Source organism: Octopus sinensis, linkage group LG10 (genome assembly GCF_006345805.1).
Source record: "Octopus sinensis linkage group LG10, ASM634580v1, whole genome shotgun sequence".
Taxonomy (NCBI): domain Eukaryota; kingdom Metazoa; phylum Mollusca; class Cephalopoda; order Octopoda; family Octopodidae; genus Octopus; species Octopus sinensis.
Genome location: NC_043006.1, coordinates 15,064,296 through 15,129,295, shown reverse-complemented (window position 1 = coordinate 15,129,295; position 65,000 = coordinate 15,064,296). Strand labels below are relative to the sequence as shown.

The 65,000-nt window shown below is 39.7% G+C and overlaps 1 protein-coding gene and 1 non-coding gene across 2 annotated transcripts; one reads left to right on the top strand and one right to left on the bottom strand.

Moving 5' to 3' along the window:
• Positions 1-14,799: 14,799 nt before the first annotated feature.
• Positions 14,800-59,813, top strand: LOC115216644. The gene is made up of 7 exons (XM_029786133.2): positions 14,800-15,014; positions 29,231-29,394; positions 35,119-35,237; positions 48,192-48,252; positions 50,947-51,077; positions 56,414-56,567; positions 59,583-59,813. The coding sequence occupies exons 1-7, from the start codon at positions 14,815-14,817 to the stop codon at positions 59,729-59,731; spliced, it is 978 nt and encodes a 325-aa protein (XP_029641993.2). The 5' UTR covers positions 14,800-14,814; the 3' UTR covers positions 59,732-59,813.
• Positions 37,275-37,377, bottom strand: LOC115216838. Its single transcript, XR_003882099.1, has one exon. It is a non-coding gene; the product is annotated as a U6 spliceosomal RNA (small nuclear RNA).
• Positions 59,814-65,000: the final 5,187 nt, after the last annotated feature.

Sequence of the window (65,000 nt, the reverse complement as noted above, 5' to 3'; positions counted from 1 at the left end):
TGCCCACAAGGGGCTAAACACAGAGAGGACAAACAAGGACACACAAACGGATTAAGTCAATTATATCAACCCCAGTGCGTAACTGGTATTTATTTAATCGACCTCGAAAGGATGAAAGGCAAAGTCGACCTCGGTGGAATTTGAACTCAGAACGCAGCGGCAGACGAAATACCTATTTCTTTACTACCCACAAGGGGCTAAACACAGAGAGGACAAATAAGGACAGACAAACGGATCAAGTCAATTATATCGACCCCAGTGCGTAACTGGTACTTATTTAATCGACCTCGAAATGATGAAAGGCAAAGTCGACCTCGGCGGAATTTGAACTCAGAACGTAACAGCAGACGAAATACGGCTACGCATTTCGCCCGGCGTGCTAACGGTTCTGCCAGCTCGGTGCCTTATATATGTGTAAAACCTTGGACAAGTGTCTTCTGCTATAGCCTCGGGCCGTCTAAAGCCTTGTGAGTGGATTTGGTAGACGGAAACTGAAAGAAGCCCGTCGATTATATATGTGTGTGTGTCTTTCTCATTGCGTTTATACCCACCACCGCTTGACAAACTGAGTTGGTTTGTTTACGCCTCTGTAGCTCCTATTCAGCAAAAGAAGCCCATAGAATAAGTACAGGGCTCAAATAATAAATACTAGAGGCGATTTGTTCCATTGAACCCTTCAAAGTAGTGCCCCAGCACGACCGCAGTTCAATGACTGAAACAAGCAAAATATAAAAGAGATAGATAGATACATACATACACACATACATACATACACACATACATACATACACACACACATACACACATACACACACACACATACATACATACACATACATACATACAAACGTACGTACATACATACACACATACACACACACATACATACATACATACTACATACATACATACATAACAATATATATACATAGACACATGCATGCATATATACATACATACATACATACATACATACATACATACATACATACACACACACATACATTCATACATACATACATACATACATACATACATACATACATACATACATACATACATATGTACATACATACATACATACATACATACATACATACATACATACATACATACATGCATACATACATACGTACATACATACACACATACATACATACATAAATACATACATACATACATACATACATTCATACATACATACATACATACATACATACATACATACATACATGCATACATACATACATACATACATACATTCATACATACATACATACATACATACATACATACATACATACATACATACATACATACATACATATAATACATACATACATACATACATAAATACATACATACATACATAAATACATACATACATACATACATACATACATACATACATACATACATACATACATACATACATACATACATACATACATACATACATAAATACATACATACATAAATACATACATACATACATACATACATACATACATACATACATACATACATACATAACAATATACATACATAGACACATGCATGCATACATACATACATACAACGATCTTTTCGGCAACCAATCAAATCTCTGTATACTGTTGACTCATCTCATTTTGATGTTTGCTAATACTTTTGCTTATGTTAACATTCTGCTTTCCTACTTCGATCGTTTTAATAATCGGTTGCCTAAAACTCCGAGTTACGTTTCAAAACGGTTCAACTTCTAATAAAATCATTGATAACTTTTTCTCCGCACAAAAATGCAAACTTCACCAATCTATAAACTGCTTCTTAATTTGTCGAGAATTGTCCACAAAGAAGGTTTGCAAATACTTTTCTACAAGGAATCTCTCGATGCCGTTCATAAATCGAGTACATTAAGTATCTTTCTGAAAAGACAGAAGATGTTCAAATGGGTAATATAGAAGGCTTATTTCTTCTGTAATGGAAATACGGATACCTCCCCGGATACCACCAAGGAACAGAAGTTCTGTTTCGACTGTTGTAAATAGTCCACCACACGGAATCCTTTTGGTCCACAAACCACTGGAATCCTTTTGGTCTGGCCTTCGCAGCATAGTGAAAATGAAAAGTTTTAAAGGATCAGTGAAGACATTACACGAAGAGTAAGCAAAATTTTTGGAAAAAAAATCGGAAAAGTGATTTCTCTCCAGGCAAAACTAAAAATATTATTTCAAGCTGTGAGCAGTCCGTACCACAGATCCTTTTCTAATATCGCCAAAACCTACAAAGAAACCAACTTTTTCTAAGTTATTTAAAGTACGAGTAAACGAAATAGTCAACAGCCTAAAAATCTATATATATAAAAACGACAAAATATCTGTCTGTGTGTGTGTGCGTGTCCTTTATACAAATCCACAATTTTTCAGTTAGAGGGCTCGCACTTTCTATAGTCATTCAAAACCGTCCAAGGGTGGTCCTGCACATCTTTACATTTCCCCAGTCACCCCGCAAAGCCATTAAAAAATCAATAGAAGTGACTTTTTTGTGAATTTTCTATCCAAAATCCAATCAAAATGCCCGAAACTTGATAGGCCAATTGAATGCCAGCTAGCTGTGGTTGGTCGGAGATTTGGACGTACGTAGCTGTATATGCATGCACTAGCACTATGACCCGTCGTTGCCGGGTCATAGTGCTAGTAGACGATAAAGAAGAAACTTCAGTGTCGTGTGCATTATAACTACCTTCGATGGTGATCATAAGGATAAGTTTCTTACTAACCCCGAATGTAGTTGCATTAATTTGGGGAAAGATCAAGGGAAAAGTGAAATAGATAAGCTTAATAAAAATATTATATTCCATCAAACTTCGGTTCAAACTGGTCCGTTGTTTCATCATAGATCAGCCAGGAAGCTCGAACATAAAATTTTAAAATTGCTAAAAGCTCTACAGAACATTTCTATAGTGTTTCTGCTGCCTTTCCGTGACTCTCATCACAAAATCAAACCCTTCATCCAGAAATGCAATTTTAGAAGTATATTAATGATGAAGGAATTCGACTTCCCTTATGTCGATTGGTCCACAAATAATTTGAAATCACATAATTTGAATCCCAAACCCATAAAAAATAACAATAAAGGCACTTTTTTGAATTTGTGGATGCTAATGTCCAGTGGATACCTCAAATCATGACAATAAATTGAAGGTCAGTATCAGAACGATAGAAGAGGAATCAACAAAACAGAAGCAACATTATTTTAATGCATTTATCTAGGATGTTTTCAACTTACGCGATCTCATATAACTGTTGGGTCACATTTTCTTAAGAATGGCTTAGCGTGACAGAAAACAATCAGAACTTCTATATCTGTGTGTGTGTGTGTGTGTGTGTGTGTGTGAGGGGAGGGAGAAAGAGAGAGAGAAAGAAAGAGAGAGAGGGAGAGGGAGGGAGAGAGAGAGATAGGGAGGGAGGGAGAGAGAGAAAGAAAGAAAGAGGGAGAGAGAGGGGGAGGGAGAGAGAGAGAGAGAAAGAAAGAGAGAGAGAGAGAGAGTATGCGTGTGCATGTCCGCCACCACTGCTTGACAACCGGTGTTGGTGTGTTTACGTCCGCGTAACTTAGCAGTTCAGCGAAACAAACCGATAGAATAAGTACCAAGCTTCAAATGAAAATAAGTACTGGGGTCGATAAGTTCGGCAAAAAATTCTTCAAGGCGGTGCCCCAGTATGGCCGCAGTCTAATGGCTGAATCAAGTAAAGGTAAAAAGGAAAAAAGAAAACAGATTATCGTGAAGGATATGAGGACTTAATGACCAGGTAAGAGGTTATTAGATTATGGTTAAAGCTGGTTATATTTACTTCCGCGATCTCCCGAGGTAATTCTGTTTATTTTATTTCATTATTTTTTCTCCTTAGCACAGGTCTTATTGGAGCTCCTGGAGTCTTGCATGCGTAGCGGGCTTGCTACCTGCAGCCTACGGTACCATGCTATCCATTCTTTTCAGCTATCTAATACTTTCCTGATTATTCTGGCCGTGGCAAAGAGGCGAACCTTTTGTAACAGTTCTACTGGGAACTCTATTCCAGTTTCCTTTATATTCCTCTTGATGCCTTCTGATACTGTTCTCAGGGACCCAACAATAATTGGCACTATCTTCATCTTCTTCATTTTCCATAGCCGCGCTATTTCGTACTTAAGAGGGTTGTATTTATCTATCTTTCCGCCTTCCTGTTTGACAATTTGTGGGCCAAATGGGTATGCAACATCAACTGTATATGTGGTACACCATGTCCACCAACCCTTAGTTCCGGTTTGTTATGCCCTAGCACCTGATCTGTTTGGATTGGGAAATCCCTGAGGGTTTTGCTAGTCTCCGACTCCGCCACTCTCTGCGGTTAATGCTCATACCATGTCTTGCCTCCCTCTAGCCCCCACTTTTCGCAGCCTCCAATGTAGCACCTCCGCTACTTCATCGTGTCACCACAACTTGCAATGGTTTTGTATAAGTTTAGGGCATTCGTTCGTGATACGGGCAATGGTTTCATCTACTCTTTTGCAGATGCGGCACAGCGGAAACACTTCCTCATTCCTCAAGTTGACCCTCCAATTTGTGGTCAAAGCTTGCTCTAGCGATGCCAGTACAATGCTCTCGGTCTCTTTTAAGGTTCCTTTCATCATCCAATCCCACCTATTTTTCCAGCACCTTCTGATGTGGCTACAATGGAATTGATTATGTAGTCCCTTCTTGCATAATTCTTCTTCATGTCCCTTTTGTACTTCTTTTGCTTTTCATTTTTTCTCTGCTTTCAATACTCCCTCGTTCCTAACTGTGACTAGCAAAATTTCCTTACTTTGGGCTTGGTATCTCATTAAACTCTCGAGTTCGATACGCACGCAGTCTTCCATACTTATCAGTCATCTGCCTCCATTTGCTCTCTTCATGTATAGGCAATCAGTGTCTGCACGTCGATGATGGGCTCCATGCATCGTTAGGAGCTTTCTTGACTTCCTGTCCATCTCCTTTAGCTCCTCCTCTGTCCATTTCAGGGTTCCAGCGCCATACCGAACTACTGCGACTGCGCGCGAGTTTATTGCCGAAATTATATTTCTAGCATTCAGCTTTGAAGCCAGTATTTTTTTTACTTACAACAGGTACTCCCTTTCTGTCTTTTTGTTCATGTCATTGTGTTTGACTCCATCTGCCTCAAGCATTCGCCGGTATTTATAGCTGGATTGAGGTTGAATTTCCTTCATCATCTCATCACTTGGCAATCATATGCCTTTTACCTTGACAAGCTTTCCTCGCCTCATCACCATCGTGGCACATTTTGAGAGCCCAAACTCCATCTTAATATCATTAGAGAAAATCCGCACCGACTCGACTAGGTTGTCCAGTTCTGTCTCAGTTTTTGTGAATAGCTTCAGGTCGTCTATGAACAGCAAATGGCTCAGTTTTCCCTTAACACTTCCCAGATCATACTCCAACGTTGTTTCCTGTATTATTATTATTGTTATTAGTGGAGGCGCAATGGTCCAGTGGTTAGGGCAGCGGACTCACGGTCATAGGATCGCGGTTTCGATTCCCAGACCGGGCGTTGTGAGTGTTTATTGAGCGAAAACACCTAAAAGCTCCACGAGGCTCCGACAGGGGATGGTGGTGATCCCTGTTGTACTCTTTCACCACAACTTTCTCTCACTCTTACTTCCTGTTTCTGTTGTACCTGTATTTCAAGGGACCGGCCTTGTCACTCTCTGTGTTACGCTGAATATCCCCGAGAACTACGTTAAGGGTACACGTGTACGTGTCTGTGGAGTGCTCAGCCACTTACGCGTTAATTTCACGAGCAGGCTGTTCCGTTGATTCGGATCAACCGGAACCCTCGTCGTCGTAACTGACGGAGTGCTTCCATCCATTATTGTTATTATTATTATTATTATTATAGGTCGAGCAAATTATAGGTCGAGACATGGCGAACAACAGTTAAGTCAAATAAGCAAATACAATCATTCATCAACAGATGCTTGTGTAGTATACTTAAAATTAGATGACCCGAACACACAAGCAATATGGAGCTATGGCAAAGAACAAATGAAGTCTCGATTAGGGAGCAAATATTTAAGAAAAAGTGGAAGTGGATTGGTAGCACAATTAGAAAAGAAACACCAAATGTAGCTAAAAATGCTTTACAGTGGAATCCGGATGGATATAGAAAGAGAGGTAGGCTTAAGAATTCGTGGCGTAGATCAACACAAAATGAACTAGAGAAAGGAGGACATTCATGGCAGAGTATAAGTACAGAAGCGAAAAATTATGCGACATGGAATTCAATTATAAGTGGCCTATACTCTGCGTTGGAGGGTTAAAGGCAGGAAAGAAAGAAAAAAAATGTCGAACAAAGATGGCTAACGCATACATCACGTCTGTCATTTTCTACTGCTTGACCGTATTACGTTGGAGCTGTAGTGATGCTACTGTGTAGGGTTCGGCGCGCATGCGCAGAATGGGACTACTTCCGGGTGGCCACCGGAAGTCTTCCCCATGCGCATGTGCGGGAAAACATCTCTCGAGCCCGCGAACCTCAAATCTCTCTTCGGCTCAAGACAGCACTGCGATCGGTCACGGTTTTCCTGGCTCTGACAGCCACACACCAACTTCAACCAACTTCAACCAACCTCAACGACCAACACCAGCAGTATATCAGAGGCTGTCTATTCCCCCATCAGACAACGTACAACCATGAATCAATAAACCAAGTTGTCTGTTCACCTTTAACCTGAGTTTCGTCTGTTTGTTTTCTACAAGAATTTTTGTATGTGACTAGAAAGGATCTCGACACCCTGCCAGTGCTTCGATGATAGATCCTTTCACGTTACAATTGGTGACCCCTAGTTGAGAAAAAGAACAGGATAGAAAAAGACACAGCGAACAGGTTTTTTTTTGGGGCCGAAGAGCGCGGAAATTCACATTTATTTTCCTATTTTCTCCTTTTCAGCACGGCGAGGTGGGTCAAATAGCCTTATTCATCGCACACAGTACAAAAAAAAAAAAAACAAAGAAAAAAGAAAACACACACACATTCATTTTTTTTCCTTTTCTGTATTTTGTTTTCCTTGTACACACCTATTCCTTTTTTTGCTACCCACGAGGTGCACACACAAACACAATTTTGAATTGCCTTCTCGGTTCCACGTGTTCTCTCTCCACTTCTAGACCATACCTTCTGCCCCCTTCTCACAGATTCCTTCCGACAAAGGCATGGCTTCAGGTTTGCCTTCATTTACGGGGGATATGGGCCTGTGGTTTGCCCAAGTGGAGTGGTATTTTGATGCACATGCCATTTCTCCACAGCAGCAGTTGCACCTGCTATATTCCGGCTTACATCCCCGACTCGCCGCATCGATCAGGGATCTAATAATAAGTCCCCACCCGGATGCCACATACGCGTCTGTGAAAGCAGAAATCCTCCGCCGCAACACACGTTCGGGGGAGAGCAATATTCAGATTGCCACGATGGCCGATGGAATACTGGAATTTCCGAATCCATCTCCATCGCGAGGCCTCTGTGCATGTATAGGGGGCCCTGCGAAAATTTCACTAGCCGAGCGGATTGATGCGCTCACGCGGCGAATCGACGATCTATCCCGTGCGATCGAGCGCCGACAACGCAGTCGTAGTCGCTCTACCAAAAGGGCAGATCGGTGTACCCAGCCGTGCACTTTCAAGCCCTCGGAAAACTAAATCCGGAGGAGGTGAGCACGTCACCTTCTTCCATCTCGTTTCCCAAACATCGTGCATTCTATGTAAAAGATCTGGTGTCGAAGACATTCTTCATGGTAGACACCGGCTCCTGTTGCAGCATCTGGCCCCTTCGTCTGGCTGCAGACAAGCCGAAGCGCTCTTCGATTGTCTTGCATGCTATTGACTCGTCTCCCATAACCACTTACGGTCAGATTTCGCTGCGCCTCAACCTCAACCTTCGTCGAGACTTTCGATGGGTTTTCGTCATCGCTGACATCCCACATCCTATTCTCGGCGCTGATTTCCTGGATAGGTTTAACCTATTGGTGGATGTCAGGCGTCGGAGGCTTCTTGATAGCACGACGTCGCTCTCTACACCGACTGGGAGTTCCACCACTGCGGTCCTTAGCCCGACATTCTTTGTTGCCACCTCTGGAGACCCTTTTCACTCTCTTTTGTTTCATTTCCGGAGCTAGTGGACATTGCCTTTAAACCGGAAAATCCTACCCACTCGACCCTCCATTTCATCACCACCAATGGGCCACCTGTATTCTCACGCCCCCGGCGCCTAGCGCCAGACCGACTTAAAACGGCCAGAGCCGAGTTTGAGCACATGCTTCAACTTGGCCTTATACGCCCCTCCACCAGCCCATGGGCATCTCCCCTTCATTTGGCGCGAAAGGGCGAGTCTGATTTTCGCCCGGTTGGAGACTATCGACGCCTCAATGCCGTCACAATAGCCGATCGCTATCCGATTAGAAATCTCCGGGACTTTACAGCAAATCTCCATGGTTGTACCATTTTTTCGAAGGTCGATCTGATACGCGCTTACCACCAAATACCGGTCAACCCAGCCGACGTTCCAAAAACTGCAATCACTACCCCGTTTGGGTGTTTTGAGTTTTTGTACATGAGTTTCGGTTTGCGGAATGCTACTAGCACCTTCCAGCGTTTCATTGATGAGGTTGTCCGCGGTCTTGATTTTGTGTTTGCCTATGTCGATGACATACTCATTGCGAGCGACACACGAGAAAATCATCTCCGGCACCTTTCTCAACTCTTCCAGCGTCTTCGCGCGTATAGCATACGCATAAACCCCGACAAGTGTGTTTTCGGACGCTCTTCCCTAGATTTTCTAGGGCATCATATTGATTCGACTGGAATCAGCCCCCTCTCGTCAAAAGTCGATGCCATTCAACGCATCGCACCCCCCACTTCCTTGCGCCAGCTCAGGCATTATCTAGGGATGGTCAATTTCTACCGACGCTTCATTCCCGGTTGTGCAGATAAGCTGCTACCTCTCACCAGGCTGTTAAAGGACTCTCCTAGAAAGGACAGTCAAGTCACCCTCTCTGTTGAGGCAGTGACAGCCTTTGAGTCCATTAAGAAGGAGCTGGCTTCTGTTTCTTTGCTTGCACATCCAGTTCCTGGTGCTTCTCTCTCTTTGACTGTGGACGCATCGGACACTGCGATTGGCGCTGTGTTACAACACACAGTGGATGACCATGTTCGACCTCTAGCCTTCTTTTCCCGTCAACTGCAACCAGCTGAACGACGATACAGCACCTTTGATCGTGAGCTCCTAGCGATCTATCTATCGGTTCGTCATTTCCAGCATCAACTTGAAGGGCGAGATTTTGTGATCTATACGGATCACAAGCCCCTTACGTTTGCCCTGTTTTCAAAAACGGACAAACTCTCACCCCGTGCTTTTCGGCACCTGGATTTTATCTCTCAATTTACTAGCAACATTCGACACATACCTGGAAAAGAGAACGTTCCTGCTGACGCTCTCTCTCGCCTTCCAGTTTGCGCCCTTTCGTCTCCTGCTGCTATCGACTTAGCTGCCATATCGCAGGAGCAGCCACCTTTGGCGTCGTTAGATTTAACTTCTCCCAAGTTCTCCTGTTGCCAGTTTTCCTACCTTCCGCTTCCGTCAGCCGAAGGCACCATTCTTTGTGACACTTCAACTGGATCTCCCAGGCCACTGGTGCCTGAGACCCATCAACGCTCAGTGTTTGAAGCACTGCACTCCTTATCACATCCTGGCATCGCTGCCACCCTCAAACTAATCACTGCTCGGTTTTTCTGGCCGAATATGCGTCGCACAATTACTTGTTGGACACGCACCTGCTCCAAGTGTCAACGATCCAAGATTCAACGGCACGTTCGTGCCCCGCTTGGACAATTTCCCCCCACGGAGGCCCGTTTTCGCCATGTCCACATCGATCTGGTTGGACCATGGCCTGTGAGTCGCGGGTTCTCTTATCTATTAACTTGTGTCGATCGTTTCTCCCGCTGGCCAGAAGCCATTCCGATAGCAGACATTTCTGCTGAGACTGTTGCGCGAGCTTTCGTTTCAAACTGGATTTCTCGCTTCGGAGTCCCGTCCCGATTGACAACTGATCGTGGACGACAGTTTGAGGCCTCGCTATTTCGCGAATTGTCGCGAATTTTGGGTATGCACCATATCCACACCACAAGCTACCATCCAGCGTCTAATGGATTGGTTGAGCGGTTCCATAGACAGCTCAAGGCCGCTCTTCGTGCCTCTTCGGACCCACAGTCCTGGATCGAATTTCTGCCCATTGTGCTTCTCGGCTGTCGGACTGCTGTCAAGGCAGACCTGGGGTTTTCTGCTGCAGAGCTGCTGTATGGTACCACACTGGCATTGCCCGGTACGATGTTGGTGCCAGACACTTCCCCGCCCCATGATCCGGCGACCTATGTCACCAGACTGCGGGAATATTTTTCAAACCTTCCGCCCATGCTTCCCAGAAAGCAATCTCCACCGTCCCATCTTCCACCGGATATGAACACCTGGTCGCATGTTTTTGTTCGGGACGATTCTGTGAAGGGCCCACTTGTTTCTCCCTATAAAGGACCTTTTCGTGTGCTTTCTCGCACACCAAAGGTTTTCACGATTGAGATAAATGGTCGTTCGGAGACCGTTTCCGTGGACCGTTTAAAAAAGGCACATTTTGAGACGTCTTCATCTTTTGATGACAACCTTGACACACCCACCTATGCACCTTTAACAACACTTTCACCTGCACAAACGCCTTCACCTGCACAAGCGCCTTCACCTGCACAAACGCCTTCACCTGCACAAACACCTTCACCGGCTCCTACAACACCACCCTCGCCGTCAACGGGTGCCCCGAGCACACCGTATGTTACAAAATCGGGCAGAACAGTGCATTGGCCCAAGAAACTTTCAAAAACAATTTACATTTAACTTTCTTTAAAATGTTTCTTATTGTATAATAGTATGTACCAAGTCTTCTGGGGGATCGGCAAGCCTTCTGTTTTCTGCAGCACCACCACAAATTCTGGTTGCCGTACTTCGCACTCGGAGGGGAGCCCTGTAGTGATGCTACTGTGTAGGGTTCGGCGCGCATGCGCAGAATGGGACTACTTCGGGTGGCCACCGGAAGTCTTCCCCATGCGCATGTGCGGGAAAACATCTCTCGAGCCCGCGAACCTCAAATCTCTCTTCGGCTCAAGACAGCACTGCGATCGGTCACGGTTTTCCTGGCTCTGACAGCCACACACCAACTTCAACCAACTTCAACCAACCTCAACGACCAACACCAGCAGTATATCAGAGGCTGTCTATTCCCCCATCAGACAACGTACAACCATGAATCAATAAACCAAGTTGTCTGTTCACCTTTAACCTGAGTTTCGTCTGTTTGTTTTCTACAAGAATTTTTGTATGTGACTAGAAAGGATCTCGACACCCTGCCAGTGCTTCGATGATAGATCCTTTCACGTTACAGAGCGTATACTCTTCTGCTTCTTATTGAAGGGACGCGTCCCGACGGTCAGACGGTCTGTCTGCTGTCAACACCCACTGCGTGGTGACCTGGACATGCCGTGGCTGATGATTCACATACATGCACTGAGACTACATCTCCAGTGTCTCCTTGACGGTGAACAGGTGTTGTTCGCCAGACACGTATTTTCACAGCTCTTTAACAGAGCTGCAGTCCTGGGTGAAACAGAGACCGCGAGAGGGCTTTCAGAAAGTGGAATGCCTTCAAGGGCTCAGAGCCCACAGCCAATCGGACACTGTGATAGGTCGAACGTCCACTTTAGCTTTTTATAGAGGATTAGTGGAGGGCAAATGCAATGACGTTCTTGGGGAGACCTTGGGTGTCGAAGATCAGCTAACCGCTCTTTTCGGAGAACTTTCGGTCCGGGACTGATGAATAATTTCCAAAATTTCTGGCCTGGCAGTGCTACCGGGGAGCTTTGCCTGTTCAAGATAAACTTTACAGGTACGGGAGTCCCATCAGCCGAGCATATCCGAGATGCGCGCAGGACGACGAGACGGTCCTGTGTGCACTCGTCCAGTGCCCGAGCATTGCTGACCTGTGGGTTCATGTCGAACACCTGCAGTCGCATGTAGGACGGACCCGGTTGTCAACTGAGTCCATCGTGAAGATTGCCCCACCGCCCTCCATTAACCGCGAAGGCAAGGCTGTGTTTATATGCCCAGTGGCCATGGCGAAAGAGGTTGTATAGTGGACAAGATTGAAGAGGCTGAAGACAAACATTTTTCTCTTTGGCCAATCCCTGATCTACTTCTTCAAGTTTCACTTGAAAAGGAAAATAGGGATAGAGAGAGAAGTGTTGCCTTCTAGCCAGTTTGCTGAAAGTGGCGAGAATGGTGCAAGTGAACGGGCCTGCCCTGAGGATACGCCTGCAGCTGAAAAAGAAACAGGAAGGAAAAAAGGCACCGTCCCCAAAAATCAGGGTACACATGGTTTTTATGGGGGATTTTCCATGAGCAGCCCTCGAAACGGCTCCTCCCCATTGAGGATCACATATTGCTAATTTTTTTAAATTTTGTTAGTCTTGTTTACACGCAAAACCCCCACACACTCACACATTCTTTATTTTGTCCTGTACTGCCCATAATGTTTTTCTTGGTGTAAACTCTTTGTGGTTAGTAAAGAAATTATTATTATTATTATTATTATTTTATTATTATTATTATTATTATTATTATTATTATTATTATTATTTAAATATGTAATGTAATTTAAACAAATTGGGAATTAATAGTAAACTGATTTAAATATGTAATTATTATTATTATTATTATTATTATTATTATTATTACTGTTATTGTTGTTGTTGTCATGATTATTATTATTATTGTTGTTGTTATTATTATTATTAAAGTACATGTTTCTATATCCTTGTATAATTACGGTTTCCTTCTTTGTTGTTTTCGTGACCTGCAAAACTTTAAAACATTTGCAACTGGTCCCCCTCCCAAAAAGTTTGTCCGTTGCTGATCTACATCTTCGAAAGACTCTTCCGCAAAATGTTATTTAAAAACAAAATACCTTCAGAAATCTAGGAGGTAATAATATCGTTTAGTGGGGCACATCGAAATAGTTGGCTAAAATATTTCGATGGCGTCACTGAAAAAAAATTTTTTTGATCTTTTCGGTTTGAACAGCAGTTTTTAACATAATTTCTAGGTAACTAAACACTTTTAAACTTCGTATACTGGTAGAATTTGTTTTTAAAACATCTTTTTCTCTTGGCTTTATTGAGAAAATTCTATAGTTTGTAAGATATTTGTGGTTGTTTTTTTCTTCAATTTCTACAATTTCAACCAATCACTGACGTCTATTAAGGTAAAAAAACATTCTGTGTCGTATGAATATGTTCCTCGTTTAAGAAACAGATTGGGGTTTATTTACATTTGTGAAGAAAAAAAAGCTACCCTTTCCCCCACTCCTAACCCTAACCCTAAAACAGATTGAAATGCAATAGATCGATACTAGGGTCATAATTATGGGTCACAATTTCATATGACACCGCTAGAAAAAACTGCCGTTCAAACCGAAAAGATCCAAAATATTTTTTTAAACATTGGGAAACGAACTGTATTCTCCGCCATCATCAGCGAACAAGTGAGCCCCCTACGGTTGACCATTTAGAAATAGCAGTCTTTCGATGTTTATGCCATAATTAATGTTAGTTTCTTTTTTTGTAAATAACTTTTACAGCATTTTTAGTTGCTTTGACCTCTTTATTGTTTGTTTCCTTCCAATTAGCAGCAATTGCAGGTAGACGTAAGGCGAAGGTATTAAAGGTGAAAGTGGAACAAAAAAGTAAAATTGTTGGATAAAAAGCAAAACTTGAATAGCGTCACGTAGCATTGAATAACGTAGTTCTTGACAAACCTAAAAAGGAAAAAAAAACAAGATTATCACGGCGAGACGAGCATTTTCTGTACTGGGTGTCCACAAAGTCTGGGTACATGAGGACTAACACATACTTTAAGAAATTATTGTTTCTTATATTTAATTCATTATGTTATGATTTTATTTACTCCATGTACCCACATGGGAATTAACACATACGGATCTTTTCGGTTTGAACGGCAGTTTTTTCTAGCGATGTTATATGAAATTGTCACCCATAATTATGACCCTAGAATCGATCTATTGCATTTCAATTTGTTTTAGGGTTAGGGTTGGTTAGGGGTGGGGGAGGGTATCTTTTTTTATTCACAAATGTAAATAAACCCAATCTGTTTCTTAAACGAGAGACATATTCATACGACACAGAATGTTTTTTTACCTCAATAGACGTCATTGATTGGTTGAAATTGCCGAATTGAAGAAAAAAAAACAATAAATATCTTACAAACTGTAGAATTTCCTCAATAAAGCCAAGAGATAAAGATGTTTTATAAACACATTCTACCAGTATACGAAGTTTAAAAGTGTTTAGTTATAATAATAATAATAATAATAATAATAATAATAATAATAAACATTGTGTACAGTGCTCAGATGCACTACAACTCATCGAAAGTGTATATATAATCAGGTGTAGTTTCGACGGATTTCGGAAAGCATGAGGGCCTTAAAGGATGCAGTGTCATGTGGAAATTATGTGGAAATTATATTAAAAAACTGCCGTTCAAACCGAAAAGATCCCATGGGAATTAACACATACTTTAAATAATTATTATTTCTTATATTTAATTGTTTATGTTATGATTTTTATTTACTCCATGTACCCAGACTTCGTGGACACCCCGCACAATTCATTTAACACGACGTATGTCGGGTTTTTCCCTGGTGAAGGGGCGTAACTCCAATTGTCTTACCAGAACACTTCCAGATGGCGGCAGCTGCTGCTTCGATACGTTTCTGTTAAGATTTGAGGAACGAAAAGAAAAAATATTCTGGAAATTAAAACCTCAAGAAGGGAAAAAGATGTTCCGCTTTTTCTTCGATTCGTTTTTCGGTGACGAGAATCGGTAAAAATAACAATTTTAAACCTTTAAAAAAAAAAAAAACTAACACCAACTTTTTTTTATTTGTATCACAAACGTGTTTTTATGCTGTTTGTATTTTTGCATTCTTGCTGTTTAACCCTAGGTCAGATTGTCCGGTCACAGGCGTTTCGGAAGAAAACAATTAAGTCTTCTTCTTACCTTTCCGTCGTGTATTTGAGATATTATCTCGACTTCCTTGTCTGTACTATTTGTTATGTAACTTAAGGGACATTCGCTGCTATTTTTGACGGGTCCAGCGAGTACAAAGGCCCTCGTGTTGTTATTTAGCCTTGGGTCACACCTAATGGTGGGGGGGAGCTTATGATCAATGAGGTTCCGGTCGTGACCATCACGTCTGTATAGTCATGACGGTTAAGTCTTATTTTAACTTCATTTTAAGTTGTTGTTTTTTTTATTTTTGTTTGTTCTCGTTTCACTTTAACTCAAAATTATTTAACGGTTGAATGTACCATGTCCCCATGCAGGGATCGAACTCGGCCGCTTAGTCTAGCAGGTCGAGCAACCATCTAGAGTTTCCCTTCTTAACTAGTTTACAATTAGTGTTGCTGTTGAGACCCAGTTGTTGCCCTGGTCACCTAAATCTACGATCAAAGTCATTCCAAACATGACCGTCCCATTTTGCTTTCAGTAGTAGTGTAACTCGGATTTCATAACAAATCCATTGGATCCTCTTTCAAGACACTCTGTTACGGTTTTAGGGGAAATATTAGCTGCTATATCTAACGCTTCGATTTCTTTTTGTAGTTCTTGAAGATAGCGTAGAGGCGAAATGTGTATTTACAGCTGACGTAATAACTTTCAAAGTTAATATCATTCTGTTTGTAGTGATGGTGCGAAATATTTATTTACTGTTGTGTAACGCTTCTAGTCGGATCGATGTGTAATAATTTACAGATGTGTGGTCCCCAAATATGTTTGTTGGTTCCTTTAATCCATCTCTTGTTCATATACGCTAAACTATCAAAACTAGACGTTCTTTGCGGGTTACCTCTTTGGTATGTATTTAAAATCCAAATATAACTTTGGGCCGACCAATACCCATTTCTTTTACTGCCCACAAGGGGCTAAACACAGAGAGGACAGACAAACGGATTAAGTCGATTATATCGACCCCAGTGCTAAACTGGTACTTATTTAATCGACCCCGAAAGGATGAAAGGCAAAGTCGACCTCGGCGGGATTTGAACTGACCAATACCTTGTGAGTGTTGTGAATGAATTTGATAGACGAAAACTGTACGAAAGCCTGTCGTGTGTGTGTGTGTGTGTGTTTGTGTGTGTTAATCTCTCGCCGTTTGACAACCGATGTTGATGTGTTTACATCCTTGTAAACTAAATGTTCAGCAAAAAAGAGACCGAGGAAGTAAGTGCCAAACTTAAAATTAGTACCGGGGCTGCTTCGTTGGACTAAACCCCTCAAGTTAGTACCCCATCATTTTCGCAGTCCAGTGACAGAGTTACAAACAAACAAACAAAATAACAGGAAAAGGTAGGGGTAGAATGTATTACATCGATTCTCGAAATATGACGGTCATTTGATAATATCAAGAAACTTCTAGTTTTTTCTTCTCTTTTCTTTTTTCTTTTCCTCACCGCAAATTTACCCTCCCCAACGTGATCTGAAATTCTTCAGACAATATTTAGTTCTTCTCTCACCAAATAATCACATTCACACACTCTGAAGTTGTGCGAAATCACCATCTTAACTAATTTTAATTAGTAGTATGTCACCATATCTCCGTTTACCTGTCAACACCATTGCCGTAACCATACCTGATATTCTACTTTTACTATAAGTAAAATTTCGTATAAGTCGTTAACAAGGTCGCTCAGTTAGCCGAACGATGACACTTTCACTATCTCTGTTTTTCTTTGAAACACAGTTCGTGTAAAGGCGGCGAGCTGGCAGAAACGTTAGCACGCCGGGCGAAATGCGTAGCCGTATTTCGTCAGCCGTTACGTTCTGAGTTCAAATTCCACCGAGGTCGACTTTGCCTTTCATCCTTTCGGGGTCGATAAATTAAGTACCAGTTACGCACTGGGGTCGATATAATCGACTTAATCCATTTGTTTGTCCTTATTTGTCCTCTCTGTGTTTAGCCCCTTATGGGTAGTAAAGAAATAAGTATTTTGTCTGCCGTTACGTTCCGAGTTCAAATTCCGCCGAGGTCGATTTTGCCTTTCATCCTTTCGAGGTCGATTAAATAAGTACCAGTTACGCACTGGGGTCGATATAATCGACTTTATCCGTTTGTCTGTCCTTGTTTGTCCCCTCTATATTTAGCCCCTTTGTGGGTAATAAAGAAATAAGCAACGTTAGCACGCAGGGTGAAATGCTTAGCAGCATGTTGTCTGTCTTTACGTTCTGAGTTCAAATTCCGCCGTGGTTGACTTTGCCTTTCGGGGTCGATAAATTAAGTACCAGTTGCGTACTGGGTCAACCTAATCGATTGCCCCTCCCCACAAAAAATTTCAGGCCTTGTGCCTAGACTAAAAATGATTTATAGTTCGTATCGTTAAGAAGATCTTAACCATTTATCCTCCAGATTACTGTCAAATATAATCCTTATTTATTCACATTGTTTTGATTTAATCCTGCATTTTCTCGTAGCTTCGAAATTTCAATGAAGTTATTTGTTATTTTTTTAGAGTGACATTGTAGGGTGGGTGTGAGAGGCTGGATCTGACTAGTTTGGTCGAAGAACAGGTAGGATATTTAGTTCGGATATGGCCGATCTAAATGTTAAAGGATTAAACTGACATCAGTGTGTCCTCCTCCAATTTCGCCTTCCTTATTTAATGAAAGGACTAAATTCGGATCTTTTCGGTTTGAACGACAGTTTTTTTCTAGCGGTGTCATATGAAATTGTCACCCATAATTATGACCCTAGTATCGATCTATTGCATTTCAATCTATTTTAAGGTTAGGGTTAGGAGTGGGGGAAGGGTACCTTTTTTTTTTCTTCACAAATGTAAATAAACCCAATCTGTTTCTTAAACGAGGGACATATTCATACGGCAGAGAATGTTGTTTACCTCAATAGACGTTATTGATTGATTGAAATTGCAGAAATTGAAGAAAAAAACAAACTACAAATATCTTACAAACTATAGAATTTTCTCAATAAAGCCAAGAAAAAAAGATGTTTTATAAATACATTCTACCAGTATACGAAGTTTAAAATTTTTTAGTTACCTTAGAAATCATGTTAAAAACTGCCGTTCAAACCGAAAAGATCCCTAAATTCAATTCTCTCCCCCACCCCCACCCCACCCCACCATTCTCTCACACACTAAAATAACAATATGTGATTTAAGGGAGGGTTGGCTGCTATTTCTAGCAGGTAAAGTCTAGGTCTTAGCTTGCTATTGTTTATGCTCTTACGTTGCCCTCCTTCCCCCCTCTCTCTCTCTCTCTATGAGATAAGCTTAAAACCGTCTTTATTTTACTAATATTTTTTTATTCAAAATATGAACAGGAATTTACTTTACAAAACAAACAAACAAAATACAAGAAAAAAAAACAAAAAGAGAGAAAGAAAAAAAAACACCAGTGCAGTTCCAAGTGTTTCAGTTGGTTACACGCCAAGTGTGTGAGTTCGAATCCCGGACCGGGCTGCGTGCTTGTGTTCTTGAGCAAGACACTTTATTTCATGTTACTCCAGTTCACTCAGCTGTAGAAATGAGTTGCGACGTCACAGCTGTATCTGCTGTTGCCTTTCCCTTGGATAACACTGGTGGCGTGGAGAGGGGACGCTTGTATGCATGGGCGACTCTGCTGGTCTTCCATAAACAACCTTGCCCAGACTTGTGCCTGGGAGGGTAACTTTCTAGGTGCAATCCCACGGTCAGTCATGACAGAAGATCTCAATATATATCTTATATAAAATACGTTCTGTCTGTCTGTCTGTGTGTGTGTGGCTTCTAGGATCTCGGGCATCCTCCATCCGATCGCGCTCAAATTTGATATGTAGATACCGACGGTATCAGGGCGTGTATAAGTCTTGAAAAAATTACAAAAGTCAATTCCAGGTGAGAATGCAATTGATAAAGCCGTGGAATAGAAAAAAAGTCTATGTTTATTTCTTCTTTTGCTGGTGTCTCAAAATTAGGTTAAATCAATGTTTCTCAAAGAGGAGGCCTATGGGACGGTCGGGCAAGTTGTTTTGAGAAAATTTGGTTTAAATGTTTGACAACTCAGCACTGTCCATATATACATATATATATATATATATATATAGGGAGAGTTTTCGAAAAAAACAAGAGACGAAGACAGGTGGTGTACAAAACAAAGAGATGTATTAGAATAATGCTCAGGAATAGAAAAGGTCTTTTACATTTCGAGCCTGCGCTCTTCTACAGAAAGAGACACAGAAATAAACAAGGAGAGAAAAAAATGTGTGTAGTGGCTAACGAAAGGAATTCCTTCAAGGTGTATGAAGTTAGTAAGCTCCGACCTGCTCGTAGAAGTTATAAAAACCAACTTTCGGGAACAACAGTGGTTTATTGACGTAGAAGGTTGTAAATTTTTCCCAAATCAAAGTTTGATAAGCTGAAAAAAGTTATCTTATAGTTCACGGTTAGCAACTGAGGTTGTTGTGTATGCGAATAAAAATCCAAATTCAGGGAGTGGAGCAGATAAAATCTAGGCTACATATTTGTCTCATAGCTAACAGAACCTCGGAATAAGTAATTAGACAAACGTGGGGTAATCTGCAAGGTACTCATCAGGTACTCATCAGGCCGAAGATACCTTAGTTACTTTGTTGTCAAGGGATTCCATAACTCGCAGGATATATATATAGGCGTAGGAGTGGCTGTGTGGTAAGTAGCTTGCTTATGAACCACATGGTTCCAGGTTCAGTCCCACTGCGTGGCACCTTGGGCAAGTGTCTTCTACTATAGCTTCAGGCCGACCAAAGCCTTGTGAGTGGATTTGGTAGACGGAAACTGAAAGAAGCCCGTCGTATATATGTATATATATATATATATATATATATATATATGTATGTATGTGTGTGTATATGTTTGTGTGTCTGTGTTTGTCCCCCCCAACATCGCTTGACAACCGATGCTGGTGTGTTTACGTCCCCGTTACTTAGCGGTTCGGCAAAAGAGACCGATAGAATAAGTCCCGGAGTCGAGTTGCTCGATTAAAGGCGGTGCTCCAGCATGGCCGCAGTCAAATGACTGAAACAAGTAAAAGAGTAAAAGAGTAAGAGTATATATATATATATATATATATATATATATATATATATATATACACGCGCGCGCACATTTGATTAACCAAAGACGACGAGTTGGTTAGTACAAAACATACCAGGTAGACGTCCGAAGTTGAAATCGCATCAAGGTTAACTTTGCATTATCGGAGAGATAAAGCAACATAATACACTGAAGTGTCAGTTAATTATTTCCATATTTTCTTGTAAAAAAAAATTAATAACATTGGATAAAAGAAAAACAAGGACGGGTCATTCGAAGCCCTCTATCGAATGACCTGTCTTTGTTTTTTTGTATCGTCTATCTGGCTGTTTTGTTGTCCCTTTTTGTATCACCCAGCTGTCCGGATGTTTTGCGTTCTTGTCCCATTTTGTATTTTATTTTATATAGATATATATATATATATATATATATATAATATATATATATATATATATATATACACATACACACCACACACACACACACACACATATTAACTAGTTTGATAAGTGCCAACGCACGAAACTATCGACCCTTGAGTCACTCTGCAGCGTCTGCTAATTTTTAATTAAAGAAATACATATACTCATATTTCGAGTTCTATTTTTCCTCTTTTCGTCACCATATTTACACACATACACGTATATATACCTACATACATATTTATATATATGTGTGTGTGTATGTGTGTGTGTGTGTGTGGAATGTTCTATTACTTTCACATTCAGGAAATGAGTAGTGAACTGAACCGATTTCAACTTAAGGCAACTACCTGGTGAAAAATTATGTTTTAAGTCCTTTGTTCATGTAGTATATATATAAGTCAACGAAACAAAATATAACGCTTAGCAGCATTTGTTAAAAGTACATTTAGTGACATTGACCGTTTCTATTCGTTCGATTCTCTCCCCTCCTCTCTTCCCTTAATATTCTACGAAAGTATTGCACTTTTCTTGGTAATCTTAGGTAATCCACTGTCAGCTTAGGTTCATCACAGAAAGGTGATTATATTTAAACAAGGTCGTTCGATCTTGTTTACGGCATTCTAATTCGTTAATCTAAAGAAATTAAATACAAATTTTTCAGTACTTGTAAAATTCATTTGCGCTTTTATTCTACCACAACGTTCGCCTCGAATTTGTTTGTCCGTTACTGCAACGAAAGTTCAGTCTCCAGCAATCACGTGGTGCCCGGTTCGACTCCACTACGAAGCATCTAGGACGAATTTCTTCTGTCTTAGTCAAGAGTCAACCCCGAGCTTTTTAAGTGAAACAGGAAACGCAGAAAAGTGTGCGCAGTCCATCGGACAGTACCTGTTATTCGTTGATTCAACACCGGACCTTTGATCCTTGGAGAATTTTTAGTGGAGAGCCCTCTGTTCCGTGGATGACTCCATATCTTCATATTTTACTTCTTATTAGACAAACCTATAGGACGCGAATTTTTAGTGGAGTGCCCTCTGTTCCGTTTCATATTTTACTTCTTATTAGACAAACCTATAGGACGCGAATTTTTAGTGGAGTGCCCTCTGTTCCGTGGATGACTCCATATCTTCATATTTTACTTCTTACTAGACAAACTTATAGGACGCGAGTTTTTCTTCCCTCTCCGCTCTCAACTCACATTACATTAAGGGCAGCGCCCATGACCTGCCGGAAGGTCATTTAAGCTGTCCCCCTACCTTTTATTTATTTTTTTTATTTCTGATTAAGCTATAAAAATATTTTGCCCAATATTTGCCGACAAATTATCAAATGATAAAAGGAAATTTGTCTCTCTGTTTTTTGTTAAGTGGTTGAATGCATTTGGTAATGTTTAGTTAAAACGGTATTAAGACAGGATCTAACTCTGATGGGGAATGTAAAAAAACGAACTTGGCTTTCTTAAAACAACGAGACGAATAAATAAACACTTTACAGAATATTATTAGCGATTACTGTTGTCAGTTCTCAACACCGTCGTGTAAAATCATTCATTTTATTAAACAAGCAGTTAAAAGTGAAACCTTTTTTATTATTATAAACAAAAGTAACGCATTTCTTCTAAACTCATCGTGTACGAACGTTTATTGAATTAGCATTGTTGTGGCTGGTTGGAGGGAGAGAAGAAATTATCTTCAAACTAGCAGTATCGCCCGGCGTTGCTCGGATTTGTAAGGGAAATAACTATATAAGCATTTTTAGAGAGTTATAGCCAAAAAAAGGCATTAAAAATGGAAAAAAAATTATGGTAAATTTTTTTTTTAATCGTTGACTCATCGTAGACATTTTTAGAGAGTTACTTCCCTTATATAATAGCGAAAAAATGCATTAAAATGGAAAAATTGATAGTAAATTTTTTTTTTAAATCGTAGACTCATCGTAGACGCGCGCTAATACCCAGAAGGGCTCGATATGAATCACGACTATAAGATACCCGGTTTTGGTTAAACTGCACCGCAAAATGTGGGAGTAGTTAGGAATCTAAATCGTAGGAGACAGACAGCACACAACCTCACTTTTATATATAAAGTTATAGTTACAGGTGTGGCTGTGTGCTAAGAGGTTTGCTTTTCAACCACATAGTTCCAGGTGTGGCTGTGTGCTAAGAGGTTTGCTTTTCAACCACATAGTTCCAGGTTCAATTCCACTGCGTTACCTTGGGCAAATGTCTTCTACTATAGCTTTGGGCTGTCTAAAGCTTTGAGAGTGGGTTTGTTAAATGGAAACTGAAAGAAGCCCGGAAATGATATATTTTTTTTATTTAAAAGAAAAGTAATGCATTTCGAAAAATAAACAAAATTACGATTATTTATTTTAAAGTTTTCGGTGCAGAAGAAAAAATAACCAAACCAAAAATAATCAGTCACATAATGTCGTTCATGGTTTATTTATTTTGCAGTATTTCCATCTTCGTTTCGGTAATTCAAGCCAGTCAAGATTTTTGTATATTCCACTTTACGTTTGTTTTCATTTTAATTACGCAACTTCTCTGGAAGATTAGCTAATTCATTTAGCAATACGAAACAATATTATTATAGTTACTAACTTCCTGAAAATAATGCTATCGTGTGTGTTTGAGAATGGAGGTATTTTTCTTGTAGCTCGTCCGACCAACGACGATCGCTCTAAGTAGTCTTTCGACCTGCTAGAAACTGCAGCCAGTCTCTCAATTTATTTGACCCTATCTTGTTATCTTTCAAAATGAATGTGTACATTGGATAATGGGTACTTTTTGGTTATCTCACCCCCATTAAAAGATTGGGTTATCTCCTGAAACTAAAAATAATTGTTTAACCCTCAATAAAAAAATTTTTAAAAAACAATGAAAAAATTAATAAACGTGAAAAGGGAAACCGGATAATATATTTCCATAGAGTTCCCAGACTTTGCCTTTCGTCCTTTCGGGATTGATAAATTAAGTACCAGTCGCGTACTGGGGTAGATCTTATCGACTGCCTCCCACCCCCACCCCAAAATATTTCGGGCCTTGTGCCTAGAGTAGAAACGAATAATACTTTTCTTGTTGTTTTGACCCTAGGTCAACTCTGATCAAACAGACTTATGGCTAAAGGTACTCCAGGCGCGACCATTCCATATTTTAATCCAATACATCCATCCTGTCTTATTTAATGTGTCCTTTTCTTATTCAAGACAGTAGTGTGTGATTTAAACCAGAGTTGGCTGCTATTTCTAGCAGGTTATGCTTTTAAGTTGCCTTTTTGCAGCTCAGTGTTGATTTTCATTGCACTGATGCAGTTGTATTACAAGTTTTCTGCATTAAGAAGGAAATTTACCTCATGATTATGCTGCAAAGCTACGGATGACTTTCATGCTATCAGAATATGCTCCAGCGAAGTGTAGCCATAACATCAATGACTATCAACAGATGTCATTCCAGCCTCAGTGACTAATTTGACGACTGTTGGGAGGAACTGAAACCTGACTGACTATTTTGCCCCGCTCAATATGTAGTCCTTTCCTCACAAATCCACACCCTGGCTGGTTCCATTTTGCACAATATGCTTCACAATAATATCCTTCCCTCAACAATCACATCTTAGCCTGTTCCATTTTCCGCAACATACAGCACAATAATGCCCGTTCCTGAGGAATCACACCCTAGTTGACCCCATTTTCCACAATAAACTTCACATCTATGTCCTTTACTCATCTGTCTCTCATGGTCCTTATACAAATATTGACTCCTGAAGGCGACGAGCTGGTAGAGACGTTAGCACGCCAGGCGAAATGCTTAGCACTATTTCGTCTGCCGTTACGTTCTGAGTACAAATTCCACCGCGGTTGATTTGCCTTTCATCCTTTCGGGGTCGATAAATTTAGTACCAGTTACGCACTGGGGTTGATATAATCGTCTTAATCCCTTTGTCTATCCTTGTTTGTCCCCTCTATGTTTAGCCCCTTGTAGCCAATAAAGAAATAACAAATATCGAGTTCTTGCTTATTAGAGAAGAAGCATGCAATTTCTTTTGTTACACAGCCACCCAGCCCCATCAAAAAACATGGACAATTTGTTTGGTCACAATATCTCATCTGAGTTTGTTCTCATTGCAGGATATCTACTTGTTCCTTATCTGTTGTAGTTCAGACTATCCTACTTCAGTGTTCTACCTATCACCCCTTTCATTTCCAGAATGCCCTCTGTCATCTTCACAGCTGTTCTCCTGCTCTATTTCCTTCTTGTCAACGCTATTGACTAGGTTGTTCAATTAATGACATTTACAAAATCCCTTATTTCTTTATTGCCCACAAGGGGCTAAATGTAGAGGGGACAAACAAGGACAAACAAACGGATTAAGTCAATTACATCGACCCCAGTGCATAACTGGTACTTAATTTATCGACCCCGAATGGATGAAAGGCAAAGTCAACCTTGGCACAGTTTGAACTCAGAACGTAACGGCAGACGAAATACCACTAATGTCAGCTTGCAGCACCATCTACCTAAGCTGAGATGCTAGCATTTCAGAGTATTTATCTCCTCATCATTTAGTGTCTGTGACTTATGAGGAGATAACTACTCTCAAATGCTAGCCTCTCACAGTCTAGGTAAATGGTGCTGCTAGGGGTATACACACCATTTGTCAACAAGCAAGATATATTCTCCATAACAAAATGCAGTGAGTAGCTTGTTCTCCAGTTCGAACGAGCATCAAGCATATTCGGACTGATAACATTGCAATTTCACTCATCACTGCTTAGTACTCTCTAGTCATACTCTACAGTGTGTATTGAGTGTTTTTTTTTTAATGCCACCAACACTTTTAAGGTCACTATGTAGCTTGCAAGTCTATGATCCCTAGCAGTTGGAATACTGGTCCTTATGTTAGCTAGAGATTAAGTTAGGAAAGAGCTTGGAGGAGTAGAACAGGTTCTTGTTGAAGAGGAGTTACATGGCTACTCACATTTAGGGAAGAAAGTGAGGAGAAATTGGTGGTATCTCCACAGAGACAGATAGTGATGATGAGGTGTCCAAGTGGCTCCTCGGGCAGGAGGAATACTAGGGAGGGGGTTTGCAGGAGTGTATGGGAAAAGGTGTGAATCATGTTAGGTGACTAAGCTGCTCTTATAAGAACTTCCTAGAAAACTTGTTATCTCCATATCTGTTTATGGTATTTCATTCACGTAAAGTAAATATAAACACGTCTGCTTGAGGTCATGTTGATAAGGCCATACCTACAACTTCTCTGCCATATTGAAGTTGTCAGTGGCAATTTGGCTCTATCACAATTTTTTACTATATGTGTGTGTGTGCATAGCTATATTTATATATATAGAGAGAGGCAATTATATGGATAAAGAAACTGAATATTACAGCTTGAGTTTGATATACACAATATGTACATATATATATATATATATATATATAGGGAGAGTTTACAAAAAAACAAAAGACGAAGACAGGTGGTGTACAAAACAAACAGATGTATTAGTATAACGCTCAGGAATAGAAAAAGTCTTTTACATTTTGAGCCTATGCTCTTCTACATACATTTTACATGTGTATATATATATATACATGTAAAATAAGAGAAAGCAAAGACTGAAGACTTTCAGATGATGAGTACTTAAGTATAAATATAGAGATACATATATTAATAGATCAAACTTATATAGAGTACAAGTGACAGAGAAAAGTAAAGGGGAAGAAGTAAAGTGGTTTAAGTCCAGCGGCTGTTTCTGGGGGCTTAGAGATCCATCACAATGTTCACCACAATATACAATATCTATACATATGTACATGTTTTGTATATCAAGTCCAAGATTTTATATTTGATTTGCCTATCTGCATCAATACTTCCATATCTGCTCACCCTGATTCCTCTAATAGTCGCTCTTTACCCCACAGAAATGGCTCCTCATAAACACATCAGATTTTAAGTTTGAATCATTTGAGTGCTACTAAGTATTTTCTATACTGAGTATCTCTGAATCTCATCTGTTGACTATATATAATGTGTGTGTGTACATGTAAAATTACTTCCCTTGATCGGCATATTTATCTATCCCGAAATCCTGTACAGTCTCATGTAACTTCATGTATTCTCATCCAATATGAAGACGAGTACCACTGTTCGCATGTGACAGGCTTGATAATTGTTAAGAGATTCCTCTTTACATGAAGCCTTCGGTAGCCTTGTTAAACCATGAATTAAGTACATACATATATAATGTCATAATAAAAACTACAAATCTTGTTAATTGCACCTTCCGAGGGTTTCTTGGCTAAAATATTTTTCTCACCATTTTTCAAGCTGAGTACAAGATGTCTTGACAGTTGCTTTAAAGAAGAAGACGGAAGAAAAAGCACTGGGGAGATATAACCAGTGTTACAACAGACAATACTGGAAAAAACAAAAACAAAAATGTTTCCAATGTGTCCAGTGGCCAATTTTTTAAATTCAACCAAGATGTATTTCTTAATATATAATAAAAAAAAAAATCTCATTTCTAGAATTTACATAGCTGTCTTTGCACTCCGCTAGCACAGATGCCAGTCATCAAATTTGAAATCGAAATCAAATTCGATGACTGGCATCTGTGCTAGCAGGGTGCAAAAAGCACCATACGAGTATGATCATTGACAGAGCAGCTAACCAGCTTCCGTGCCAGTGGCACATAAAAGGTACCATTTGAGTGTGATCATTACCAGCGTCACCTTACTGGCACTTGTGCCCCGTGCCAGTAGAGTGCTAAGAGCACCATCTGAGCGTGATCGATGCCAGAGCGGCTAACTGGCTTCCATGCCGGTGGCACATAAAAACACCATTCGAGCGTGATCGTTACCAGCGTTGCTTTACTGGCACGTGTAAAAGCATTTGAGCGAGATCATTGCCAGTACCGCTTGACTGAACCCCATGCCGGTGGCACGTAAAAGCACTCACTACACTCTCGGAGTGGTTGGCATTAGGAAGGGCATCCAGCTGTAGAAACTCTACCAGATCAAGATTGGAGCCTGGTGCAACCATCTGGTTCGCCAGTCCTCAGTCAAATCATCCAACCCATGCTAGCATGGAAAGCGGACGTTAAACGATGATGATGATGATGATGATGTTGGAAGTCCTTAAGTTCTTTACGAAATATAGTTTCTTGAGAAAACTTATAGAACATCATTTTGATTGATTAATATAGGGGTCTGGTTTTTGAAAGGATTTTCCATTTGCTGTCGTAACTGGTCATTTTGTCTTTAGGTTGCCAGATTAAAATCAAAAGGTTTGTTGTATATCTCTTATCGCAGTGTCTAAAATTTGAAAGATGGTTGTTATATCAGGGTTTAAATTTTCCTTCAGCAGACCCAATATAATGTTTGATTTGTGTTCTATCATTGCCATAGCTTGCTGAAACCTGTGCTTCAGAAACAACCAAGGATATATTGCATTTCTGCCCTAGAGGGCCTTTAGATTTGTCTCTACATGTATATCCAGGGCAGGCTTGTGTCATCAGTTGCTTATTGATGTTTTAACATTGGGAGGTGGTGGGGGAAAAAAAGTAATTTTAATTCTGTGTCTGATAAAGATTCTACTGTATCTAAGACTTCTCGGAAAGTGAATCATTGTCGTCATCATCATCGTTTAACATCCGCTTTCCATGCTAGCATGTGTTGGACGATTTGACTGAGGTCTGGCGAACCAGATGGCTGCACCAGACTCCAATCTGATCTGGCTGAGTTTCTACAGCTAGATGCCCTCCCTAACGACAACCACTCCGAGAATCTACCTATATTTGTCCTAACATTAAGGGAGAAGGTTGGTGGGGAAGGAGCAACCATAAAACTTTCAAAGACCTATCCTCACAGCCAGATGATAGTCTACAACCTTCCACCTCCTCTATCATCTAAGAATAGGTTTGTTTGTTTGTTTGTTTGTGTGTGTATGATTTGTGTGTTTATGTATGTGAGATTGAGTGAATGCATATATGTGAGTGAGTGTATGTGTACATGTATTGTTTGTGCATGTATGTCAGTGTTGTTTGTGCATAAGAGTGGCTGTGTGGTAAGTAGCTTGCTTACCAACGACATGGTTCCAGGTTCCGTCCCACTGCGTGGCACCTTGGGCAAGTGTCTTCTACTATAGCCTCGGGTCGACCAAAGCCTTGTGAGTGGATTTGGTAGATGGAAACTGAAAGAAGCCCGTCGTATATATGTATATATATCATGTACGTGTGTGTATATTTTGTGTGCCTGTGTTTGTCCCCACCACCCCAACATCGCTTGACAACCGATGCTGGTGTGTTTACGTCCCCATAACTTGTCAGTTCGGCAAAAGAGACCGATAGAATAAGTACTAGGCTTACAAAGAATAAGATCTGAGGTCGATTTGCTCGACCAAAGGCGGTGCTCCAGTCAAATGACTGAAACAAGTAAAAGAGTAAAAAGGGTGTCTGTATGTGTATGTTGGTGTGATATTGTGCCAACAGCTTGGAATTATTGAAGATTACTTTCATTGCTTATTATTTCTTATTCCTTTCACAGGAGGCAAGATGATCCATTTTCCAACTCAAATGATGGCTTTCAAAGGAATGGCTTGGACTCTTTATTTCACCACTTTGATTCACAAATCCAAAATCAGATGGAAGATATGCAACAACACATGAATGACATGATGAGAAATTTAGGTTCCATAGAATACACACAAAGTATGTAACACTTTTACATATAAACACTTAAAAAGCACTCTTATTCATCATCATCATCATCATCATCATCGTTTAACATCCGCTTTCCATGCTAGCATGGGTTGGACGATTTGACTGAGGTCTGGCGAACCAGATGGCTGCACTAGGCTCCAATCTGATCTGGCAGAGTTTCTACAGCTGGATGCCCTTCCTAACACCAACCACTCCGAGAGTGTAGTGGGTGCTTTTACATGCCACCAGCACAAGGGCCAGCCAGGCGGTACTGGCAACGGCCATGCTCAAATGGTGCTTTTTATGTGCCACCTGCACAGGAGCCAGTCCAGCGACACTGGCAATGACCTTGCTCAAATGTTTTCTTTCATGTGCCACCAGCACAAGTGCTAGTAAGGCAATGCAGGTAACGATCACACTTGAATGGTGATTTTAACGTGCCATCAGCACGGAGGCCAGCTTGTTGCTCTGGCAACGATCTCACTCGTATGGTACTCTTAGCGCTCCACTAGCAACGGATGCCAGTCATCGAATTTGATTCGGATGCCAGCCATAAATTCAGTTTGAGCATTTAAACCGGTCGTATTCGGCCAAAATATTCTACCTGTTTTATGTTCAAACTGGCCAAATCCAGCCTCTCACATTAACCCTGCACTGTTAGTCCAAAAATAAACAAACACAAAATCGAAATGCCAAATAAATTCTAAACAATGTAAATAAATAGGTATTACATTTGACAGGATTGATTAAGGATTAATTAAGAAGCTGCATCACATACCTTTTTATTTTGTATGTTTTAATTGTTTCAGTCATTAGACAGATTCTGTTGCGATGTTATAGACAGTTGTCCACATGTATTTAGTAGACAGGGTGTAAATAAGACAAATGAAATATACAATAAAGTAAAAAAAAAAAAGTACACATGTAAATACTTCCATACCCACACTTGTAGTCCTGTTTACTCACACACACACACACACACTATATATATATATATATATGCTGGAGCACCACTTTTGAAGAACTTTTAGTTGAATGAATTTTTCAACCCCGTCGTTCTTTTTCATTTTTTTTTTGCCTTACTCTTTACCCTTTGTTTCAGTCATTTGACTGCGGCCATGCTGGAGCACCGCCTTTAGTCGGGCAAATCGACCCCGGGACTTATTCTTTGTAAGCCCAGTACTTATTCTATCGGTCTCTTTTGCCGAACCGCTAAGTAACGGGGACGTAAACACACCAGCATCGGTTGTCAAGCAATTCTAGGGGGACAAACACAGACACACAAACACACACATACATATACATATGTATACATATATACGACAGGCTTCTTTCAGTTTCCGTCTACCAAATCCACTCACAAGGCTTTGGTCGGCCCGAGGCTATAGTAGAAGACACTTGCCCAAGATGCCACGCAGTGGGACTGAACCCGGAACCATGCGGTTGGTAAACAAGCTACTTACCACACAATCACTCTGATTCTACTGGTCATTTTTGTCAAACCACTAAGTTACAAGGATGTAAATACACCAAAGTGGTTGTCAAGCAGTGGTGGGGACAAACAAAGACTCACACACACACGTATAAATAAATGACAGGCCTCTCTTCAGCTTCCGTCTGCCAAATCCACAAATAAGACTTTGGTCGGCTCAAGGCTTTAGTAGAAGACACTTACCCAAAGTACCATGCAGTGGAGCTGAACCCAGAACCATGTATTTGGTATGCAAGCTTCTTTACCACACATCCATGACTATGCCTAGTATATATATATTATAGATATATATCTATAATAACACTGGGCAACAAAAATAGGTTTATTGTCTGCTACCCAGACAAATGGTACTGTACTAAACTAAATCGAGTACACTGTTTCCAACCAGCAGCAGTCACCCATCATGTGTGAATTGAACCGGCTTTGATACCTTATTCCCATCTCAGATATGTCTTGTAGGAACCTCTCACCATGCTCATCTCTAAGGGCACCAAGATTTGTTGAAAAAAAATCAAGATGAGAATGTAAGAAGTGCATTTTAAGGGACATTCCACATCCCATTCTTTCATATGTTGTTAGCGTGTTGTTTATTAAATCAGCATGGTTTTCAACTCTATGATTTCCAAGAAAGTTCTGTACAACTAACACAAATAAATGCCGTCAGCTCAACTATATTCAGTTTACCTCTGAATTTGCTATCAGATATCAATTCTCTGATCTTGGGTCCAATGAAAATGCCAGCTTTCAGTTTTGCGTCACTTTTCTCTGCACCAAATTGTACTTTTAGGTACTGGAAGCCACAACCATTGTGTGACATTGCTTTTATGAAGTTTTTCATGAGGCCAAGTTTGATGTGAAGGGGTGGAAGGAAGATCTTTTACGGGTCTACCAGTGGCATATGCTGCACGTTGTACCGACCAACTATGTGCTCATCTCTTCTAGGACAGTCTTTTACTGTGTAATGATTGTTATTGTCACAGCTGTTCCAAACACACAAGGAGCACATATTTTTGGTATACCCCAGCTGCAGTCCTAGGAGGAGGGAAATCACTTTTAAATCACCACAACCATTCCACTTGTGAACTGAGTAATTAACTCCTCTCAGAAAGGGCTCCATCAATTCATAAGTTTCTTCCATAATGACAACATAACCCACAGGAATGAAAGGTTTTTCATTACCATTATGTGACAACATAACTTTGAGGCTAAACCTTACTCAAGTCTATAAACAATCTCCATACATTAGCTACATGCATATGTCCTAGTTTTTGCATGAGCGCATTAACGTCAGTACAGAAATAAGCATTATTTTCTTGTTTGAAAAAGACAGATAAGCCTTTATGGCGAGAACGGAAAATTGCTGTAGGAGATTCCATTATTGTAGTTTGGATCCCAAAACTTCTGCCCCCTCCTTTGACAATGCTAGGTCTCTTACTAAATCGTTCAAATCTTCTTGACTGAACTAGCCTGACTCGGGAAACTACCACCTGTATCATCTCTTGTGAAAGGTAGAAGAGCCCAGTTTGCTGGACATTGTTGTAGAGCTGAAAACGAGGTAATTTCTACTCTTCTCCTCTGGAAGCCATCTGCTCATGATACCAGAGGGCGCACACTCTCCTACTCTGATGTAATCTCCAGGGATACAGGCATCCAGCAACAGGACCTCTGTAATGTTATGATGGACCGTGAGGTCTGGCGTGGCACAGAAAATTCCATTGTCTCAACCATGGACGAACAATGATGATGATGATTTTCTTAGAATCACCTACGTATTCTTTGTGATGTGTCAAGATTTTCAAGTGAAGCATGTGAGAGGGGAACTGGGACAGGGTTCTCGAAGGGATGTGGGACCAGTTTTAGAGCCAACTTACAATCTACATACACAATTTTTGCTTTGGTCTTCTCTGAGAAACCTCAAGTATTAGTCATGCAAAAGTAACAATCAGAGACACGATTGATTGGCATGTGCCTTACTATTGGTACAGCAAAAGACATTCCTTTCCGTTTTCCATTCAACCTCTGTCTAACACACAGTGTAACATATATGAGGTGCCCACCTCTTGTCTTGGTCCCCAACTTTACACCCAGAATAATATCTACAAGCAATTTTTAATTTGGTGGCAATGTTCTTCCGCTGGTCACGTGGAGCAAATTTTTCACAGACAAGCACCATCCATTCGTGGCCATTGCCAGCGCCGCCCCGACTGGCCTCGTGCCGCTGGCACATAAAAAGCACCATCCGTTCATGGCCGTTTGCCAAACTCGTCTGGCACCTGTGCTGGTGGCACGTAAAAAGCACCCACTACACTCATGGAGTGGTTGGCGTTAGGAAGGGCATCCAGCCGTAGAAACACTGCCAGATCAGACTGGGGCTGGTGCAGCCTTCTGGCTTCCCAGACCCCAGTTGAACCGTCCAACCCATGCTAGCATGGAAAGCGGACGCTATACGATGATAATGATAACAAAAGTTGTCTGGGTGATTCACACTGTCTCTCCTGTTCCTGATCTAACACAATGAACACAGTTAAAACAGTGATCACACAGAGTGAGAGATACACATACCACACGTGACGACAGCACAAACGGCACTGAGAGTTACCAAGAACAAACTAATGTATTTGGAAATTGCACACAATATGTCAACACCATCCATTGTTAAGCTAAATAATGAACTTTCTCATCGTTTGTTTATTGCTCTTGTTTCTTTAATTTTGAATTAAGAACGCTTTCATTTTAGCAAATTTTATAATACAGCCTATCATCATCATCATCATCTTCATCGTTTAACGTCCGCTTTCCATGCTAGCATGGGTTGGACGGTTCGACCGGGGTCTGGGAAACCAGAAGGCTGCACCAGGCTCCAATCTGATCTGGCAGTGTTTCTACAGCTGGATGCCCTTCCTAATGCCAACCACTCCGAGAGTGTAGTGGGTGCTTTTTATGTGCCACCAGCACAGGTGCCAGACGAGGCTGGCAACAGCCATGATCGGTTGGTGCTTTTTATGTGCCACCGGCACATGCCAGTCAAGGCGGCGCTGGCAACGGCCACATCTGGATGGTTCTTTTATGTGCCACCGGCACTGGTATTTCCATTGATTTTTGATCGATTTCGATTTTACTTGCCTCAGGTACAGTTATAATCTTACGCATATGCATAATTCAAAATCCTGACGTGCTAGAACAATTCTGAGTGCGGATTCGGAATCAGAATCCTCGACTTAGTCTAAAACTCTTGCTTTTACCCCAGTAGTAAAATCTTTGTTGTCCGGTGTAATAAAAGTGAAATTCTGTCTGTCCATCTGGGACCCCTCTATCTCAGCCAACATTTACTCTACATAGAGATATTATACCTTTTTCGAATCAGAATGATTCCAGGATTTGATTCTTGAATATTCTAGCATTGGGATCTGATTTAAAAGCATTTGGGTTGCTATTTCTAGCAGGCAAAAGCTTGGCTGATTCCCGCCATTTTGGTTGGGACATCAGAGGACATCAGATGACATCAGAGATCAAGGGGAGATAAATGACATTCGCTTCATTAATTTTACTTCGAGATAAGAACTTTGGGACAAATTGGCCAATAGTTGGAATTCAACTTGGGACTGGAGCAATAGAATAATTGCCTTACAAGATTAACACTCATCTGTCTTTAACCTCTGATCAAACACCACCAGGCATATAGTCATTATAGTCGTATTGTAGTCATGCTATTTAGCTCTCCTTAGTTTGGGGCTGCAGGCCCAAGTAGCCCTCCACAGGAGTTAGCTTAAAACCCCACACAGAGTGCAGCTTTTAAGCTAGTATTATATAAATGTGTGTATTACGAAATAATTTTTGACTAATTTCATTATTGATTCATTTCAAAATTAATTGAATTTCAGTCACCTGACATGTTTAAATACTTCTGAATTCCATTTTTGTTAAAACAGTTCCATTAAATGCTTCATGTTTGCTATGTTTTGGGTGGTAGACTTGATCTGTTGTCCAGTTTAACCCCACAACCTGATCCTCTGGTAAATCTAACACAGACCACACTGTTACATGGAATTTTGCCTTGACTTCAGCAAAGAATAACTTACTCCCTTCTTTGTCCCAATCTCTGAAGCACTCAAAACATGTCACAGGGTGTATTCCCTGTCCTTTGTCTACACCAAAAAAAAAATAGTAAACAAGATCGATACCATTGAATAAGAAAAAACATTGTCAGCCTGTTGTTGAAGTTATTGTTCCTCTTCTTCCAGTACCATCCCTTGATTCAGAAGATGCAAACTCTTCAAGATCTCTCCGTGATGCAATGTTAAAAGATTCCAGTGAGCCAGCTGCCGCTGCACCAGATCTCTCACCAAGATCCCTGCCTCAGGTAAAAGTTAATTTGAATTAAGAAATACCAATGCTTATTTATTATATTAAAGTCACCTTTTCATCATCATCATCATCGTTTAGCGTCCGTTTTCCATACTTTTGTATAATGTTAGTAGACATAATGTAGCGGTGCTCCAGTCAAATGACTGAAACAAGTACAAGAAATATATATATATAGGGAGAGTTTACAAAAAAAAACAAAAGACAAAGACAGGTGGTGTACAAAACAAACAGATGTATTAGTATAACGCTCAGGAATAGAAAAAGACTTTTACGTTTCGAGCCTACGCTCTTCTACAGAAAGGGACACAGAAAAAACAAGGAGAGAAAAAAATGTGTGTAGTGGCTAACGATCTATCATGGCAACTGACTGATATATATATATATTGAAAAGTCAGGTTGTATGATGCCTGTGTGTGAACAGCCATGCTACATGGCAGTGAAACATGGGCTGTGACTGCAGAGGACATGAGAAGGCTTGACAGAAATGATGCTAGTATGCTTTGCTAATGGACAGATGTGAGTGTACATCACAGTTATTAAGTGTAATGATAAGATGTGAAGGGTCACCATATGTGAATAGTCAAAGGCAAAATGAAACAGCATAATAACAACATCGGAAAGAAAAGAATAATATTCACAATTTTATTTGCCGGCTGTGGTTAGTAAAATAATAATAATAATAATGAAATTATTGTATACAGTGCTCAGGTGCTCCACAACTTGTCAAAAGTGTGTATAAAGCATATTATACATAGTAGTAATTGACAATAGTAATGATGTGTTGGTAGTGTGCAAGCTGTGCGTTCTGCTGACAGGGAGGAAGAAAGGGTAGGAATTATGTTGCCCTTTTCTAATTGGCTGATGCTATATATTGCCATACTCTGAACGCCTTACTTCCCTGGGCATGGATACATTGAAACTCCGACGTCTTGCAGCTGACTTGGCGGACACCCATAAAATTATTAACCATCTTACAAACAATAACTCTGAACACCTTTTAAACTCTACCTGTCTAACACCCGTGGACATGTTTACAAAGTCAGAAAACAACACAGCTCCCATGACTTCCGGAAACATTTTTTCACGCTGTGAGTTGCTGAAGTATGCAACAAACTGTTGGCATCAGTTGTTACTTGTTGGAGCACTGCATCCTCCAAAACTTCCATGCTTCCTGAGATTCGCCAACACTACACCTGATTTTGATGCACTGTTCACTTTCCAGACACTTGTACATTAGTGCATATACTTTATATGCACTTTTGACAAGTTGTGGTGCACTTGAGCACTGTATACAAAAATTTCATTATTATATATTGTTCCTGATTAACAGCTGACACAAATAGAGATGTATACTCTCTATTATCCGGTTGAACCAAAAAGGGCAAGAGAGAGATGATCTCAGTTATTTAGGGTATGACCAGGAAGTAGTTCAAACCTAAAACAATGGACTGACCCTTCAGTGACCAACAAACGTTCTAGGAGGTCAGATGTTTCTCATTAATCTCCCAGCATGGAGATAAAACACAAAGGGATCAGAGTGTCATTTGACAAGCAACAAGTGTGTAGATATGGTTTCGAATCTCAGTTAGGCAGGGCTAAGGGATCTCCTACACTAGTATGCTTCACTGGATGTGCAATGTCATGTACAACAGAGTGTAAGTATCTTGAGAGAAAAATTGGGCATAAGAGGCATCAGATGTGGTGTGCAAGAGAGAAGAGTGTGCTGGTTTGGTCATGTGATGCTTATGGACGAGGACAGCTGTATAAAGAAGTGCCAATCTCTAACTAGGGGAAAGCTATTTCTTTATTACCCACAAGGGGCTAAACACAGAGAGGACAAACAAGGACAGACAAATGGATTAAGTCAATTATATCAACCCCAGTGCGTAACTGGTACTTATTTAATCAACCCCGAAAGGATGAAAGGCAAAGTCGACCTCGGCAGCATTTGAACTCAGAACGTAGCGACGGGCAAAATACCGCGAAGCATTTCGCTTGGAATGCTAACGTTTCTGCCAGCTCGCTGCCTTTAAAAAATATGGAATGCCTCATGAATTTGCTTGTCATCCTTGCGCAGGGGCCATGCTAATCTTCTCTGTATCATTCCAATTTTAGAATATGTACCGCCGTAGTACTGTGGGGGAAACCTGTGGAAGAGGTAGACCCAGGGAGACATGGGACAACGTGGCGAAGTATGTTCTTTGAAAGTTCAGTCTCATGGAGGAGATGACAGTTTTTGTGGAAACTGGGTTCTCAAGGTGGTCATTAAGCTATGCAGTAATTTTGGGAGCTGTACTTTTGTGATCCTGTCTAACAATTCATGTAAGAATCCGATGGTCTCTGTCTGAAAGTTTTGTTTCAATGAGGAGGGTTTTTTTCCCTCTTTCTCAAAAGCTGTCATTACTTCTGAGACAGTACTTATTGATACACCAAATATTTCAGCTGTTTTCATTATGCTAGCACTTGCCATACGAGCACCAACAATTTGACCTCTATGAAAGTCCGATAGAGCTATCATTTTAATGAATTTTAATTACCTTTTTCTGATGATATCTGAAAGGAAACTGCAATTTAAGCAAAACATATTAAACAACACTAATAATAAATCAAAAAACAAAAACAAACAAGTTTTTGATGGTTTTATAGATATTTCAAAATTATGATGCTAGGTGTTTCCATTATTTTCTCCAACCCCTGAATATATATTTATATATATATGTTAATCAGTACTTCTTACTATGTTTAAGCCTTTAGGTGACAAAATAGTGAATATATTTGGGCTCTGGAAAATCCACACATAGCAAGAAACACTAAATCACTATAATATATATTTATCCCTTAATTTGTTGCTTTTGTATACACATACTGAGAAAAAAAACTTGCAGAACACATCATGTTATTCTAACTAGATACATCATGTAATCACCTGAAGAGACACATCTACACCGACAGATACTCCTAAACCAGTTGTTCAATATCTCACCGATGAGGGATCGATGCTAATGGGTCGAAACGGTTGTAGTGACCAATAAACATTCTCATATCTTCCATCTTCTATCTCTCTCATTAATCAAATATACACACACACACACACACACACACACTGCATGATTATGTCTCTGTCTCATTGCTATCTGGTAGCCCCCCATCCCGCCCCACCCCATCTACATACCAAGGTTTTCACCACTCACTGCTCTCCCTTGTGCTCTTGCTGTCTCCCACTCTCGCCTTCTGCTCTTCCCTCAGGCTTGGTAATCATGTATCTCTTTTACAGCAGTGCACCTGTTTCTATCCTCATTCCTGATCTCTCTCTCTCTCTCTCTCTCTCTCTCTCTATCTATCTATCTATCTATCTATCTATCTCTTCCTCTCTCTCTATCTATCTCTTCCTCCCTCTCAACCCTCTCTCTCTATCTATCTCTTCCTCTCTCTCTTCCCCCCTCTCTCTCTCTGGCTGGATAACCTTGTACCTCCTTCACAGCAGTGCACCTGTTTCTATCCTCATTCCTGATCTCTCTCTCTCTCTCTCTCTCTATCTATCTATCTATCTATCTATCTATCTCTTCCTCTCTCTCTATCTATCTCTTCCTCCCTCTCAACCCTCTCTCTCTATCTATCTCTTCCTCTCTCTCTTCCCCCCTCTCTCTCTCTGGCTGGATAACCTTGTACCTCCTTCACAGCAGTGCACCTGTTTCTATCCTCATTCCTGATCTCTCTCTCTCTCTCTCTCTCTCTCTATCTATCTATCTATCTATCTATCTATCTCTTCCTCTCTCTCTATCTATCTCTTCCTCCCTCTCAACCCTCTCTCTCTATCTATCTCTTCCTCTCTCTCTTCCCCCCCTCTCTCTCTCTGGCTGGATAACCTTGTACCTCCTTCACAGCAAGGCACCTGTTTCTGTCTCACCATAACCTTTCATTATCTGACACAAGATCACCTCCTCCAATGCCCCCTCCCCTCTCAAAGTTTTATACTTTGTCTTGTAAGTTAATTGGTGATGCTGCCATTGCAGGTGCCACTTAAGAAGTATGCAGTCCACACACTCTAAAGTGGTTGCCATTTGGAAGGGCATCCAGCCGTAAAAACCTTGCCAAAACTGACCTCACCTGTGCTTGTGCCACATAAAAAGCACTAAGTCCATTTTGCTGGGTTGTTGGTGTCAGGAAGAGCATCCAGCTGTAAAAACCCTGCCAAAACAGACACAGAGGTCTGGTGCAAATTACTGTCAGGCTAGCTCCTGTCAAACTGTTCAACCCATGCCAGCATGGAAGGCGGGTGATAAGCGATGATGATCATCATCATCATCATCATCATCATCATCATCATCATCATCATCATCATCGTTTAACGTCCGTTTTCCATGCTAGCATGGGTTGGACGGTTTGGCTGGGGTCTGGGAAGCCAGGAGGCTGCACCAGGCTCCAGTCTGATCTGGCAGTGTTTCTACAGCTGGATGCCCTTCCTAATGCCAACCACTCCGTGAGTGTAGTGGGTGCTTTTTACGTGCCACCGGCACGGAAGCCAGTCAAGGCGGCGCTGGCATCGGCCATGTACAGATGGTGCTTTTTACATGCCAGGGGAGGCTGGCAACAGCCATGGTCAGTTGGTACTTTTTACGTGCCACCAGCATGGAAGCCAGTCAATGAAAATTATAAGAACGTAAATTTTTGAATTAATAAGATTATGTCCACCTCTAACGTGAACATTAAGACATTGATGATGAGGAGAGAGAAAGAGAGATAAATGTATATAGATATATAAGTAGTGCTGTGCTTAGAAGTATTGTGAGATACACTAGCTGGCCCTGTGCCATCAAAAATGACGGCTAATTGTAGTATTTTATATATAAATAAGGTACATAATAATCACACATACAAACATTCACATACTTCCCTTGTAGACGCACACACATACACACATATACTCACGGAGTTGAAACGCTGTTTGATTTTTCTTTTCAGCATTGAATGTTCACCATCCCACTTCCATTGCACACACACAAACATTCACATACCTTCCTTTTACATACACACACATATTACTCACTGAGTTGAAACGCTGTTTGACTTTTTTCAATATAGTATTTCCATCATCCCACTACCACTTTGCCATCACCCCTTCCGTATTCATCTATCTCCTCTTCCTTTCTCATTCATATGTTGTGATGGAGAAAAACAACACAAGAGTATTATTATAGTAGATAGTAATACTACAAACAAAATACATTAAACATGTAATATACAAGGTTATTGGGTGGTGAGTTGGCAGAATCGTTAGCATGCCGGGCAAAATGATTAGCGGTATTTCGTCTGTGTTTATATTCTGGATTTAAGTTCCTCTGAGGTCGACTTTTCCTTTCATCCTTTTGGGGTCGATAAATTAAGTACCAGTTGTGTACTGGGATCGATCTAATTGACTGGTCCCCTCCCCAAACATTTCAGGCCTTGTATCTAGAATAGAAATATATATATATATATATATACATATATATATACAAGGTTATAGTTTTAACTTTCGGTATTTCTTTACTCAGGGTTTCATGCCTATTCTTAGACAAAGTTAGGGCTACCTGATTGAAAGAAACCTCTTGTTATCAAGGAGGCGAGCTGGCAAAAACGTTAGCACACCGGGCGAAATGCTTAGTGGTACTTCGTCTGTCTTTACGTTCTGAGTTCAAATTCCGCCGAGGTCGACTTTGCCTTTCATCCTTTCGGGGTCGATAAATTAAGTACCAGTTACGCACTGGGGTCGATCTAATCGACTTAATCCGTTTGTCTGTCCTTGTTTGTCCTCTTGTGGGCAATAAAGAAATAAGAAACCTCTTGTTATCAGCATGGTTGATCTTTTGTTGATTTTCAGTTTGTGTTATAGCTTGATAACGGTATAACGTTCCTTTTGTTTGTGTGTTTAAAGACATAATTATGGTTCAAACAACGTCTCATGAAGCTGCCCTCATACAGTCTAATATGATTTAGTGAGCTGTGTGTCTTGGGGAAGTGACACTAGAGTATGTCAAATTACGGATTGACACTGGCATAAATTATTCAAGGGACGTAACTATGTAAATAACCGAAGTTATCTCCCCTACTACGTAGAAATTTTTCAGAACCCTCTTCACAACTTGATTTGCAAGTTTTGGGGCTTATGTCCTAATAAGGATGTTTGAGATGAAGAGGGAGATTATACAAGTACAATGCCATAAATTTCAGAAAGGAGTGTTAGTCTGCTATATTGACCTCGACACAGATTCGTACTTATTTTATCAGATATGAATGCTGGGGGGGTGTCAGAATGTAAAGAGGGTGAAACTAAACAGTGCAAAACATGCTTCATTTATTACTGTCCCAATTACGAATTCAGCCATCCATACACTATGTACAGGGTGGGGGAGGTATTTATGGCTAATATAGTATTAGTGCTTATGTTATAAGCCTCAAGTCAATTGTCTTCTATCATCATCATCATCATCATAATGCTGCTTTCAAAATGTGACCACTCATATAATCATATTATACTTCAATCATTCTTTGGCATTTTGCATCATCTTCATCATTATTTATCACTAGCAGTATCGCCCGGCGTTGCTCGGGTTTGTAAGGGAAATAACTATATAAGCATTTTTAGAGAGTTATAGCCAAAAAATAGCAAAAAAATGCATTAAAAATGGAAAAAAATTATGGTAAATTTTTTTTTAAATCGTTGACTCATCGTAGACATTTTTAGAGAGTTACTTCCCTTATATAATAGCGAAAAAATGCATTAAAATGGAAAAAAATTATGGTAAATTTTTTTTTAAATCGTTGACTCATCGTAGACATTTTTAGAGAGTTACTTCCCTTATATAATAGCGAAAAAATGCATTAAAATGGAAAAAAATTATGGTAAATTTTTTTTTAAATCGTTGACTCATCGTAGACATTTTTAGAGAGTTACTTCCCTTATATAATAGCGAAAAAATGCATTAAAATGGAAAAAAATTATCGTAAATTTTTTTTTAAATCGTAGACTCATCGTAGACGCGTGCTAATACCCAGAAGGGCTCGATATGAATCACGACTATAAGATACCCGGTTTTGGTTAAACTGCACCACAAAATGTGGGAGTAGTTAGGAATCTAAATCGTAGGAGACAGACACACAACTTGAATTTTATATATAAAGATTTAACTCCATTGTCCATGCTAGCATGAGTTGGTAAGCTGAGCAGCTTTAGTATATATATATACTCTTTTACTCTTTTACTTGTTTCAGTCATTTGACTGCGGCCATGCTGGAGCACCGCCTTTTAGTCGAGCAAATCGACCCTGGGACTTATTATTCTTTGTAAGCCCAGTACTTATTCTATCGGTCTCTTTTGCCGAACCACTAAGTGACGGGGACGTAAACACACCAGCATCGGTTGTCAAGCAATGCTAGGGGGACAAACACAGACACACAAACACATACACACACATATATATATATATACATATATACGACAGGCTTCTTTCAGTTTCCTTCTACCAAATCCACTCACAAGGCATTGGTCGGCCCGGGGCTATAGCAGAAGACACTTGCCCAGATGCCACGCAGTGGGACTGAACCCTGAACCATGTGGTTGGTTAGCAAGCTACTTACCACACAGCCACTCCTGCGCCTCCTTCTTCCATTTTCCTGAGCGCCTAATAATAATAATACTGTAATTGTTCCACGTGTTGTTATTTTTTCTGTTTTCCCGTTTGGATTAACCTTATATATATATATATATATATATATATAATGATCTCATTAATTTATAATATGACTTTTAAAATATGTACTTGTATTATTATCTTATCTATTGATTTATATAATATTTTTGTATGCTTTTGATGTTCCCATTTGTAAAATGAATAAATAATCTAACATTATAATATCCGTTAAGTTGATGAACAAACTAAATTTGTTTCTCCATTTTCTTATTTGTATTATATTATATATATTATATATATATATATATAATATATATATATATTATATATATATATATATATCATCATCATCATCATCGTCGTTTAGCATCCGTTTTCCATGCTAGCATGGGTTGGACGTACATATATATATATATATATATATATACAAATTGAGATAGGGGTTGTAAATGCAACCCACCATGGGATAACGTATATCCAATATACTGCTAGTGAAGTACCCAACAAAGTTAATACATAAATGTTAATGATTGCGTTGTAATCAATTCATTTACTGTATTATATGGGCAAAGGTAAAATGATTTACCACAAATTACTAATACAAATAAGAAAATGGAGAAATACATCTAAATCAAATTGATATTTGATTTAGATGTACTTCTCCATTTTCTTATCTTGTATATATAATATATATATATATATATATATATATATATACACACACACACACGCATACACACTTGTACATACGTACATGTTTTTGTACGCATACATGTTCGTGTGTATGTGTGTGTATGTGTACTTACACACACATAAATACATACATATTACAAATGTACAAATATCAAAAGACAGAGACAGGTGAGGGAACAACAAACAAGGTGTATTAGTTTGACACTTAGGAAAAATGGAGATGAGCCTACACTCTCCATCAAAAAGGAATGAGGAAAGAAAACTGAGAAAAAACGACATGTTCTGGATTAATGGGTCGACGTGTTGAATATATATATTGGGGCACTTTTATTTTGTTTTCATAAATTAGATTACTTCAGCAATTAAATGGTGGTATTTATCTTGTTCACATCTCTTTCTCTTTTTCTCTCTCTCCCTCTCTCTGTATATATATACATATATATATATATATATATACATATATATATATATATACTCTTTTACTCTTTTACTTGTTTCAGTCATTTGACTGCGGCCATGCTGGAGCACCGCCTTTTAGTCGAGCAAATCGACCCTGGGACTTATTATTCTTTGTAAGCCCAGTACTTATTCTATCGGTCTCTTTTGCCGAACCACTAAGTGACGGGGACGTAAACACACCAGCATCGGTTGTCAAGCAATGCTAGGGGGACAAACACAGACACACAAACACATACACACACATATATATATATACATATATACGACAGGCTTCTTTCAGTTTCCTTCTACCAAATCCACTCACAAGGCATTGGTCGGCCCGGGGCTATAGCAGAAGACACTTGCCCAAGATGCCACGCAGTGGGACTGAACCCTGAACCATGTGGTTGGTTAGCAAGCTACTTACCACACAGCCACTCCTGCGCCTCCTTCTTCCATTTTCCTGAGCGCCTAATAATAATAATACTGTAATTGTTCCACGTGTTGTTATTTTTTCTGTTTTCCCGTTTGGATTAACCTTATATATATATATATATATATATATAATGATCTCATTAATTTATAATATGACTTTTAAAATATGTACTTGTATTATTATCTTATCTATTGATTTATATAATATTTTTGTATGCTTTTGATGTTCCCATTTGTAAAATGAATAAATAATCTAACATTATAATATCCGTTAAGTTGATGAACAAACTAAATTTGTTTCTCCATTTTCTTATTTGTATTATATTATATATTATATATATATATATATATATATATATATATATATATATATTATATATATATATATCATCATCATCATCATCGTCGTTTAGCATCCGTTTTCCATGCTAGCATGGGTTGGACGTACATATATATATATATATATATATATACAAATTGAGATAGGGGTTGTAAATGCAACCCACCATGGGATAACGTATATCCAATATACTGCTAGTGAAGTACCCAACAAAGTTAATACATAAATGTTAATGATTGCGTTGTAATCAATTCATTTACTGTATTATATGGGCAAAGGTAAAATGATTTACCACAAATTACTAATACAAATAAGAAAATGGAGAAATACATCTAAATCAAATTGATATTTGATTTAGATGTACTTCTCCATTTTCTTATCTTGTATATATATATATATATATATATATATATATATATACACACACACACACGCATACACACTTGTACATACGTACACCCATTGCGTACATGTTTTTGTACGCATACATGTTCGTGTGTATGTGTGTGTATGTGTACTTACACACACATAAATACATACATATTACAAATGTACAAATATCAAAAGACAGAGACAGGTGAGGGAACAACAAACAAGGTGTATTAGTTTGACACTTAGGAAAAATGGAGATGAGCCTACACTCTCCATCAAAAAGGAATGAGGAAAGAAAACTGAGAAAAAACGACATGTTCTGGATTAATGGGTCGACATGTTGAATATATATATTTGGGGCACTTTTATTTTGTTTTCATAAATTAGATTACTTCAGCAATTAAATGGTGGTATTTATCTTGTTCACATCTCTTTCTCTTTTTCTCTCTCTCCCTCTCTCTGTATATATATACATATATATATATATACATATACATATATATATATATATATATATATATTATATATATATATATATATAATTCATAAATGAGGGCAAGGGAAAAAAAATTCTAATGCCAAATATGCCGAAAAATTGGACATATTGTCCATTAAGCATATAATTTTTTCACTATACGCACGCTACTCGAATAAAGGTCGACAGAAATTTCTAAAAAATTTCATTATTACCATAGCGGACCGATTTCAGAGTTAGTTACTAAGAGCCCTCTCTTCATCAGTGATACATGTGGTAAAAGAAATAAATGAGATACTTACTCATACCCATGGAAGAAGCAAACACTAAGTCATGGGCACAACTAAGTACCCCAAATACATCCAAAATAGAAATACTCCAGCCCATCCGAGGCACGTGCGATTCGAACTGTGAGATGTGAGATGGTTAAGTAGAGGTAAATATTTCAGTTCCAAATAAGGAATTATGGAAAAGGAGGAGATATGGAATCTAGAGGGAAATAAGAGAATGAAAGTAGGAGTAAGATATAAAATATTGTAGTTGCAGTTCCATTATTCAATTAATGTGGTATGTAGAAGTGGTAAAAAAGTTTCTTGCACATGGTATGTAAGTTCCAGTAGTAGTTCATGCCTAGTTATTTCAAAGTATGGAGCTGGAATTTTGTGTTGCTTATTCAAAGGGGTTTTGTGGTGTTGCTCATTCGAAGGGGTTTAGGGGTTTTGTGGTGTGAATATATATTATAACACAGATTAGCTGAGGTTCACTACAGCTGTTTCGGAATGTTTTTTATTGATAAACACATTAATTAAATCAGGTAATTTTTTTTTTCTGGTGAATTAAGGGTAAAAATGTAACATTTAGGAATTTTCCACCCAAATAATATATAATTCATATTGACTCCCTCATATTGGTGCCAGTTGAGAAAATCTATTAGATCCTGAAAATTTTATATATATATATATATCAGTCATTTCAACATGTTGAACTGTTAATCCATACACATATTCTTTCTCTCTATGTTTTTTTTCTGTTCTCTCTCCATTTTTTCCTTCTCAATCCTTTCTGTCAAAGAGTGTAGGCTTGAAACATCAAAGACTTTTCCCCTCTCTCTCTCTCTCTCTTTTGGAGAGGCACTGAGCAGCTATACACACACATACACACACAGCAGTAACTCCCGCCTACCAAATTCAATCACAAAGCTCTGGTCGGCTCAGGGCTATAGCGGAAGACATCTACCCAAAGTGCCACGCAGTGGGACTGAAACCCGAAACCATTTACTTAGGAAGCAAGCTCCCTAACCACACAGCCATGCCCACCATGATCACCATGGCTGACCAGGCTATCAGATGTTGCTATACATCGCTGGTCACAATGCGCTTCACATTGTTTTAGCCTTCAAATGATGCCACCTTGGCTGGCTAAGCGAGCAGGCCAACAGAAGAAAGAGTGAGAGATAGTTGTGGAGAAAGAGTACAGCAGGGTTCTCCACCACCCCCTGCCGAAGCCTCATGGAGATTTAGGTGTTTTTGCTCAATAAACACTCACAACAACTCTGGGAATCAAAACCGCGATCCTACGACCGCGAGTCCGCTGCCCTAACCACTGGACCATTGCACCTACACACACACACACACACATACACACACACACCTATATATATATATATATATATAATAACAAAGGGTAAAATTAATTAATTAAGAAGTAATCAATAATTTCACCAAGTAGAATTCGGTATGAAAAAGGACCATTTCACGGTAAACTTAAGTAATACTTAATAAAAGGGTTCAGCAAAGATTTGCTTCACCACACACCAAAGTTTAGAAATAGCAGCCAGTTTAGAAATCTTAGCTATTTCTTCTCCTTTTTAAAATAGAAGAAATAGCTAAGATTTTTGGCTGCTATTTCTAAACTTCGGTGTGTGGTGAAGCAAATCTTTGCTGAACCCTTTTATGAAGTATATATATATATATATATATATATATATATCATCATCATCATCATCATCATCATCATCATTTAGCATCCGCTTTCCATGCTAGCATGGGTTGGACGGTTTAACTGGGGTCTGGGAAGCCAGGAGGCTGCACCAAACTCCAGTCAGATCTGGCAGTGTTTCTACAGCTGGATGCCCTTCCTAACGCCAACCACTCCGTGAGTGTAGTGGGTGCTTTTTTATATATACACACACACATATATATATACATATGTGTGTATATATATATATATGCCTCCCTCGCACTTTTCTCTTTCTTTCTCTCTGGATATTAACCATAATTCAAAGATCTCGTTGAAGAGGTACAATAATTGTAGACAAGTTTTGGGAATATGTAATCGCTTCCATGTTCATCTCACCAGCAGGAATGCATATATGTATGTCACACCCCACTCTCTCTTTCGATCTATCTATCTGTCTATCTATTTATCAATCTATCTATCTATTTGTCTATCTATCATATTCATTTCTATACAGTGCAATCTTGTTTTGATTTGTTTATTTAAATGCTTTTCATTTTCTGGTTCTAGATAAGAACACCATTCAACACTCCAAACCATAATGAAAGCTCTGAAACAAAAATGGACACAGGTAAATTTCCTCTTCATCTATAAATGCTTCAGTGACATTTTAATGCTTCTATATTAACATTGTGGAGGCGCAATGGCTCAGTGGTTAGGGCAGCGGTCGTAGGATCGCGGTTTCGATTCCCAGACCGGGCGTTGTTAGTGTTTATTGAGCGAAAACACCTAAAAACTCCACGAGGCTCCAGTAGGGGGTGGTGATCCCTGCTGTACTCTTTCACCCACTCTTTCTCCCACTCTTTCTTCTGTTGGCCTGCTCACTTAGCCAGCGGGGTGGCGTCATTCGAAGGCTAAAACAATGCGAACGCATTGTGACCAGCGATGTGTAACTACATCTGATGGACTGGTCGGTCACGTGATCATGTGATATTAACATTAGTGGACTGGGTAACTTATCTTTCACCTGATGTCTTTTACTTGTTTCAGTCATCAGACTGTGGCCATGCTGGGGCACTGCCTTGAAGGGTTTAGTCAAACACCAACACCAGTTATCAAGCTGTTTGGAGAGAGGGATACCAACACAAACACAATGACACACACACACACTCACACATGTTTACATATTTATAAATACACACACAGTAGGTTTCTTTCAGTTTCCTCTACAAGATGCCTTCTCAAGGCTTTAGCCAGTCCAACGCTATAGTAGGAAGCATTTTCCCAAGGTGCCATGAACTGGGACTGAACCTGGAACCATGTGGTTGGAAAACAAACTTCTTACCACACAGCCACGCCTACACCTGTGGACATTTGAATCAAGATGTTACTAGTAACTGGCACTGCTGGATGACTTATCTCTTTACTCTTTACACCTGCTTCAGTCATTTGACTGTGGCCATACTGGAGCACCGCCTTTAGTCAACCCCAGGGCTTATTCTTTGTAAGCTTAGTACTTATTCTATTGGTCTCTTTTGCCGAACCGCTAAATTACAGGGACGTAAACACACCAGCATCGGTTGTCAAGCGATGTTGTGGGGACAAACACAGACACACATACATATATATATATATATATATACATGTACATATATACTATGGGCTTCTTTCAGTTTCCATCTACCAAATCCACTCACAAGGCTTTGGTCGGCCCGAGGCCATAGTAGAAGACACTTGCCCAAGGTGCCACGCAGTGGAACTGAACCCAGAACCATGTGGTTCGTAAGCAAGCTACTTACCACACACCCACTCCTACACTTATCTATTGAGAACGACTCTTGTCTAAGGAGTGACAAAGTCATTCATTTCCATATGTTGCAGTCTGAAATAACCCTTTTATTGTCCCTTGCCCTGGCAGGGTAACAGAAGTGATAGCAAGATCTGAGCCGATGCCCTTGTAGTTTTGCAGCTTTGTATTTTATTTGTTTTGTAATTTATTTCTTATGTAGATGCAAGCATGGCTGTGTAGTTTAGGGGTTCACTTCAAAACCTCAATATTAAGGGTTCATCTGAAAGCAGCAAGCTGGCAGAATCGTTAGCATGCTGGGTGAAATGCTTAGCAGTTTTTCATCCATCTTCACATCCTGAGTTCAAATTCTGCTGAGGTCACCTTTGCCTTTCATGCTTTTGAAGTTGATAAAATAAGTACCAGTTGAGTACTAGTGGCAATGTAATTGACTTAACTCCTCCCCAGACATTGCTGGCTTTGTGCCAAACTTTGAAACCAGTAATAAGGGTTCAGTACCATTGCCTGGATGCTTTCAATTTGTGTCTTGTACTATAGCCATGGAATGACCAATATGCCTTGTGAATGAAATTGGAAGATGGGAAATGAATTGGTGATGATGTTGATGATGATGATTGTTGTTGTTGTTAAGCAACAAGATGGGTAAGGGTGATTAGGTGATGGTCTAGGGCTTAAGGGGCGGGAGACCCCAGACCTTGGAAAAAAAAAAACTTTGGTCGTCTTGTTGTAGTCAAGGGCTCTTCGTTGACGCCCAACACCACTGGGAGGTAGCCCTCGAAGTCGCTAGAAATGGAGATCTCTTGGTCTAAATTCTTGAACGGCTGATGACGATGATGATAATGACAATAATGATGATGATGGTGATGTTGACAGTGGGGTATATTGGGCTTTTTAGATTTGTAAGGAAAGGGAAATGAAGTTTTGCTATACTCATACCTTCTGATCATCTCTTATTCCTTCACTTCCCACAACTGAAATTGAAAATCATCATTATGCATTTTTAGAAAGATTTTTGGTTGCCAGCCTCGCCTGGCACGTAAAAGCACCATCCGCTCGTGTCTGTTGCCAGCCTCGCCTGGCCCCCATGCCAGTGGCACGGAAAAGCACCATCCGTTCGTGTCCGTTGCCAGCCTCGCCTGGCCCCCATGCCGGTGGCACGTAAAAGCACCATCCATTCGTGGCCATTTGCCAGCTCCGTCTGGCACCTGTGTGGGTGGCACGTAAAAAGCACCCACTACACTCACGGAGTGGTTGGCGTTAGGAAGGGCATCCAGCTGTAAAAACTCTGCCAGATCAGACTGGGCCTGATGCAGCCTTCTGGCTTCACAGACTCCAGTTGAACCGTCCAACCCATGCTAGCATGGAAAGCGGACGCTAAATGATGATGATGATTCAACTGATCTATATTGCAAAACAGAAAGAAGTCAGTTATTTATTTTTTTTTTTTTTGTGTGTTTTTTGGTGCTGGGGTGCCTTTCCCATTTTCATTCCTTCTGTCTGTTTCATCTCTCTTTCCAGACGTCGATGATAAAGCAGTTGTAAAAGAGCTAGAGGATTTGGATGTACCTCAGTCTTCGAACAATACCAGTTCATTTTCTTTTAGCCGTTCCAACAAAGTAACAGTGCGTACTGTCCAGAAACCTGGAGGGGTAAGCGTTACACATTTATTCTTTCTCCTCCTCCTCATCATCATCATCATCATTGTTTTAACATCCACTTTTCCATGCTTGAATGGGTCATACAGAATCCATTGAGGAAGATTTTCGGAAAGACTTCCACCCATCCCGTCCCCCACCCTCAATTTCCTCCCAAATTTGTTAATTTAAAAAAATTTTTTTTGCCAAAAATTCCCGAATTTGCTCTCATAACATAAAAACGGACGAAATGATGGTAGCCTACCTACCTTAATTATGATAATAACACCCTTAAAATCATAAATAATTCTGTCAGATAATAAGAGCGCATATATACTGAATAGCAAATCTGATGTAGAGATAAGCATACTGTTATGTGAATATTTGAATTTTTTTTTTATGGAAATTGCAGTTGTGATACCAGTGCCGGTGGCACATAAAAGAACCGTCTGAACATGGCCCTTTCTTTCTTGGGACACAAAACTCTGCTTGCGAAGACCTGTTGAAGCAAGTGAAATCGAAATCGATCAAAAATCAATGGAAATTGCAGTTGGGATACCAATGCCGGTGGCACGTAAAAGAACCATCCGAACATGGCCGTTACCAGCGCTGCCTCAACTGACCTCCATGCTGGTGGCACGTAAAAAGCACCAACCGATTGTGGCCGTTGCCAGCCTCGCCTGGCACGTAAAAAGCACCCACTACACTCACGGAGTGGTTGGCATTAGGAAGGGTATCCAGCTATAGAAACACTGCCAGATCAGACTGGGCCTGTTGCAGCCTCCTGACTTCCCAGACCCCAGTCGAACCGTCCAACCCATGCTAGCATGGAAAGCGAACGTTAAACAATCATGATGATGATGATGATAATTTGCAAATGTTCAATATTACTTAATCCTCCTATTTCTTATCTTACATCTAATAAAATTTTCGTCCTTCCCTCTACCTATTACTCCTCCTATCTACATATCTATCTGTCTATCTATCCCCCCTCTTTCTCTCTCTCTCTTGCTATATATATATATATATAGGAGTGACTGTGTGGTAAGTAGCTTGCTTACCAACCACATGGTTCCGGGTTCGTCCCACTGCGTGACACCTTGGGCAAGTGTCTTCTACTATAGCCTCGGGCCGACCAAAGCCTTGTGAGTAGATTTGGTAGGTGGAAACCGAAAGAAGCCCGTCGTATATATGTATAAATATATATATGCGTATGTGTGTTTGTCCTCCTGGCATTGCTTGACAACCAATGCTGTTGTGTTTATGTCCCCGTCAATTAGCGGTTCGGCAAAAAAGACCGATAGAATAAGTACTGGGCTTACAAAGAATAAGTCCCGGGGTCGAGTTGCTCGACTAAAGGCGGTGTTCCACCATGGCCGCAGTCAAATGACTGAAACAAGTAAAAGAGTATATATAAAATATAGGACAACCAGTAAGCTGTCATAGATAAATTCCTCTATTTACATAACATTGAGGTCTCATTCATTCCTTAGTTGTCATACAATTTCTACTAACAAATACATATATATATATATTCTCATTTATAATAACTTTTCCTTTCCTCTCCCCTTTTTATCCCTCTGTCTCTCAGTACACTTTTGATTAATCCCTAAACTATAAATTATAGCTTCAACCAGTGTCATTCTCTTTTAGTTTTGAGTCTTGATGTAATAAATTACAAATACATATTCTCTCCTTGTATTTACCTTGTAACTCCTATCCTCTAGTGAAATATTTGTAACATGAATTAAAAGTATACCAAATTTTCCAGTCTTTGTTTATATATAAATGTGTGTGTTTGTTATCATCATGATGATCATCATCATCGTTTAACATCCACCTTTCATGCTGGCATGGGTTAGACAGTTTGACAGGATCTGGCCAGGGAGAAGACTAGCCCAGGCTACTGTGTCTTTTTTGGCATGGTTTTTTATGGCTGGATGCCCTTCCTAACACCAACCGCCCTGCAGAATGAACTGAGTGCTTTAGGTGTAGGAGTGGCTATGTGGTAAGTAGCTTGCTTACCAACCACATGGTTCCAGGTTCAGTCCCACTGTGTGGCACCTTGGGCAAGTGTCTTCTACTATAGCCTCAAGTCAACCAAAGGCTTGTGAGTGGATTTGGTAGATGGAAACTGAAAGAAGCCCGTCGTATATATGTATGTATATGTATGTGTGTGTATATGTTTGCCCCCCACACACACACAACATCGCTTGACAACCGATGCTGGTGTGTTTACATCCCTGTAACTTAGCAGTTCGGCAAAAGAGACTGATAGAATAAGTACTAGGCTTACAAAGAATAAGTCTTGGGCTCAATTTGCTCGACTAAAGGTGGTGCTCCAGCATGGCCACAGTCAAATGACTGAAACAAGTAAAAGAGTATATATATATATATATATATATATATATATATATAGTGTGGGTGTGTGCATGTGTGTATGTATATATATGTGTGTGTATATATATATATATATATAGATATAAATATGATTATAAGCACAAGGGTGGCTGCGTAGTTAAATTTACTTCCTAAAGGCATTGTTTTAGCAAGTGTTTATTACTGTAGCCCCAAGCTGACCAAAGCCCTATTAGTAGATTTGGTAGATAGAAACTAAAAGAGGCCTGTCTTATGTTCATATATGTGCTTGTGTCTCTCTGTGTGTACGTGTGTCCATGTTATGTGTTTGTGTAGGATGTAGGAGGGTTTTACGCTTGTAAATGCATGTCACCATCATACAAGTAGTGCTGTTCATTTTCAATCTTCCATGCAAACGTATCTGAGCATGGGGGGGAAAATATTACCTTTCTTGGAAACAGGTTGGCAACAGTAAGGGCAATCAGCTGCTGAAAATCTTCTTACCAAATTCTGTTCAAAATCTGTGTGAGCCTAGAGAAAGGGACATTAAAACAAGGACAATGATACACAAGGGGGTGCTGACAAAGTGTCTGGCTTTGAGTAAAAGAAATTACAGGAAGATCAGTTGTGATTTTATTCATATATTCTCCTCTTAGATTCACACGCTTGTTGCAGCAGTCCTTCAGTTTTTCCAAGGCCTTGTAAAAGAACTCAGAAGGTTGGGCCTTCAACCAGGCCTTGTGCGATACCCTTAAAGGCAGGAACTTTTCAGCAACACTCATATATATATATATATAGTTATAAATTAGGGTATCTATGAGATACCACCATACCACCATTAGATACCCTAATTTATAATTTTAATAATTATTACTGTGTGGGTGGCACGTAAAAAGCACCCACTACACTCACGGAGTGGTTGGCATTAGGAAGGGCATCCAGCCATAGAAACACTGCCAGATCTGACTGGGCCTGATGCGGCCTTCCGGCTTCACAGACCCCAGTTGAACCGTCCAACCCATGCTAGCATGGAAAACGGATGCTAAATGATGATGATGATTACCTTTGAAGGTTATTTTTTCCATGCTGACCACTTGATAAAATCGTTATATTATTTTTAAATTAGCAATCTTATCCTTATTTATATATATATATATATTTATATATTTATATATATATGTATACAGACACATAGACATATATATATATATATATATATAACTGGAGGAGAGGTATCAGTTAGTCTTACAAGATCATAGATCTGCTCCTGGGAAATTTTGTTCCAATCATCTTGGCAAAATTATAGTGACCCCCCCATGAGCCCATAGGCACACGCATTACTGTGTGGTAAGAGATTTACTACCGCAAAAAATAAATTTTTCAAAATAAATGAAAATAAATTTATTTTCGTATGTTGGGCTGGTCCACATACAATGACTATGGCAGCATCTGGCAATGTAGGCCTCCCTCAGACATAGGCATCCACAGCCTGCCAGTGTCTCTCATTCAGTTGCTTTTCAAGCATCAGTTGTGTTTCAATGAAAATAGTGTTGAAAAATATAAATTCAACATAATGACATGATCGACTTACTACCTATCACTCAGAACGGAACTCAGCCCTAAGTTGAGGAAAAGGTGGTTTTTTTCATAGTTTCAGCTCAGAGCTGCGGCCATGCTGATGCACCGCCGTTTTGCTACACTGTTATTACTAAGAGCCTCCTCTAATATGTGGCACTTGGTGAAGAATGGACTTTAATATAGCTACCCTCATTTGCACCTCTTGCCGTGAGGTAGGTTCATCTGGGACTCTCGACAGAAAGAGGTCCAGCTTTGATTTAAAAAACCCTACATCTACTTTGTGCAAGTTCCTCAGACTCTTTTGGAGAATATTAAAAAGCTGTGGGCCCTTGAAACCCAGGCTGTTGCAGTAACTGGTCCTGAAGCGTGATGGCATTGCTGGGATCTATATATAATATATATATATATAATATATCATCATCATCACCATTTAGCAATTTTGGACGGTTCAACTGGGGTCTGTGAAGCCAGAAGGCTGCACCAGGCCCAGTCTGATCTGGCAATGTTTCTACGGCTGGATACCCTTCCTAACGCCAACCACTCCGTGAGTGTAGTGGGTGCCAGATGGGGCTGGCAATGTGTGTATGTATTTATATATATATAGTTATGGCCAGTGCTAATGAGACATAGAAGGCACCCACTGCATTCTGTGGAGTGGTTGGTGTTAGGAAGGGCATCCAGCTGTAGAAACCAAGCCAAAAAAAAACTGGAGCCTGGTTACGGCTCTCCAGTTTACCAGTTCCAGTCAAATCGTCTAACCTATGCCAGCACGGAAAACAAATGCTAAATGATGATGATGATATATTTGTGTGTGTGTGTATGCATTTGTTACTGTCTCCATGCCTTGACGTCGTGCGATAGTTGTAAATAAGTGTCACCGTACAGCAAGCAATAACCTTCATTTCCAATTTCTGTGGAAACGTGCCTAGTCATGAGGAAACATTACCTTTCTTGGAAACAGGTGTGGGTTAGCAACAGAACAGGTATCTGGCCATGGAAAATGCATCTCAACAAATTCTGTCTGACCCAGGTGAGCATTGAAAAGCGGACCTTAAAATGATAATGATCTTGATGATGATGACATGTGAGTGACAGCCCCCCACTTCGTTGATTGCATTTGAAGTTACTGTCTTCCAGTTTTGTCCTGATGCATTTATTTTTCTTTTCGCCCTCATCAGTTTTGCCTTACTTCATTGGCAGGTGTCCACCTTAAGTCTCTTCTTTTTAAACTCGCGTCTGGCGCCAGTCTGTCATATCTGTCCTCATATTTGTCCCATTAAAGTACCAACAGTTTGTTTATATTACAAAGGACAGGGTCATACGTAGTTACTTCCCCTTAAAAAAAATTACAGCCGTCTTTGTTTTACTCTTTTTAATTTTATTTTTTGTCAATTTTTTTTTTCTTTTTTTCACAGAAGTTTGAACATTGGCGAACTGTGGAAGATTCATCTGGACGTAAAGAAGAAGTCTATACTAAAGTAGCAGATGGCCAAAAACACACGATAACCCGTAAAGTCGATTCAGTGGGTAACGAAGAAGAAACTGAAGAAATACAGACCTTGGGGAATTGTATGTGAATTGCTTCTTCTTCTATTAGCTCTGTAGTTGCTTTACCCCTTTATTGGTTTCAGTTTTTACCCTTTTATTTTATCAACTCCTCTTTGCTGAACTGCTAAGAGCACGTCTCCCTGTGCAGAGGAAAACACAAACACTTGCATATAGACATACATGCATTATTTATAAACAGCACAGCTCCCATGACTTTTGGAAACATTTTTTCTCGCTAAGAGTTGCTGAAGCATGGAACAAACTGCCGGCATCAGTTGTTAGTTGTCGGAGCACTGCATCCTTCAAAACTTCTCCATCAAGGGTCTTTTTTTTTTGTCTAGCAAGTAACATGGTGATCTTCACTCATACCAGTGTCATGAGAAAAGGAACCCAGTACACTCTGTAAAAATAGATAGTGTTAGTAGAGGCATCCAGTCAGAGGAACCATGCTTGACATATTCCTTCAACTCGTTTGCCTTCAGACTGAATTCGATAATAGAAACTGTATGGAAACCTCTCTGTTTTTGTGGTGTATTTGCATAGATATTTATTTCTTTACTACCCACAAGGGGTTAAACACAGAGGGGACAAACAAGGACAGACAAACGGATTAAGTCGATTACATCAACTCCAGTGCATAACTGGTACTTAATTTATTGACACCGAAAGGATGAAAGGTAAAGTCGACCTCAGCGGAATTTGAACTCAGAACATAACGGCAGACGAAATACAGCTATGCATTTCGCCTGGTGTGCTAACGTTTCTGCCAGCTCGCCACCTTAATTTGCATAGATATTGGCATTCCACAGCTTCACTTGTCATTGTTTGATGGAAACAGTGTTACGCTGTTTATATTCCTTGTTGTCATTATGACTGGTGACTTTGTTCTTTCAAAAATCCAAAGAAAAAACAAAAATTCTTTGGAAAACAGGTTAGGGTCGGTTACAAGTAGAGCATCCAGCAATAAAATACTTCTTCAAATAGATCTCCATCAAAACCTGTGCTAACATAGAGAAAAAAAAATCACCATTAGGTGCAGGAGTGGCCGTGTGGTAAGTAGCTTGCCTACCAACCACATGGTTCTGGGTTCAGTTCCACTGCGTGACACCTTGGACAAGTATCTTCTACTATAGCCTCGGACCGACCAAAGCCTTGTGATTGGATTTGGTAGACAGAAACTGAAAGAAGCCCGCCGTAAAAATGTATGTATGTGTATATATATATATATATATATACACATATATATATAAAATTAGAAAATGGAGAAACATACTTAAATCAATCAAACATCAACCAACAGATGATACCCAATCAATACTTTATTACACCATTACATAACAGTAAAGGCATTATACAAAATATATTGTAAATATAATTAGACAAGGAAATAGAAATATAAAATATAATATGTAATTATATCATATCTGACAGCTGTTTCGGCAGTAAGGGCAATCATGCCTCATTTAACCTATAAGCCATATAAGGCAGGTATAAATGAGACATTAACAAGGATGCCCCACGGCCTCTTCAGAGAATTTAATAAATTATAATTGTGAAAAATTTTTTTTCCATATACATATCAATATAAAAATGTAAAATATAAAAACGTGTGCATAGACACCATAATACTACACACATATATATATATATTCATTAATACAATAATACAAGATACACAAAACAAAATAAAACAAAATATATATCAATATATATTAATAAGCTCAGTTATTCTACATATTGAGTTAATAGTTCTAAAAACTACCACACAAGAAGATATATGCACACTCACATTTAAATTAAAATCAGACTTATACATGAAAAGTAATAAAAAACCACATTTCAGTTCATAAAATTATAAACCTGTAAAAGTCAATAATAATTACTATTAATATTAATAATAATAATAATAATAATAATAATAATAATAATAATAATAGATACAGTTATGTCTGCACCAAGTACATCCATCGGATATCTACATATCTAAGTGTCTGGTTATTCTGTCCGCTTGATATTGATTATTCTAGATTAATTCGATTGGCTTATAGTTTAAAATTTGAATCACAAAAGAAATTTTACGGTTAGTTAGTCAAGAAACGCACATACGCACACGCACATCCACAGATCAATCGCACATACATACATAATTATATGTATACACACACACATAGACTCATACACATACATATCCACAAATCAAGTCCAACACATAAATAAATAAATAAATAAATAAATAATAAAAGAGGTATAATCCTATCCATGCGGGCATTGAGCTTCTCAAAACTAAAAACATGCCACAAAATAAAATAGATCCACTCATATATTTCCATAAAATATTTGTTTTAAAGATACATATATTTATATATCACGACATCGGATGTTATTTTCACAGGGTACACTCAGTATGTGAACACCGGTTTTTTCCGTAGTCAACATAACGATTACTGATTACACGGTAATTTGTTATAATCGCATGTACGCTAAGTTATAAATTATAGATTAATTTTTTATAGTAAATATATATCTTTTCAACGTAATAAATCCAGTGCCATTATAATATTAATATTTAACCAACAAGGAACCTAACCTATGAGTTAATAGAATTACACTCAGATATACATACTCTTGTGTATCATCAGATATAAACAAACGCACCGGGGACTAACTAATACAGTTAAATATAAGTAAATAACAGAAATTAAATTAATTATAAGTTAATAAATTGTAAATACTTAAGTTAAAAATGTGATAAAATAAAAAAGAAGAAATAATTAAAAATTACATACATAATATAAGTACAAACCAGTATACATGTATCCATATATTAATTATTAAAATAAGTCATGGGGTCGATTTCTTCGACTAAAGGCAATGCTCCAGCATGGCCACAGTCAATTAACTGAAACAAGTAAAAGAGTGAAAGGGTATTAACGAAAAGAAATGATCACATGAAGAACGAAGATATTTAATTCTTAGCTTCGTTATGTATATCTCTCTCTTCTTGCCACTAATCAATTAATTTTCTCTTGATTTTAGCTTATGAAGATCAGATTGATAGAACACCAAGGAGTCCCTTGAGTGAGAACCCTGATCAGGCAAATGAACAGCTTTACAGTCCCTACCAGCAAGGAATGTCGTCAGTCAGATATTACTTCACAAATTTATTTGGTTTTAAACGTGATTAAATTGTTGCTTCTTCTAATTTCTTTCATTCAGTTGTGATTTTTATGTAGATTCAGCTTTTGTAATAAATTCTGTTACAGCATTGATGGTTATATTTTCATGTATTCATTTCCTTTCCACTACAGGTACAAGGCCTGAAAATTTGGGTGAGCAGGTGAGGCTAGTCAATTACATCGACCCTAGTGCTCAACTGGTGTTTATTTTGTTGATCCCAGAAGAATGAAAGGCAAAGTTGACCCCGGCAGAATTTGAACTCAGAACGTAAAGATAGATGAAATGCTGCCAAGCATTTTGCCTGGTGTGCTAACAATTCTACCTGCTAACCACCATTTTTATTTATTTATTGTGCCCCGTGCTAGTAGGGTGCAAAGAGCACCATCCAAGCATGATCGTTGCCAGAGCGGCTAACTGGCTTCAATACCAGTGGCATGTAAGAGGCACCATTTGAGCGGGATCATTACCAGCATCGCCTTGCTGGCACCCATGCCCTTGGCATGTGTAAAAAGATTCGAGCGAGGTCATTGCCAGTACCGCCTGACTGGCCCCCGTGCTGGTGGCACATAAAAGCACCCACTACACTCTCATAGTGGTTGGCATTAGGAAGGGCATCCAGCTGTAGAAACTCTGCCAGATCAGATTGGAGCCTGGTGCAGCCATCTGGTTCGCCAGCCCTCGGTCAGACCGTCCAACCCATGCTAGCATGGAAAGCGGACGTTAAACGATGATGATGATGATGATGATAATAATAATAAGTTTACATTTTGTATATTTTGAAAAATGGAGGAGTAGCCATGTGCTTCGGATGCTTGCTTCCCAACCATGTGATTGGTGGTTCAATATACAAAAACCAGTGCTGATGGCACGTGAAAAACACCATTCGAGCGTGATCGTTACCTGCATCGCCTTACTAGCACTTGTGCTGGTGGCATGTGAAAAAACATTCCAGCGAGGCTGTTGCCAGTGCCGCTGGACTAGCTCCAGTGCAGGTGGCACATAAAAAGCACCATTTGAGTGTGGCCGTTGCCGGTACCACCTGACTGGCCCTCATGCTGGGGGCACATAAAAAGAACCCGCTACACTCATGGAGTGTCTGGTGCAGCCGTCTGGTTCACTAGACTTCAGTCAAATCGTCCCACCCATGCTAGCATGGAAAGCGGACGTTAAATGATGATGATGATGATGATAACTGAGGGACATCTTTCCAATAGGCGCTATAAATGCTCTGATGGCCTCCTGGAAGTTGTTGATGGCTTTTGTTACCTAGGTAACTTAATTAACAGTAGTGGCAGGTGCTCAGAAATCATTGCTGCCAGTGTATGAGCAAAATGGGAGAAGTTCAAAATGCTATTACTGTTAATGGCAGTAAAGGATTTTTTTTTTCTTTTCCTTTTTCTTTTTTTGTACCAGAATGAAGGGCAAGTTGTATTATGCATGCATACAAAGTGTGATGTTGCATAATAGCAATGTGTAAGTGTGGAGGATTTGCAAAGGCTGGGAGGAAATGAGGTGGTCATGCTCCATTGGATGGCCAATATTAATGTGCATAAATGAAATGAGAGAAAAGCTGGTCTGGTTGGTGTGCAAGAGAGTACATGTATGTGTGTCATTTGCATAAAGAAGTGAGCAGCACTCCAAGCAGATGGAACTTGTGAAAGAGGGATCAAAGAAGCCAGCAGATAGAGGAATGAAAGAGGAATCAAAGAAGACAGCAGAAAGAGGTATCGAAGAAGCCAGCAGAAAGAGGGATCAAACTAGACAGCAGAAAGAGGTATCAAAGAAGCCAGCAGAAAGAGGGATCAAAGAAGCCAGCAGAAAGAGGGATCAAAGAAGCTAGCAGAAAGAGGGATCAAAGAAGCCAACAGAAAGAGGGATCAAAGAAGCCAACAGAAAGAGGGATCAAAAAAGCCAACAGAAAGAGAGATCAAAGAAGCCAGCAAAAAGAGGGATCAAAGAAGCCAGCAGAAAAAGGGATCAAAGAAGCCAACAGAAAGAGGGATCAAAGAAGCCAACAGAAAGAGGGATCAAAGAAGCCAGCAGAAAAAGGGATCAAAGAAGCCAACAGAAAGAGGGATCAAAGAAGCTAGCAGAGAGAAGGATCAAAGAAGCCAGCAGAAAGAGGGATCGAAGAAGCTAGCAGAAAGAGGGATCAAAGAAGCTAACAGAATGAGGGATCAAAGAAGCCAGCAGAAAGAGGGATCAAAGAAGCCAACAGAAAGAAGGATCAAAGAAGCCAGCAGAAAGAGGGATCAAAGAAGCCAACAGAAAAGGGATCAAAGAAGCCAGCAGAAAGAGGGATCGAAGAAGCCAGCAGAAAGAGGGATCAAAGAAGCCAGCAGAAAGAGGGGTCAAAGAAGCCAGCAGAAAGAGGGATCCAAGAAGCCAGCAGAATGAGGGATCCAAGAAGCCAGCAGAAAGAGGGATCAAAGAAGCCAGCAGAAAGAGGAATCAAAGAAGCCAGCAGAAAGAGGGATCAAAGAAGACAGTAGAAAGAGGGATCTAAGAAGCCAGCAGAAAGAGGGATCTAAGAAGCTAGCAGAAAGAGGGATCAAAGAAGCCAACAGAAAGAAGGATCAAAGAAGCCAGCAGAAAGAGGGATCAAAGAAGCCAACAGAAAAGGGATCAAAGAAGCCAGCAGAAAGAGGGATCGAAGAAGCCAGCAGAAAGAGGGATCAAAGAAGCCAGCAGAAAGAGGGATCGAAAAAGCCAGCAGAAAGAGGGATCAAAAAAGCCAGCAGAAAGATGGATCTAAGAAGCCAGCAGAAAGAGGGATCAAAGAAGCCAAGAGAAAGAGGGATCGAAGAAGCCAGCAGAAAGAGGGATCAAAGAAGTGGAAAAGCATATGATGATTTGAATGGAGAAAGGAGGTCCCTCCTATCACTCTTATAATACCACTTCTGCTGACTCTCTTCAATTTCTTCTCCAACCATCCTGTAGTTGTTTTAGTGCACATAGACTCTGACATCGTTTACCAAACTGAATTCATGGATCAAGTGTAGACCAAGGTTGGGCGTGTGGCATGCAGAGTGCCATCAGGCACTCGTGCTTCCCTCCCAGTCGGGCAACGCTCGTGGCGGGGGGTACTACCTCGTTCTTCTATAGAGGGTTAGTAGAGTTTAAATGTGACGACGTCCTGGGTTTCGACAAAGATCAACTGGCCAGCCTGTTCCAAAGAACATTCGGACCGGGGCCTATGGATAATTACCAAAAGTCCCTGGCCTGGCAATGTTACAGAGGAGCTTTACCGGTTCAAGATAAGCTCTTTAGACATGGGTGTGCGCCTTCGCCAGTTTGCGCAAGATGCAGGCAGGACAGTGAAACTGTCCTGCACGTGATTGAAGCCCAAGGTGACTGAACTCTGGGCTTATGTCAAACACCTGCTGTCGCATTCGAGAAGAGTACAACTGTCGAACGAATCTGTAATTAAGATCATTCCGCCAACCTCCCTGAGTAGGAAGGATCAAGCCTGTTTTCTCTCGGTAGTTACTGTTCAAAAGAGGTAGCGAAAGACGAGAGTGAAAGGAATTGCAACAGGCATGTTCATCTCCAGTCTCGAGCTAATCGACTTTTTCGTTTTCCACATGAAACAAAGCATGTTGCGAGTGAAAGAACCTGTTTAAACGAGAATATAAAAAAGGAGAAAGCAAAGTCTTCAGAGTGAGTATGTGGCTTGTGGGGGTCGACCTCATCCTCCACTTCATATTTTGTAAATCATTCATTCTCATTTAATTGTAAATATTTTAATTGTTTGTTTATTTATACGGTTCATCTCATTCGAACCCTGACCCCAATGTTTGTTTTGTCTGTCCTCATATCGTCCCTTCTTTTTCTCAACCTTTTGGTGAATAAAGCAATTCTCTCTCTCCTTCTCTCTCTCTCTCTCTCTCTCTCTCTCTCTCTCTCTCCTCTCTCTCTCTCTCTCTCTCTCTCTCTCTCTCTCTCTCCCATTGTCCTCACTCATATCATCTTTTTGCTCTGGTTCTCACTTGCATCATTCTCTTCTGTTACTCTCTCGATCATATTGTCTGTCTTTACTCAACCCTCACCAAACGAACATCCATCATGCTGCTGTCTCTTACCCCCTCACTCCTACTACTCCGGCTTTCCTCTGTCACTCTGTCTTCTATCAACTTCTTGCCTATACCTAAACTCCCCCTCCCACTCATTGTGTGAAACAAAGGGCGAATGAAAGAGACAGTGCAGGGGACAGGAGATGCTGTTTAAACAAGTTGGGGACAAAACATACAGCTAAATGGGACATGTACAATAAATGCTAAAATCAATATATCTAACTAAATAATAGCTACTCAATAGATGTTACTATTTACATAGCTAAATTAAATGTCTACATTGGATTGTACAATTCACATAGTTAAATGAGTTAACACAAAAGTTCATACAGCTGAGATATCTATAATAGATACTGCTAAATGAGAATTGCCATACAACTTGTATTAACTAACGTGACATTCATAATGTAAGACTTTCTTGTGAAATTACAGCCTTTTCTCTGCAAATGAGGTGCAGGAGAAAAGAAAAAATGCTACTAGAACAAGCTAAAATATTTTAGTAACATTAAGACGAGTGAAAACAGTTTATTTTAGTTGGCTATGAAAATGATATCTTCAAGAATAGTGACCTCCTATCATGATACATCATTGCAGTCGATTTCTGAAGTTTTTTTTTATCACTAAGCAGTATAAATGTGTGTGTGCGTGCGCGCGCGCGCGCGCGCGTGTGTGTGTGTGTGTGTGTGTGTGTATATATATATGGTATTATAAGTTCAGAAAAATTTAGATTCAGATGAATATGGTACTTAAGTTAAAGGCACCAGGAGTTTGTATGGTATTATTCATATAAATCAAATGGGGTGATTATAATCAAAATAAGCAACAAGTATATCCGAGGTAATGTGGTACGATCGTTTCAAGCTACTTCATTTTATTAAGCACTAAGTATTACATCAGTTTTAAAATGTCGAGCAATCATCAGCCACATATAGAATTTTCCAATTAAAGGGACAATGCACATTCTTATCCCTATTTCATTTGCCAACATTATAAAGAGGGTAGATATATAGACAGAGAGGCTAATTTCATTCTTAAGAACCTGAAAGTAGTATGTTCATTCTCCGTCTGAAAATATATATATATATATATATATATATATTATATATATATATATATATATATATATATATATATATATATATATTATACATTATATATATATATATATATATATTATATATATTATATTATATATATATATTAT

Excerpts from the sequence above, each read along its gene's own strand:
- LOC115216644 (XM_029786133.2), top strand. The coding sequence starts at position 14,815 with ATGTCGGGTTTTTCCCTGGTGAAGGGGCGTAACTCCAATTGTCTTACC. Across the intron at positions 35,238-48,191 it reads CACCAAGATCCCTGCCTCAG|ATAAGAACACCATTCAACAC; the intron begins GTAAAAGTTAAT and ends TTCTGGTTCTAG. Across the intron at positions 51,078-56,413 it reads CTGTCCAGAAACCTGGAGGG|AAGTTTGAACATTGGCGAAC; the intron begins GTAAGCGTTACA and ends TTTTTTTCACAG.